Source organism: Engystomops pustulosus, chromosome 1 (genome assembly GCF_040894005.1).
Source record: "Engystomops pustulosus chromosome 1, aEngPut4.maternal, whole genome shotgun sequence".
Lineage (NCBI taxonomy): Eukaryota > Metazoa > Chordata > Amphibia > Anura > Leptodactylidae > Engystomops > Engystomops pustulosus.
The window spans coordinates 263,656,056-263,727,659 of record NC_092411.1 but is presented as its reverse complement, the minus strand read 5'-3'; the positions used below and the strand labels follow the sequence as shown (position 1 = coordinate 263,727,659).

At 44.5% G+C, this 71,604-nt stretch overlaps 4 protein-coding genes across 4 annotated transcripts; 2 read left to right on the top strand and 2 right to left on the bottom strand.

Annotated features, from left to right (window-relative positions):
• Positions 1-7,236: 7,236 nt before the first annotated feature.
• On the bottom strand, positions 7,237-9,751 carry LOC140126434 (uncharacterized). Its single transcript, XM_072145945.1, has 4 exons — positions 9,471-9,751; positions 9,302-9,394; positions 7,624-8,998; positions 7,237-7,500 (listed from the first exon to the last, which is right to left on the bottom strand). The coding sequence occupies exons 1-4, from the start codon at positions 9,749-9,751 to the stop codon at positions 7,237-7,239; spliced, it is 2,013 nt and encodes a 670-aa protein (XP_072002046.1).
• A 1,570-nt stretch (positions 9,752-11,321) lies between these two features.
• Positions 11,322-25,474, bottom strand: QDPR (quinoid dihydropteridine reductase). The gene is made up of 7 exons (XM_072126040.1): positions 25,283-25,474; positions 24,122-24,214; positions 21,071-21,167; positions 18,875-19,015; positions 16,307-16,415; positions 14,304-14,387; positions 11,322-12,025 (listed from the first exon to the last, which is right to left on the bottom strand). The coding sequence occupies exons 1-7, from the start codon at positions 25,376-25,378 to the stop codon at positions 11,920-11,922; spliced, it is 726 nt and encodes a 241-aa protein (XP_071982141.1). The 5' UTR covers positions 25,379-25,474; the 3' UTR covers positions 11,322-11,919.
• A 4,113-nt stretch (positions 25,475-29,587) lies between these two features.
• On the top strand, positions 29,588-48,895 carry CLRN2 (clarin 2). Its single transcript, XM_072132604.1, has 3 exons — positions 29,588-29,840; positions 45,692-45,871; positions 48,138-48,895. The coding sequence occupies exons 1-3, from the start codon at positions 29,588-29,590 to the stop codon at positions 48,401-48,403; spliced, it is 699 nt and encodes a 232-aa protein (XP_071988705.1). The 3' UTR covers positions 48,404-48,895.
• Positions 48,896-60,076: 11,181 nt separating this feature from the next.
• LAP3 (leucine aminopeptidase 3) lies at positions 60,077-71,319 on the top strand. Its single transcript, XM_072126039.1, has 13 exons — positions 60,077-60,291; positions 61,706-61,821; positions 62,080-62,134; positions 62,908-63,013; positions 64,002-64,161; positions 65,553-65,717; positions 66,154-66,312; positions 66,982-67,106; positions 67,436-67,524; positions 68,775-68,877; positions 69,703-69,782; positions 69,911-70,023; positions 70,965-71,319. Exons 1-13 carry the CDS (start codon positions 60,199-60,201, stop codon positions 71,158-71,160), a joined length of 1,560 nt encoding a protein of 519 aa, XP_071982140.1. The 5' UTR covers positions 60,077-60,198; the 3' UTR covers positions 71,161-71,319.
• The last annotated feature ends 285 nt before the right edge of the window (positions 71,320-71,604 follow it).

The window sequence follows — 71,604 nt, the reverse complement described above, 5'->3', positions numbered from 1 at the left end:
AAAGCAGTGCTGTTTGCCTGTGGAGTGTGCAGGGGACGCCAGATCAAAACTGGCGCGTGGTCTTCATGAATCTGGTGCTCCCTGCACTACTTGGGAAGTCTGCACCTTTTTTTTTTTTTTTTTTTTTGCTCCTTTAACATAGAGCATTCAATACAACTCTGTTGAATTGCAGTAATAAATTTGGCGCACAGTCCGACTCTGAACAGGAACACCCCATTAGGTGCAGAATTTTGTGACGTGTCGGGTGTAGTGCATCCGCAACTGGCGCAAACACTTTATCAATACATGTGTAGGCAGTTCTCACGTTATTTTCAATGCAAAGTCAGACAGAAAACTGGCACAAACACTTTAATAAATGTGCACCAATTTGTTGTCTACTGCAGCAATAATTTTGGTGTGTAGCAGGCGACCGGCAGTGGATGGGACAGGAGCACCGGTCAAATTTACTTACCCGGTTCTGTCGCGATCCCCGATCCGGGCGGTCCAACGCGATTCACGTAGCTCGTGCGCCCGATTTCCTGCATCTGTCACTTTTAAAGCACATTTAAAGGGAACCCGTCACCGGGGACCTCATTTTCACCAAGGGCAGGTTGAAGAAGTCCATTACAGCTGCAGTGCAAATCTGCCTTTCTGCCTTCTCTAAGCATTTGCATTGCAAATTAATTGTGTGTTATAACTTACCTGACAAAATCCTCTGTGTAGTCCCAGGGGTTGGGCTTTGGTTTGGATGTATTTCAAAAAACATGTGACTTGTCTGTGCTGCAGACTGCTCAGCTCTCAGCCCCCACCTTTGTGCTCCTGTCCTCCCTCTTTTTCTCCCCCTCCGATGTAAGCTCACCAGGCTGTGAGCTCTGTTTCTTTGAAAGAGCAGGAGGGAGGAGCTGTACAGGAGCACAAAGGTGAGCAGCACAGACAAGTCACATGTTTTTTGAAATGCATCCAAACCAAAGCCCAACCCCTGGGACTACACAGAGGATTCTGTCAGGGTTCAAGGCAAGTTAAAAAAAGGAATTAGTCCTCACCGGTAATTCGATTTCCATCATGACGGCTCCCTGGAGGTTGCTTCCCCTTCCTCTGTAGGGACAGGAAATTGAGAGTATTAAAAGGCCCTCCCCCAACCTCCCACCAGTGTATACCAAATCACTACACCGGTATAGGCTTCAACTCAATTTTATTTTGCATGTTATATTCACATACAGAATTTACAAGAAGAAACCAACAAAAACAACAAGGGAGGGAAATAATAGGGCCGTCATGGTGGACTTATGGAAATCGAATTACCGGTGAGGACTAATTCCTTTTTTCCATTTCGTCCCCCATGACGGTCCCCTGGAGACATACCAAATTATCCCCAGTTAGGGAGGGACCACAGCTTGTAGGACTTTCCGGCCGAAGGCCAGATCTTTTGCCATGGCTATATTCAGTCGATAATGATTAACAAAGGTGGAATTTGAACTCCAAGTGGCTGCTCTGCAAATTTCATCAATGGAGGCTCCCCCTCTCTCCGCCCACGATGTGGAGACTGCTCGGGTAGAGTGAGCTCTTAACTTCAAAGGAACAGGAACACCTTTAAGACTGTAGCATTCCCTGATCGTATTTGTGATCCACCGGCCAATAGTTGACTTAGAGGCCTTTCTTCCCTTATTTTTCCCTGCAAATTGAACAAAAAGGTTTGAGTCCTTCCTCCAAGGACTTGAGACCTCTAAGTATCTAAGTACTGAGCGTCTTACGTCTAGGAGATGCCATTTCTCCTCCGTAGCATTCTTAGGCTGACGACAGAAAGATGGCAATACGATCTCCTGACTCCTGTGAAAGTTAGAAACAACTTTAGGGAGAAAATATAGAATTAGACTCACCGGTAATTCACTTTCCATCTAGTCCTCCATGACGGCCCACTTGGAGGATGCCCCTTGACCTCTGTAGGGACAGGAAGCAGAGAGGTTAAAAGCCTCCCACCCGCATCCTCCCGCCAGTGTCTACCAAATAACTACACCGGTGGAAGGTACAACAAAATTTTATTTTGTATGTTAAACATTCACATACATACAGAATAAGTCAGGGAGGGAATATATATAGGCCGTCATGGAGGACTAGATGGAAAGTGAATTACCGGTGAGTCTAATTCTATATTTCCAATACGTCCCCCATGACGGCCCACTTGGAGATCTACCAGATAAGTAGAAGTTTTTAGGGTGGGATGACAGCTTGTAGAACTTTCCTACCAAAGGAAAGATCTTGAGAACAAGGTAAATCCAGTCTGTAGTGTTTTATGAAGGTGGATGATGAGGCCCAGGTAGCGGCCTTGCAAATCTGCTCTAAAGATGCACCTCTTTTTTCAGCCCAGGAAGTGGACATAGCCCTGGTGGAATGGGCTTTTAGGTCCGTTGGGATCTCCTTCCCTTGCTGCGTATAACAAGTGGAGATAGCTAACTTTAGCCATCTTGCTATTGATGTTTTTGAGGCTTTTCTCCCTTTGTTTTTTCCCTGGAATTGAATAAACAAGTTATTGTCTAAACGCCAGGACTCTGTAGCTTTTATATAAGCTAGTACAATTCTTCTTACGTCTAGGAGGTGCCACGAAGCTTCCCTACTAGTAGAGGGGTTTTCGCAAAAGGATGGTAGTGTGATTTCTTGAGTTCTGTGAAATCTGGATGTCACCTTGGGAATGAAGCCTGGATCTAAAGTAAGAATTATACGATCAGGCAAAACTCGCATATAAGGCTCTTTGATTGAAATAGCCTGAATTTCACCCAGTCTTCTAGCTGTAGTGACAGCAACAAGAAGGGTAGTTTTTAACGTTAAGTTCTTTATGTTGGCGCTATCCAAAGGTTCAAATGGTGGTCTGGAAAGCGCGTCTAGGACCAGTTTTAGGTCCCATGTAGGAACTCTCCTGAGAATCTGGGGTCTGATTCTGGAGGAGGCTAGGATAAACCTTTTGACCCACCTGTGCTCCGCCAGTGGACGATCGCAGAAGGCGCTAAGGGCCGAGACCTGGACCTTTAAGGTGCTGGTAGAAAGGCCCTGTTCCAGGCCTTTCTGTAGAAAGTCCAAAATCTGTAAGATATTGGGGTTAGATTGAGATGGAGGATTATCTCCACAGAATGTTACAAATTTTTTCCAGATTTTATGATAAATTGCGAACGTAACCTTTTTTCTACTTGCCTTCAGAGTTGTTACTACAGCCATTGAAAGACCCCGCGATGTCAGGAATTCGGACTCAGGATCCAGGCTGTTAGCTGAAGTCGTCCAGGGTTGGGATGTAGAATCGGTCCCTGGTGTAACAGGTCTCTCCGTGAGGGTAGTATCACTGGTTGCTGCTGGGTTAGAGATGTCAACAGGGGATACCAGTTCTTCTTTGGCCAATTTGGACAGATCAGTATCACCCTTGCCTGGTCCGTAAGGATTTTTCTGAGGACCCTTGCCACTAAGGGAATAGGGGGAAAGGCATAGGAAAGAGGTTCGACCCATCGATGGCTGAAAGCATCCAGTCGATCCTTCGGTGCTCCTGCCTCCAGAGTGTAGTATCGATGGCATACCGTATTCTTCTTTGTGGCGAAGAGATCGATTTGAGGAATTCCCCACAGATTTGTCAAATGGATGAATACTTCTGGATTGATGCTCCATTCGTTGGGAGAAATTTGTTCCCTGCTGAGGTAATCTGCCTCCTTGTTTAGAACTCCTCTCAGGTGCGTTGCGGAGAGGGAGAGCACATTCTCCTCTGCCCAGGAGAAGATCGTATGTGTTAAGGTGGAAAGAGTTGTCGATCTTGTCCCCCCCTGTCTTCTTAAGTAAGACACTGCTGTGGTGTTGTCTGATAAAATGTGTACATGGTGGTTCTTCAGGAGAGGTGTATTTAACCTTAGGGCTTCCCAGATGGCCCGTAGCTCTCGATAGTTTGATGGCTTCCGGGATTGGGAAGGCGTCCATAGACCTTGGGCGTAATGGGAAGGGAAGACCGCTCCCCAGCCCATACTGCTTGCGTCGGTCGCAATTGTGAGACGCGGAAGGCAGTGCCAGTGGACCCCGTTTTCCAGGTTCTTCCTCTGTAACCACCACTGTAAACTTCTTTTTACTGAGGATGGGATGATGACCTTCTTGTCCAAACCTGAGGGCCTTCGATCCCAACTGCTCAGAATCCAATTCTGTAGGATGCGGGAATGATTTTGACTCCAGGCCACTGATGGGAGACAGGCTGTAAGGAGTCCTAGGATCTTCATGGCTCCCCGGATTGATATAGACATCTTCATTCTGAAGGAGCGAACGTGTTGTCTCAGATCCTCCGCTTTCCCCTGAGGAAGAAAGGACATCAGATGAGTGGAATCTAACATTACACCAAGGAATTTCTTGAGGGTGGAGGGAGAAAAATCTGACTTTGGGGTGTTTATTAACCATCCCAATTCTGACAGCTTGTGTATCGTAAGATCTCTTGCTATAATGAGATCTGAACTGTCTTTTCCCACAATCAGCAGGTCGTCTAAATAAGGGATGATAGATACTCCCTGTAGTCTCAGAAAAGCAACCACCTCCACCATGATCTTTGTAAACACTCTTGGAGCTGATGAAATCCCAAAGGGAAGAGCCCGAAACTGAAAGTGTAGGACAGAACCTTCTGGAGAGAGGACAGAAAATCTTAAGAATTTTTGAGATGAGGGGTGAATTGGGACGTGATAGTAGGCGTCTTGCAGATCTATTGTGCACATGCAGTAATCCGTGTAAATGATTTGGGTCGCAGATCTTACCGATTCCATGTGGAAACGTCTGTAAGTGATGAACTTGTTCAAGGCCTTTAAGTTTATTATCATCCGGTTTGACCCGTTTGGTTTTTTGACCAGGAAGAGGGGAGAATAGAAGCCCGTCTTTTCTTGATCTTGCGGGACCCGGGAGATCACTCCTGAGAGAATGAGAGATGAGACTTCCTGCCAGATGAGAGAATGGGTAGAGGAAGAGGTAGATGATAAGGGAGGCATAAATCTTGATGGTGGGGGGGAACTGAATTCTATCCTGTAACCCGAGTTGATAATATTCAGGACCCAAGGGTTTGAGGTAATACGAGACCATTGGTTGACAAACCCTAGAAGACGCCCCCCCACTCTGGCGTCACTGTCTCTTCCCTCCGGAGTTGTCAGGGGAATTTGAGAATAGAAACCCCCGACCTCGGCCGCCTTTAGGGTGACTCCAGCGACCCTGTTTACCTTTTCCCCGAAAGGTCTCCTTGGTGCTCCTGAAGGGACGAAATGAAGGTTTCTTGGAAGGTGCTTTGTTCTCCGGAAACCCCTTCTTCTTATCAGAGGCTCTTTCTAATATGGCGTCCAGCTCTGGACCGAAGACGAAATCTCCAGCGAACGGGATACTACATAGCTTCGTTTTAGAACGAATGTCACCGCCCCATTGTTTTAACCACAAGGCTCTCCTTGTAGCATTTGTTAGAGCCCCTTCTTTGGCCGCAAACCGGACGCCTTCAGCTGAAGCATCGGCTAGAAAGGCAGTGGCAGATTTAAGGAGAGGAATACTTCCTAACAGAGAAGCTCTAGAGGTGCCTTCTCTAATGTGGGATTCTAATTGGTTTAACCAGAAGAAGAGGGTTCTGGCAACTGAGGTAGCCGATAAATTTGACTTTAGGCTTGTCATAGATGTTTCCCAGGCCCTTTTAAGGAGGGCGTCTGCCTTTCGGTCCATAGGGTCTTTGAGTTGAGCCGAGTCTTCAAACGGTAAGTCTGTCTTTTTGACAACCTTTGTCACCTGCACATCCATCTTAGGAACAGAGTCCCAAACTTTGGAGACTTTCGGATCAAAGACTAGACGTCGTCTAAACCCCTTGGAGGTTGTGATCTTCTTCTCTGGGTCCTTCCATTCTTCTGTAATTAACCCCAACAGGGTATCGTTAACTGGGAAGACGCGTTGTTTTTTGGCTCTCAGTCCTCCAAACAATTCGTCCTCTCTAGATGTGCAGGGGACTTCTTCTTCAATGTCTAGAGTTTCGCGAATGGCTTTTAGTAGATTATCTAACTCATCCAACTGGAAGAGGTGACGTGGATCCGTCTTTTGACCTACGTCCTGGGAATCGATTTCTTCTGTGTCCATCATAGAACAAGAAGGGACTTCAGAATCGTAATTTTCCTCCTCAGAGGAGGAGATATCCGCTAGTCTTGGCTTTTTTGGAGGGGGTTCCTTCTGTGTTGCTGAGGCCACTGAAGCCACCACTTTCTCCTCAATAAAGGATTTTAGTTCATCCATAAATGAAGTTTTTTCCTCTCGCATAAACTCTTCTATACAGGTTTTACAAATGGGCTTCTGGTAAGCCTCGGGCATAGTGCGAAAACACATATTGCATTTTTTAGCAGTGTTTCTGCTCTTAGTAGGTTTGCTAGCTTTTTCAGTTTTTTCAGGTCTGTCCTCTTTACCTTTCCCCTTAGTCCCTTGATCCTTGTCCTAAGGGAGAAAGGTAAGGAATAACTAACTTGGAGTTCTAATATGATATACTACTAGAACATGCCATACAGCACCACTTACATAACCAGGGGGGTGGAGTAGGCCCAAGTCTGCCTCATCAGCCATGTCAAAGATGTCTGGGACGGCCAGGCCACCGAACGGTATGTGCTCCTAAACAGCAGACACCGTTCCTCTGATAGAGCTAAAATTTATACCTTAACGGGGAGCCCATCCCCCTAGCTGGTGGCTCTGCTGCGCTTGTTCTGGCGCTCCGAGGCGCGTCTGACGTCACTTCCGGTCGCGGCCGGAAGTCGTCATCGGCCGCAAAGGACTCCTGGGAACGGAGTTCTCCGCGCGGCCTCGCGTAGGCCCCATTCGGCTGCCGGAGAGGACCGCTGTCCGGATCAACGAGGGACCAGGGAGGGGAAGGACCCGGCCGCGGACCCGATCCGGAGGGGAACTACGACCTGCAATAGGCCGGCGTAACCCCGGTAAGTTTCTTTTAAAGTAACATGCGTCCCCCTCCCCCCTTAGGAGGAGAGGAGCCTCTCTGACCTATCCCCTGTAGGGACAGGAAGACACTGGCGGGAGGATGCGGGTGGGAGGCTTTTAACCTCTCTGCTTCCTGTCCCTACAGAGGTCAAGGGGCATCCTCCAAGTGGGCCGTCATGGGGGACGTATTGGAAATTTCTATCAAGTCTGAGAGTAATTCTATCCTCAGAAACTGACAGGTAAGGTTCACAAATCGACAAGGCCTGGAGCTCCCCTATCCTTCTAGCGGATGTGATGGCAACTAAAAACGCTGTTTTAAGCGTTAAAAAAACGTAAATTATTTGACTCATTGGGTTCAAAGGGATCTGAGGTTAATGCATCTAAGATCAAGGAAAGGTCCCACTGAGGGGAAGATTCCTTTACAGTAGGTCTTAAGCGGGTACAGGCCTGAAAGAATCTCTTTACCCACCTGTGTTCCGCAAGTGCTGTATCAAAATATGCGCTTAAAGCTGACATCTGGACTTTCAGGGTACTAGGCCGTAAACCTTTGTCGAAACCCTCCTGCAGGAAATCAAGAACCTGGAGAATATTGGGAGAATCTTGGTTAGGATGATCTTTACACCAGGCACAAAATTTTTTCCATATCTTAAGATAAATAGCATGGGTCACAGGCTTCCTACTATTCCTCAAAGTCTTTATTACCTTAAAGGAGAGTCCTTTTGTGTTCAGGAAGGCGCTTTCAGGATCCAGGCTGATAGATTCAGGAACCCTGGGTTCTGGTGTAAGACTGGTCCCTGGTGCAAGAGGTCTGGAATCTTGGGAAGGATGAAAGGAAAGTCTAGAGCCAGCTTTTGTAGAAGCGGAAAGCAGCTTTTCTTTGGCCAAAACAGAACAACTAGAATCAGCTTGGCCGGACTGGATACTAATTTCTGGAGAACTCTGTTGATCAGAGGAACTGGAGGGAATGCGTAGAGGAGATCCTGATCCCAAGGCTGGGAGAAGGCATCCAGACCCCAAGGAACTTCCTTTGGATTTAGGGAATAGAATTTCTTGACTTTTGAATTTGTCCTGGATGCAAAGAGATCGATGGCAGGGTTTCCCCATCTGAGGACAATCTCCTGGAAGATTTCGGTTTTCAGGCTCCATTCGTGAGGGAGAATAGGTGTCCTGCTGAGGTAGTCCGCTACCTCGTTCTCTGAGCCTTTCAGATGGACTGCTGAAAGTGAAAGAGCATTCTCTTCTGCCCAAGAAAATAGTTCCTGGGAAATGGTCTGAAGTTTTTTTGACCTTGTTCCGCCCTGTCTCTTTAAATATGCAACCGTAGTTGTATTGTCGGAGAAGATTTTTAGGTGCTTCCCTTTTAGATCCTTGGTACAAGCTTTCAGGGTTTTTAGGACGGCTTTCAGCGCCCTTTCGTTTGAGGATGCACGAGTCATTGAATGGGACCAGAGGCCCTGAACGTACTTCCCTGGAAGAAGAGCTCCCCAACCTGAGGTGCTGGCATCTGTCTGGATCTGGATTATTGGCCAGAGAACCCAGTTCACACCTTTTTGAAGGTGATCGAGATCCTTCCACCAGTTTAAGGATTTTTTTACTGCTGGAGGAATTTCCAGTCGTAAATTCAGGTGATGGTAGTCTTTGTCCCATTTCGACAGGATCCAGGACTGGAGAGGTCTTGTATGGAACTGGCACCAGGCTACACATTGAATGCAGGAGGTCATGGACCCCAGAAGACTCATCGCTGCTCGTATCGAGATGTGTTTCCTCTTCTGGAAGTCCTTGATTTTCAGAAGTAATCTGTCTACTTTCTCCTGTGGAAGATAAGAAGTCTGGGTTAATGAATTTAAGGATACTCCCAAAAATTCTTTTATAGGACTGGGAGTCAGATCGGATTTTTCCAAATTTATAATCGAGCCCAATTCCCGAAGAACTTCTATTGTCACCTTCTTCTGTTTTTCTAGATGGCTTACCGAGTCTCCCACAAGTAAGAAATCGTCCAGGTATGGGACCACTAGGACTTCTTCGGTCCTTAGGTATTTGACCACTTCCGCCATAACTTTGGTAAAGACTCGGGGAGCTGAAGAAAGACCAAATGGTAAAGCTGTAAATTGAAAATGGGATTCTTCTCCTGAGGGAGAAAGCACTGCAAAACGCAAAAACTTTTGGGAATCCGCATGAATGGGAATATGATAGTATGCGTCTCTGAGATCCAGAGTACACAAAAATGCATTGTGGTTTGTTAAGGGAGTAGTAGATTTTATAGACTCCATCTTGAACTTGATATATGTCACCCATTTGTTCAGAAATTTTAAATCTATAATTAACCTGTAAGACCCATTTGGCTTCTTTATTAGGAAAAGGGGGGAGTAATGACCCGTACCTTTTTCTTCTGGGGGGACTGGACGAACCACTTCGTTTCTGCAGGGTAGACACTTGTTCCCAGAGATGGAGTGTCAGACTTCCTGAGGATTGCCTGGACAGAAAAAAAACGATGAGGAGAAGACATAAATTCTATACGGTAACCATCTTGGATAATGGAAGTCACCCACCTGTTGTTCGTTATGTTCTTCCACTGGGGGAGAAAGTCCTTCAACCTTCCCCCCACCCTGGCGTCATTGCTTCTTTTCTGGTTTGTTTGAGGAACTGAACAGGAAGGGCTTGTTTTTTCCTCCCCTGGAACTATTCCAGAAGCTTTGTCTCCAGGAAGATCTCCCCTTATTCTTTGGTTGGTCTTTGTTTGCTCTAAAGCCACGAAAAAACTGCTTTTTTGGTGTAGGTCTAGGTTCAGGAAAACCTTTCTTCTTATCCGCAGCTTTGTCAAGAATTTCATCTAGCTCAGATCCAAACAAGAATTCACCTGAAAAGGGAAGGCTGCAAAGTTTTGCTTTAGAACGAATGTCCCCCGACCATTGTTTCAACCAGAGGGCCCTTCTGGTGGCATTTGAGAGGGCGGCATCCCTTGAGGCAAAACGAATAGATTCAGCTGAGGCATCAGCTAAAAAGGCAGTAGCAGATTTAAGTAAAGGTAATGAATCTAAAATTTCTTCTCTAGGGGTGCCTTCCCTGAGATGGTCTTCTAAACCCCCTAACCAAAATAGGAGGGTACGGGATACTGAGGTTGCCGCAATATTTGTTTTGATTGTAGTCATAGAAGACTCCCAAAGTTTTTTTTAAGTAGACAATCCGATTTCCTATCCATAGCATCTTTAAGTTGTGTGGAATCCTCAAACGGTAAATCCGTCTTTTTTACAACTTTGGTAATAGGAATGTCTACTTTGGGTACATTCTCCCACAATTTTGTCTCTTCTGGGTCAAACAGTAAGCGATTTTTAAAGTCTTTAGGGACAATTAACCGTCTCTCTGGTTCTCTCCACTCATCTATCACAAGACCCCTTAAATTTTCGATAACTGGAAATACCGAATAGTTCATCTACCATGGATTTTTCTTCTACTTTATCCTCAATTCTTAGGGTATCCCTTAAGGCTTTTATCAGTAAAGACCCCTATAAGAGACCCCAAAATAATGGCAATAGACAGGGAAATAATTCCCACATATTCCAAAGCGTTTACTCACGGAACCCAGGGTTAGGGATCGCGTCTCAGCCACATCCGCCATGTTGTCCAGCTCCATGGAGACCTCAGCAGAAGTGAAACTACACTGCACGCCTCTAAATATTCACCTTCCGGCGTCTGACGTCATCAGTGGCCGCCTGTCTCCCAGGCTGCCTCACTTCCTGCGCCGAGGTCTCCGCGACGTCCCTTCCGGTCACCGGAAGTGGGGCATCGCGCGAATAGGCGGATCACAAATGGCAGCCCAGCACTGGAGACCCCAAGTGGAGCCCAGAGCTCGGACGAGGGAGTGCTGGGGAGGACAAGCACCCCGAGAGGTACGACATCCATACCCCCCCCCCCACCCCCTGGAGGAGAGAGAGAGGATTTACTCTCAACCCTATCCCCTGTAGGGACAGGAAAACACTGGTGGGAGGTTGGGGGAGGGCCTTTTAATACTCTCAATTTCCTGTCCCTACAGAGGAAGGGGAAGCAACCACCGGGGGGCCGTCATGGGGGACGAAATGGAAATACACAATTATATTGGAATGCAAATGCTTAGAGAAAGTAGAAAGGCAGATTTGCACTCCAGGTATAATGGCCTTCTGCAACCTGTCTTTAGTGAAAATGAGGTCCCTGGTGACAGGTTCCCTGTAAGACAACAATAACCGTCACTTTTTAAAATAACTTTGGATCTGAACAAGCACAGGAATTGAAGCTCTTTGAGCGGATTAGAAATAACATTCCTTCCCGGTTCTCATTTTATTAATAAAAACTGAAAGTTTTTATATTCACATCAACCATTAAAGCTCACAGTGGTGCAATATAAAGGAGTCATGTGATAGATCAGCAACCTTTATATAGCAATTTATTGGAAGTCTATAAACAGCGGTTTTCTCTTACCAAAACTTTACCAAATGTCAGGAAACAAAAGCTATAATTGCACTTATGGGATATATTCTGTATTACAGACAAAATTCAGGAATATTAGCGTATAGGTTTAAAGGAATAGGTGACATATTAATACAACATAGAAGATCTGTACTTAGACTAATGTATTATAAGACACTATATAAAGGAAAGATGTCCCTCCAGAGAGAAGTCAGAGCTGGGAAAATCCTCTCATTGCATCTAGAGTATCCGGTAGTGTGGGTGACAGCCAAGTATACAGGACTGCTGACGGGTTCCATGTATAGTGATGGGAAACTATGATGAAGTCATTCAAAGAAAAGGCCTGTGCACTTCTACAGATAAGTGACGGGTGTAACCTTCACAACATGCTATTATAATCTTTCTCTGTGCTACAGTCATTGCTCCACATTCAGCCTTTTCTTACAAATGGATGAAGGATAAGGATTGTAACTGCACTTAAAGGAACAGAGGAAGGAACAAGACTGAACCGTATTACTATGGGCAGTTTTCAGATCTCCTTGACCAGACGGTCCGCTCCTAGAGCTGAGCTGGGACCAGCTGAGTTTTCCCCTTTTCGGTGACCACCTGGATGAGGCTTCCAGACTTGGGTCTGTTATTCCCAGATATCCAGTTAAAAAATGTCCTACAACAATAAAAACAAAATAAAATCATTAGCAGGAGGGAATCGGATTCAACTAGACATATCGGGGCAGATGTATTGGCCCATTTTGTACCCACATTGTACAGATATTACACAGAGAAAAAACATACTGAGATATCACCTACTTCAAAAAAATAGAGGAGGCTCTGCCCAAAATCGGCTGCTGCAGACCCTGCCACCAGGCCCCTCCGGCTGCTGCAGACCCTGCCACCAGGCCCCTCCGGCTGCTGCAGACCCTGCCACCAGGCCCCTCCGGCTGCTGCAGACCCTGCCACCAGGCCCCTCCGGCTGCTGCAGACCCTGCCACCAGGCCCCTCCGGCTGCTGCAGACCCTGCCACCAGGCCCCTCCGGCTGCTGCAGACCCTGCCACCAGGCCCCTCCGGCTGCTGCAGACCCTGCCACCAGGCCCCTCCGGCTGCTGCAGACCCTGCCACCAGGCCCCTCCGGCTGCTGCAGACCCTGCCACCAGGCCCCTCCGGCTGCTGCAGACCCTGCCACCAGGCCCCTCCGGCTGCTGCAGACCCTGCCACCAGGCCCCTCCGGCTGCTGCAGACCCTGCCACCAGGCCCCTCCGGCTGCTGCAGACCCTGCCACCAGGCCCCTCCGGCTGCTGCAGACCCTGCCACCAGGCCCCTCCGGCTGCTGCAGACCCTGCCACCAGGCCCCTCCGGCTGCTGCAGACCCTGCCACCAGGCCCCTCCGGCTGCTGCAGACCCTGCCACCAGGCCCCTCCAGCTGCTGCAGACCCTGCCACCAGGCCCCTCCGGCTGCTGCAGACCCTGCCACCAGGCCCCTCCGGCTGCTGCAGACCCTGCCACCAGGCCACCCCCCCCCCCTCGGCTGCTGCAGACCCTGCCACCAGGCCACCACCCCCCCCCCCCCCTCGGCTGCTGCAGACCCTGCCACCAGGCCACCCCCCCCCTCGGCTGCTGCAGACCCTGCCACCAGGCCACCCCCCCCCCCCTCGGCTGCTGCAGACCCTGCCACCAGGCCACCCCCCCCTCGGCTGCTGCAGACCCTGCCACCAGGCCACGCCCCCTCGGCTGCTGCAGACCCTGCCACCAGGCCACGCCCCCTCGGCTGCTGCGGCACTCGCCAACAGGCCCCCCCCCCTCAGCTGCTGCGGCACCCGCCAACATGCCCTCCGCCGCTGCAGCACCCGCCAAGAGCCCCCCCCCTCCGCCGCTGCGGCTCCCCCCAACAGCCCCCCCCCCACCAGACCCCTCTGCTGCTGTGGCACCCCCCTACAGGCCCCTGTCATTTGTGACCATAGTCAAAAGCTTATCCGGAAGGTGGCCGACCCCTTAAATTTAAGTGCATAGGTTAAGTGCATAGGTTTTTTTAGTGAGACAAATGGAATACACACAGACACCTGCACCTCCTACTCCTGCAGAATCCTCTTTCCTCTGCTCCAGTTGCAGGGTGCCGTTCTCCTTTTGCAAAGGTCCCTTTATCTGAGGCCCTGCCCTCTTCATTCACACTGGATAGGAATCCATCAATATAGATGACCACAAAATACCATTGATACTGCTAATTGTTGGGCAGTAATGGGACAGGTAGGATGGTGGAGGCCCCGCCTCCTTCTTACTGGTGGGGGCCCCGGGTCTCGCACCACAGGTGCCCTCCCTATAATCCAGCCCTGCAAGTACTGTATGTTAAATTAACACTTTTGGAATATCCCATTATAGAGAATAGCAGAACTATTGGTGAAGATAAGGGCAATGCTCCTGTTCCACAGTAAGGTATCACAATAGTATCAAACCCAGTATAAACTATGTTAAGAATTCGAGAAATAATTCAGCTTTTGTTGATACAAAGTGAACTAGAAAAAGAGAAAAAGTCGCTATTGTAAAATATCAAACCACAATGGTTATTTTATTTTAATTCTTTAAAATATGAAAAATGTGTTTTGATCAGCGAGGGCTCCCCAAGCCTCTCTAACCACTAAGATGCCATGTTTAGTATTGATCAGGGCATCTAAAGAGTTTATCTACCAAAAGATCCCAGGACCCAGTGGTAAGGCCCGTATACTCCAGCTGTATACATGTGGTGGCGGTCATGATGGTTTTGTTTTCAAATACAATTTTCCATACGAAAATATTTTCAGAAATGTTTTTTTCAGATGTAGAATATTTTTGGATGATATTTATTTATTTTGCAACAATCACCAATGACACCTCTGATAATTTCGTAACGAGACGAAAGCCCTAATAGACACAACAGAAGCCGAGGAAAGTATATTGATATCCGTGTACTCACTCAGCGATAAATTCTAGCGGTGTCCAGGATGTGAAGTCTGCATCGGGCATGGAGGCTCGGTTCGCTGGCGTATCCAAGGTTACGCTGTCAGGGAAGAGATAAGGATTATTAAAAACACACAATCAGATGGAGACTTGGTAATATTAACCCTTCAGTCCAACTCAGAATGGTTTGTCCTATTGAGATCACTGCACTGAAATGCCTATTGCCAACAACAGGGCGGCGCCACCTCTGATCCTAGCAACGGATTACATCATTAAAGGGGTTTTCCCACGAACAAATGTTATGGGATACAGGCTCTCACAAAGCAAAAATCCTAGCATCTTTATGTGCAAAACCGGTAGAGACATCCGCCCCCCAACAGACTGTAGGACCACCTTTGGTGGTAATGTTAGCTGCAAAGTATTGAGGAGCCGAATACAAGTAATTTCAGTGTCTATTTGTAAAAATTTACAACAGCTCTTTACACTTCAAATACTTTGTGTCGATGCATCATATAAAATAGCAATAAAAACACAATGGGGAGATTTATCAGAAGTGTCTGAGGTAATACTGTTCTAGTATCTCATGGCAACCAATTAGAGCTCAGCTTTTGTTTTATAAACAGCTGTGGGAAAATGAAAGCTGAGCTCTGATTGGTTGTCATTAGCTACTAGAACAGTCCTGCTCTCAGACACTTCTGATAAATCACCCCCATTGACTTTTGTGACTGGAACATTTAATAAAAAGATGTCCGCCGCGATGGAGAGGAGGGGTGACCCCACCCCTGTGCACTGAACTCTCTTATCGCTCCGTGCGGCCATTGCTGTCTATGGGGGACGAAGGTTTGGCCGCAAGCTAGCGGCCGTACATACGCCCCCCCCCCCCCCCCCCCCCCCATACAGTGTGAATGCAGCCTAAGTGATGTAAGTGAAGTCCCATGATAGTAAAAAAAAAAATTTCAAAATCCAATTGCCACAGGGACAAAAAAAATTTTCTCTTGTTTGGAGCTACAATTATGAAATATACCTGTTCTGACTTACATACAAATTCAGCTTAATAATAAACAAATAAAAAAACACACCTATCTTGTACATAATCCAGGGACTGCCGTATTAGTATTAAATGTAATCTACCATTAAGATCAAGCCCCTCAGCTCCCTTACCCCTGCAGGAGAGGGGGGGGGGGACATGTTCTGCTCATTGTAACAGCCTGTGAATCTGCAACACTGATGAGCTCTGGTAATGCTTCCAGGGCCCTTCAGAATCTTTAGCATAATTTGAAGGAGGCCATGGACGACAAATATAAGAAGATTACCACAGTCACAGTGCCTGGATCTATGAGTAAGTGGTTTATCATGATGGTAGATTTCGTTTCTACAAGTAGCCTATGTACTACATATACATTGCTGTACACTATGCAGGCGAGAAGAGAAAAGGAACACGGGACAAGTTCTTATGCAAGACTAAAAAATATTGCAAATATAGATAATAGTATTCACGTTTGAGCTTTATGTATGCATCTATTTGGACCATTCCTACTTAGAACTGCTCTGTGCGCTTCCTCTAAGAGGTTTGGGAATAAACCGACAACTGGGCGTTCCCAAAATTACACAATACTGTCCAATCACTACAGACAATACCACACCATGTACAGAGGAGGAAATAAATAGTATTTGTCAATGAAGTGGAGGAAAAACATTGAATACATACAACACAGTGTTATAAGAAAATAAAGAATACAAGTATTTATCATCAGACGTGTCAGGAGAGGAGACTCCAAGCATCCAGGCATCGTGCCGTGTAGGGTTATTACATGCATTACGAGGATATGATCTGTCTATGAACATAATGATAACTTTAGATGTACAGTCAGGTTCACCATCTTCACGTCTCTGAGCGCCTGTAAGGTCCTACAATCAATACACCAGAGTCTACAGACAGCGAGCAGAGACTACAAGTAAACAGCAACATATTCAATCTGACATTCACAGAAAATCAATACCAGAGAGTAAGCGACTTACGGCAGGATGGCGACAGCGGCAGAATCGGCAGGCAGGCCACTCTTCTCCCCGCCCAGGCTCTGGCACAGCTGATGTATGGTGGCTTTCGCCATACCATAGGCGATCATCCCTACACAAGATACAATGGAGGTCACTTTTTTTTGTTGCAGTGTCGGGTTTTTTTTGCGCACAAGTTTTGTGGTTTATTAGGCCGGGATTTTAGCTTGCGCCAGTGGATAAATTGGCACACAACCTAGAAGTGTATGAAACGACTCCACATTCATTATAGCGATATTGAATTTGGTAGACTTGCTTTTGGCTGGTCTAATTATGCGCCAAAAAAAGTGTCGAAAAACTAGAAGTGTTGGGATTCAAAAGGTGCGACTAAATTGAGCACCAAAATATGAAAAAAAAAAGTTTGAATGCCCTAAAAGAAGCTAAATTGTGGCGCAGACACTTGACAAATATGGAACACAAGGCGCAGCAACATGGGGGGAAAAAAATGAATGAATGAATGATATTGGTATCAATTATCTTTAGATTATGTTTATGGTGAGAGATGGTCAGATCTGCTATGTGTAGCTTTGATCAGCAACCGGAGCACCGATGTTCCTGCCTGGACCTCCACCCTCCATCAGATAACCATGGTAATGGTCTTGTGAGAACCCTGGGGTGACAATGGGAGGAGAAAGAAATGATTTAGGCTGGAATAGCAGCGCTGAGGGTGCAGAGGACACATCTTGGGTGCACCAGGTGCCTCATTAGCATACAGATTAAACTGGGAATATCTCAGAAATGGCATCATGTATAGAAATAATAAAAGTTTGCTGGAAATTCCAGTGCATTTCTCTACAACATGCCGGCAGTGACACTTGGAGGAGATGGCAGCCTCCGTTAAAAGGATAATCTCGGTACAACTTTCCATCTCAAACACACAAACTATTTCTGGGTGCAAATACAACTAGGAGGTTGTCAGATGTGTATGTAAGTGGGGGTGTACTGGTTGTTCTAGATATCTAAATCAAGTATATTTAAATTTTTTAAACCTCAGCTGAGAAGGGGTGGAGGGTGGAACGGCGGGGAGGCAAATGGAGGAAATATAAATTATAGAACAGACAGTCCACGGGTTACAAGATAGGTTCTACAGGTTTTTTCTTAAGTCGAATTTGTATGTAAGTCGGAACTGTTTATTTTAGTAACATCCAGAGAGGTCACCAGAGGTCACAGTGGGCAGAGGGGTCTTTCTTTAACTAGGGGTCGTCTGTAAGTCGAGTGTCCTTAAGTAGGGGACCGCCTGTATATGTAACAGCATTTTGCTGTGGCATTGATATTTGTAAAATATGTGTAATATTTTCTATGACTATTTGTATTTTGTGAAAAATTCAATACAGTATTAAAAAAAAAAAAAAATCAGGTATAGAATTTTAGAAGCAATGCACTGTGGGATAGAGTTATGCAAATCAGCTTTCTTTCAGAAAACATGCATGTGCAAACTAGAAGTAAAATTCAAGACCATTTTCTTTCATCTAGAGAAGAGTCATTTTTTAGAGGTTGTCCATTAAACACTACCTGGATGCTTATCCAATCATTTGTCGGATTGGTGACCGACCTCAGATTGTGATTGGTTGAGTGGAGACAGCCAGGAAGTGCAGTGCAGTGCAGTGCAGTGGGGACCAGTAGTGGAGACACAGGAACAGTGGAGGAGAAGAACATAACATTTTATTATGTTACTGGCCAACAGCAGATCGCTTTTAAATAGCAATTTTATATACTGGACAACCCCTTTAACAATAGACTTCTCTGGCTACCGTTGCCTTCACAGTGCCCAAAACTAGGTCAGCAGGATAGGATGATGTGACTAGCGGACTAGACTACATACAGGGTTTCTACAGATGTATCAACCTGATACACATAGGTCCGCAGAGGAGCTGTGTACATAAAGAACCAGCTTCATAGCTTCCATGTAAAAGTAGCTCAGGGGTGCAGGACTACTAGACTTCTTATATGAAATACTGAATTGTCCAGAAGACATTAGTTCTTCTGTCTTCCTGCAATTTGTTATAATGAGAACTCCCAATCCTGCGGAGGAGATTGCCCAATCCATCTGTAATACACATTGTCTGCTCCAAAATGAAATACACATGTCCCATGGACACATCACAGACATTCCTGAGGGACCCAGCCCCGCATGTGGTCACCAGGGAACTTATTACTTACATTACAAACAGGCGCAGTTATGGTTGGGACAATGTAATGTCTCCTCCCCTCCCCCCAGTATAGTCTTACTAATTGTTCCCCATAACTATGTCAGATCTGGGATCAGAAACAGAGAGACTATTACACAAGTCAAGGGCAAAGGGCGACACGTGTCAGGAGACAAAGGTCTCTTTACTCAGGACCAGGACACGTCCACAAGGTTTCTTACTCAATCTATAGACATAAGAGAAGTTATAGCAGAGACCTATAGAGTCCATAGACAAAGTAGTAGCTAGTTGCAGGTAACATCTGATAAAAGTAAATATGATATATAAATACTTATAAAATATATGGATTTTCCAGCTCTAATTCCATGAACCCTCTTGTCCTTACCTGGAGTAGCGGACAGTGCGGCATTCGCCCCGGATAAGGTGAGCAGGCCGCCCTCCTTCAGGTGCTTGGTAGCGAGGTGACTGGAGATGGTGGATGTCCACACGCTCTGTTTCCACATCAGGTCACAATTCTTATAGAAGGCTGAAAAGAAATCAAGAAAATAGGGTTAACAGCAGAAAAAAAAGCAAAAAAATTTAAAAAAACCCACATGAAAAGACCCACATTTCATACAGTGTCCATGGAACAGGAATACAATCTGATATCCACATCCTGCTGCAGGTTGTAGCTGTATACGGTATGATAAATAGCACCGCGCATGCACGCCAATCACAATGCCTTATACTGCGCCCGTAACAGGGGCCACATATACAGACACCAAAGTTGGAGTCATTTGGAGGCTAAGAGGCAACATTTATTTCTTTCTGCTTGCAGTTGAAAGTCTGTGCTGACATCACGGCCCAGACCCTTGTTTCTAGCATTTCTATAGGGTCCCAGGGAACATTCACTGTGGGGGGGTCCTTCCTAAGCTCTAGGTGGTTCCTAAACTCCCTCTAACATTGGGTCTTCATTTTCCAATGGCACGGAAGGAGGGGGACTACAGTATTTTTCAGACTATAAGGCGCACCGGAGTATAAGGCGCACCATCAATAAATGGCTGCTGAAATTAGGTTCATATATAAGGCGCTCCGGATTATAAGGCGCACCTGAGAAGGATGAATGAGCTTCTATAAACTAGCTTCAGTTGCTTAAGTTAGAGATTGGGAGACCCCTGTATTCTACAGTCATAAAAAAAAATTGAATTCTCATTTCACTTTGGTAGAACGGATCAATAGAGCAAATGCAGATAAACACCAGGATCGGTTATCTCCTCCTGTTAACAAATTATTAACCAGTAAGAACACAGATCTATAAAACACACAGAGCAGATCTAGAAGGACAGGAGAATCCTCATGTATCAATAATATACAGTCTGATCTGATGCACTGCGGCCACACTACACAAATAATACAATTATAGTAAGTGATATATCATCAGTTTTCATCATCATCCCTGGAAGGCTGATATAATACGAGATACACTATAAGTCATGCTCTGATCCCAAAAGTTTTTATTTTTTTTAACCACCAAAAAACTTGTGGTTTCAAGTACGTAATAAGCTACGACACAAACAGTTTACATATGGATCTTATGAAAAGCATTATAGTAATTGATGCCAGGCGCACATGTGGTGAAAACGGCTGACTCACTATGAACGGGAGAATATTATCAAACGTTCTCATTGTAAGAAAACAGTTTTGGTCCCTTTAACGTTACACAGGACCCCAGGAACCTGCTAGAAAATCCTAAACAGTGAAGAAAATTATGTAACATTATCCTGTGTAAGGATTAGACTGATGGACTACTGAGAGGGATAATGCCAGAATAACATGCGAACCAGTCACTACTAGATCCTGATGCATGACCAAAATTCATGAAGAATCCAAGAATTAAGCACATTGGCCCATATTTATCAAACTAGTGCAGCCTGTACTATGTGCAGTTTGCCTGTGGAGTGTGTAGAGGGCGCCAGATTGATCAGATTCATGAATCTGACGCCCCCTGCGCTGATCGGGAAGTATCACCCTCTTTTTTTGGTGCACTGTTCATTCTGCAGAATTGTGGCACTCATCAGTAATAAATGTGGCACACGGCCCGACTAAGCATTAACGCGTCCCATTTTTTCTGTCTTGTCGAACACATTGCAGCGAGGACACAAAATCTGGCACGGACACTTTATAAATACATGTGCAAGCTGTTTGCACGTTCTTTTAAGTGCAACAAATATTAACAAATATTGGCCAATGTGTCAATGGACAGGGGAATTGATAATAATAATAATTCTTTAATTATATAGCACACACGGATTACGCAGCGCTGCACAGAGTTTGCCAAATCAGTCCCTGCCCCCTTGGGCTCACAATCTAATCAACCTACTAGTATGTTTTGGAGTGTGGGAGGAAACTGGAGGACCCAGAGGAAACCCACGCAAACACAGAGAGAACATACAAACTCTTTGCAGATGGATATACGAGATAAGGTTTTTGTAATCAAGCACAAAACAGAATCAGCACAGAATTTGGAGCTTTATATAGAACATAAAACCAGAAATTACAGATGTTGTACGAGAACCCATACACCAAATCTCCCTTCACTTACATTTTGCTTTCGCAGATCCTCCCGCCCAGCCTCCAGCTACACATAAGATTGCGTCCACCTTCTGCCCACTGAGGAGCTGGTCCACTGCTGAGGTGACCTGGATCAGGAGACAGCAAGAAGAAACAGTGAGCGCAGAGATTGTGAACATGTTACATCACCGCTCATAATTATCTACAGTTAAAACAAAATAAAAATGCAAAAATTTTTCAAAAAAGGAAGGAAGTATTCAATAGCTTGAGATGGATTCATATAAATCTTTCTACCAAAGATATGGAATAATACAAAAGAAAACGATGAGAGAGTTTATTACATAAATATTAGCTTTTAGAATCACCTAAGTGAAGCTGGCCCCCCCACCTTGTTCAAATCAAACAAAATTGGTGTCAAACGTTTGTGCAGCAGAAATTTTCATTTGTGCCGCTATAATTTTTAAGATTTTAATGAAAGTTTCCAGAGGTCATCAGAGGTCAACCAGCCCCCCCACATTGCCCAAATCAAACAAAACTGGTTCCAAATAATTCTGCTACGTTTGTGCTGGTTTGTGCTGCGCAAATTTTTGTTTGTGCTGCTTTTGTTTTGAATTTATGAACAAAAAATTAAAGTTCAAAAGTTCAAGCAGCCCCCCCACATTAACGGAATCAAACAAAACTGGTGTCAAACGTTAGTGCTACGTTTGTGCAGCAAAAATTTTCGTTTGTGCCGCTATCATTTTTAATATATTCATACTTTTTTGCAGAGGTCATCAGAGTTCATTTCTTCCAAAGTACAATGTGTTTGCTAGCTCCCCCTGGTGATCAAACCAGGGAAGTGTCACTAGGTTTGTTTTTTACCAGTTCATCCTAAACACCTCAAACACCTGAACATACCTTAAAAATGATAGTGGCACAAAAATTTTTGCTGCACAAACCAGCACAAACGTAGCACTAATGTTTGACACCAGTTTTGTTTGATTCCTTTAATGTGGGGGGGCTGCTTGAACTTTTGAACTTTCATTTTTTGTTCATATATTCAAAACAAAAGCAGCACAAACAAAAATTTGCGCAGCACAAACCAGCACAAATGTAGCAGAATTGTTCGGCACCAGTTTTGTTTGATTTGGGCAATGTGGGGGGGCTGGTTGACCTCTGATGACCTCTGGAAACTTTCATTAAAATCTCGAAAACGATAGCGGCACAAACAAAAATTTCTGCTGCACAAACCAGCACAAACGTAGCACAAACGTTTGACACCAATTTTGTTTGATTTGAACAAGGTGGGGGGGCCAACTTCACTCAGGTTTCAGAATCTCTGCATTCACCGTTTCCTCTTGTATTATTCCGTATTATTCCATATCTCAGGTAGAAAGGTTTATATGAAACCTCAGGATATACTATAAATAATCAATTCATAATTTTGTTTTAACTGCAAGTAAATATTAGCTGTGACAAAACAACAACAAGTTATACATTGATATGACTGAAGAAATGAAGCTGTACCATCTTTTTGCAGTATATATTCAAGGTCACTACAGTCGCGTCACATTTATTGTCAGCACCTTATCTGCACAGAGATCCGGGTCTCAGATGTTAGACATGTCTGTGCGGCGCATTAAATCGATTTTCTCATGCTATGATTATAATATAATTTAAAGGGGACATCGCACCTCATTTCAATATTTACTAATTGATGTCAATACTGGGATAAGCAACAGAATCCTGGTGCCGCAAAACAAGAGACAATGCAAAATCACAAGCCTCTTAAAACACAATGTGGTCCTGAGAAGATGGACCTCCTCACCCTGCATGATGTGCAAATACCCAACATTGGACATATTTAAAAGAGTTGTCTTTATAATGTGTAATAAAACGTTTTGAAACTTTCCAATATGTATTCTGTCTTCTTAATCCTGTGAAACCTCTCTCCTATCCTGATACATTTTTCCTAAGCAGTATCCCAAATTCCTAGCCTGGATACAATTGTTATAGCTGTAAGGAGTAATGGTTAAAGGTTTCTGCACGGTCTATATTCACTGACTGCAAACAGATCTAGGAAGTGTTGAAGAATTGAGACACTGGGTATACACATAGTAGATAATATATATATAGCATTAAATATGATAGAGGTACTATACTATTGTATAGGTAATCTAGATGCCTTTATATGAATCAGGGTGCAAACAAATCTTAATTGACTTATATTGTGGACTAGGAAGACAAAAAACATCAACCCAAATTTTTATTATTTTAGACTAGCATTCCCATTAACATGGCACGAGGTGATCACATTGACAATTATTAGACCATTTCTATACAATGTTTTATGTTCCAAAGCCTAGAATATAAATCTGAAGAATCATGTACAGGCAGTCCCCGGGTTACATACAAGATAGGGTCTGTAGGTTTGTTCTTAAGTTGAATTTGTATGTAAGTCGGAACTCATTGTAATCCCAGCCAGAACTTTTTAGGTCTCTGTGACAATTGGATTTTAAAAATGTTGGGTTGTCATAAGAACCAGGATTAACACTAAAGCTTCATTACAGACACCTGTGATAACTGTTACAGCTGTTTATTGTAGCCTAAGGCTAAAGTACAGTAAATTACCAAAATCCAGAGGTCTGTTTGTAACTAGGGGTCGTATGTAAGTCAGGTGCTCTTAAGTAGGGGACCGCCTGTATTGACAGACAGACAGGACATACAATGTTGAATTCATCTCTCCGTTTTTCCCCTAGGCACAATGTGATGTGTAATTATGATAAGATCATAATACAAGAGCCATTACAAAGGACATGATCTCATATGACAGACAGACTACTAATGCCCCATATAGCAAAAAGGAGAAGAGTACATACAGTGTCACACCGTATCCACATCTTACATGACCTCGGGGCAGGACTGTATGTACGAGCGCAGTCACAGTAATGACATCTAGTAACGGTTTCACCTCTGGCAATTGCTGTATGATGGTCTGATACAATCGCTTCCATTACATTGTAACATCTCAATAATATAGCAATCTCCTGCTACATGGTCCAGTAACCTGGTGCTGAGCAGACATGGACCGTTGCCGACTCACCTCTTCTGACTGCTCTGTGAACGAGTCTGACAGTTTGACAACCACGTTGGCGTTTGCGTCTGCATTTTCCGATATGTCTATGGATGCCACCCACTGTGGAAATAGCAGGCAGACAGATTATCATAAGAAAATGTAAGTCTGGAAGAGCAGTCTGCCAGCTGTAACTGGAGGGATCATTCATGGTGTACGGACGGGCACTGGACAGGCAACGGAAAATTAAACAGACCAGTTGTAGTGAAAGGGTGCAGCAGAGCTTTACCAAATGGTGGGACATCAGCTCTGCCACACATCTGCCACATCTGATGCACCACTGCTCAACCACCTCCACTGCACCCCAGCTCCCCCCCACTGATGCACAGAAGCTCCCTGTCCCACTCCAACACTTCTCCTACCAGTCCCCTTCAGCTATTTCCCCACCGGTGTCCCCACTGTGGTGCAGCCCAGCTCTCCCCTCTCTGCTACACCCAGGCTCCAGTGCACACCAGCTCTCGCCACTGTCCAGGGCACCCCAGCTCCCCCCATTATGGTGCACCCCACCTCCCCCCTGTCCAGGGCACCCCACCTCCCCCCTGTCCAGGGCACCCCACCTCCCCCCTGTCCAGGGCACCCCACCTCCCCCATTATGGCGCACCCCACCTCCCCCCATTATGGCGCACCCCACCTCTCCCCTGTCCAGGGCACCCCAGCTCCCCCCAGTATGGCGCACCCACCTGTCCGGGGAACCCCGCCTCTCCCCACCGTCCGGGGCACCCCGCCTCCCCCCACTGTCCGGGGCACCCCGCCTCCCCCCACTGTCCGGGGCACCCCGCCTCCCCCCACTGTCCGGGGCACCCCGCCTCCCCCCACTGTCCGGGGCACCCCGCCTCCCCCCACTGTCCGGGGCACCCCGCCTCCCCCCACTGTCCGGGGCACCCCGCCTCCCCCCACTGTCCGGGGCACCCCGCCTCCCCCCACTGTCCGGGGCACCCCGCCTCTCCCCACTGTCCCCAGAAGTGCAGGTTACACTATATCCTTCTATAAATGCACTAAGTTCAGCTCTGCTACATTAGTGTATTGTTATTGCCTGGACACATCCTGGCAGTGAGTGACAAGTACACAAGTCACTGCCACATGTGCCATGTCCTGCTATAAATGACAGTAATAGACACAGCGCACACTCACCCAGTTCTTGGCCTTGAAGAACTCCACACACTTGGAGCCCAGAGCCCCCCGGCCCCCATACACCAGCACCCTGCGCGCCTCTCCTGCAGCCGCCATCAGCACAGACCAAGGAGGAAAGCGGCGCCGCAGCAGCTACTGTCATACAAGTCTGCGTCTGACCGCGCCCCCTCTGACGTCATACACCACCTGCCTAACAAGAGCTAGCGCCTGCGCCCGCCCCTCTAATGTTAACACGCCCCAAGTCGTTACAAAAAGCTACGGCTGGGACCCGCCCCCACCGGTGTCACCACGCCTCCTGTCATACAAGTAGTTCTAGCCTAGACCCGCCCCCTCTATCGTTACCACGCCTCCCCTGAGCTACCCGGCCAGGTTAATACTACAAGTGACGTCACACGATGTGATTGGAGGCTGCGGGCTGCTACTCTGCCAGGCAGAGGGGTCACATGACCTTGTATTAGAGTCAGTGCAGCTCTTATAGAGCGGGAATAGATGATAGTGATCACAGGGGCCAAGATACCAGGATGTGGTAGAGAGAGCTTGTTTTTATTATTCTCATTGCGGTTTTTATTTTTATTTTTCCGCTGTAGCCAAACAATTAAAATCATAATATAGTAAGAGTTCATTCATTCATATTAAGTTCTCCCTTTTCCACCTTTGAAAACATATTTCTGTTTATTATCCCTGTATGTGACATCACTGTGTGTATAATCCCTGTACTGTGACATCACTGTGTATTATCCCTGTACTGTGACATCACTGTGTGTATTATCCCTGTACTGTGACATCACTGTGTGTATTACCCCTGTACTGTGACATCACTGTGTGTATTATCCCTGTACTGTGACATCACTGTGTGTATAATCCCTGTACTGTGACATCACTGTGTGTATTATCCCTGTACTGTGACATCACTGTGTGTATTATCCCTGTACTGTGACATCACTGTGTATTATCCCTGTACTGTGACATCACTGTGCATTATCCCTGTACTGTGACATCACTGTGTGTATTTTCCCTGTACTGTGACATCACTGTGTGTATTATCTCTGTACTGTGACAGCACTGTGTGTATTATCTCTGTACTGTGACATCACTGTGTGTATTATCCCAGTACTGTGACAGCACTGTGTGTATTATCTCTGTACTGTGACATCACTGTGTGTATTATCTCTGTACTGTGACATCACTGTATGTATTATGACTGTACTGTGACATCACTGTGTGTATTATCCCTGTACTGTGACATCACTGTGTGTATTATCCCTGTACTGTGACATCACTGTGTGTATTATCTCTGTACTGTGACATCACTGTGTGTATTATCCCTGTACTGTGACATCCTTTTGTGTATTATACATATGCTGTGACATCACTGTGTGTATTATCCCTGCACTGTGACATCCTTTTGTGTATTATACATATGCTGTGACATCACTGTGTGTGTTATCTCTGTACTGTGACATCACTGTGTGTATTATCTATGTACTGTGACATCACTGTGTGTATTATCCCTGTACTGTGACATCACTGTGTGTATTATCTCTGTACTCTAACATCACTGTGTGTATTATCCCTGTACTGTGATATCACTGTGTGTATTACCTCTGAACTGTGACATCACTGTGTGTATTATCCCTGTACTGTGACATCACTGTGTGTATTATCTCTGTACTGTGACATCACTGTGTGTATTATCCCTGTACTGTGACATCACTGTGTGTATTATCCCTGTACTGTGACATCACTGTGTGTATTATCCCTGTACTGTGACATCCTTTTGTGTATTATACATATGCTGTGACATCACTGTGTGTATTATCTCTGTACTGTGACATCACTGTGTGTATTATCCCTGTACTGTGACATCACTGTGTGTATTATCCCTGTACTGTGACATCACTGTTTGTATTATCAATGTACTGTTACATCACTGTGTGTATTATCTCTGTACTGTGACATCACTGTGTGTATTATCCCTGTACTGTGACATCACTGTGTGTATTATCAATGTACTGTTACATCACTGTGCTGAATATACTTTGAAATCACTGTCTGCCTATGCAGGTTATTTAGAGCTTTATTTATATTTTGAGACACTACACCCTTGGTGTTGCAGTATATAAGATACAGGTGGTCCCCTACTTAAGAACACCCGACTTACAGACAACCCCTAGTTACAAACAGACCTCTGAATGTTTGTAATTTATTGTACTTTAGCCCTAGACTACAATAAACAGCTATAACAGTATCACAGGTGTCTGTAATGAAGCTTTATTGTTAATCCTGGTTCTTATGACAATCCAACATTTTTAAAATACAATTCTCACAGACTCCCAAAAATTTTTGGCTGGGGTTACAATGATAATATGTATGGTTCGACTTGCATACAAATTTAACTTAAAGGGAAACTACCACCTCGATTCTTCCTATAAAGGTAGAACGGGTGGTAGGTGCATGTATGGGGTGTGAGGATTTCCTCAGATCTCCGCTTTCTTTTTAAAATCTTTAATACCCTAATATGTAAATTTTCTAGAGCAGCTACTGGGGCGTGGAGTAGCCGGACATGAGATTACACTTTGCTACTCCACGCCCCAGTAGCCTCTTTTCTCCTCCTACCATGACAGCTCCTCGTAGCTGCGCGCACTCGTCCGAGAAGCCGGCGTTCTCCGCATGCGCAGAACGGCCGGCCTGCAGCTATGCAGCCACTGCTCCAAAGCCGGAGCTACAGCGCAGGCGCAGAACTCCGGCTCCCCGTAGCAGCGCGCCGAAGATGTCAGGGTAGGAGGAGAAAAGAGGCTACTGGGGCATGGAGTAGCTGCGACGTGTAGCCTCATGTTTGGCTACTCCACGCCCCAGTAGCCGCTCTAGAAAATTTACATATTAGGGTATTAAAGATTTTTTTTAAATAGCGGGAAAGTGAGGATTAGCTAAAAAAAGGGCTATTCTCACGTCCTATACATGCACCTACCACCCATTCTACCTTTCGCGTATGTAAGGTGGGAACAGCCCATCTGTATATAAGGTGGAAGTACAGCATGTTCAGTTGTGTTTTATGAAATATATATGATATTTTAAAGAAGCACAGCGTCATCAGCTGAGATTTTTTTTTCCCCCTTTTTAGGAGCACAGTGTGGTCAGTTGTGATGTGAGAGTGCTTTATTATTTAGGAGCACAGTGTGGGAAATAGTTAAAGGGGTTTTTCCACAAACATAAGTTAGGCCCTATCCACAGGAGTTGCTGATGAGTGCGGGTCCCCTCGTCGGTCGGTCAGACTAATGGAGCAGACGGCCGCACATAACCGTTCAGCTCCATTAATCTCTATGGAGCTGATGAAAATTGCTGAGCTCACCGATCTGCGTCGGCTCCATAGAGATTAATGGAGCAGAACGTTCATGCACGGCTGTCTTCTCCATTACTCTGATGGAGCAATGAGGGATCCGACAGATGCACGTGGGACCCCATGGGAGCATGTGGGAAAACCCCTTTAATATCTAGGAGCTTCTATATTGTAAGTGAATGTGGTATATAGGGTGCATATGGTTGCAAACTTATCATCAATAACTTATGGTTAGGACAAGTCATCATAAAGTTCTGGACCTTATGGACCTGTTTGTTGTTGGATGCCATTTTAGCCTGTGTCTGAGCAGTACTGTAGTCTCTCCTAGGACAACTCTATGCATGTGTAGTGTCTCCTTCAGGGTGTCAGGGAGCGGGGAGACAAAGTTACCGTCCACAACCACCTCCTTATTCACTTTGGCAATAGGACAGAGGTTTCCGAAACCCATTCTGGGGATAGTTGTGGGTGCCAGAGGTGGCTTATTCACATGTCCTATAGATATGCCATATATATATATATCACTATACTAAAGCTCTATATCACACTAAACTCTTAGAAGAAAAAAACAAAAGTAGTTTCCCCATATTTACGTGAACCTATGTCAGTATATCTTACAAAAGATATCAGGTAAGACTTGGCATGCTGGTTCTGCAGTATAGCGATTGTCATCTGAGTATTTACAGTGCAGACAATACCGGGCTCTGATGAAACACTAGCAGAGCCCCGGGGATAGGGTTACCGCCTCTAGGATTCAACCTACACGGCTGTTACACTCTGATGGAGATCTTCATTGCACAATGTCCGTCTGCACAGAGCCGGAGTGCTGCACATCATCCCTGATCCACGGATCCGAGCCTACACAACGCTAAGGATGGAATATTCCCAGGATGTGCCCGCACAGCGATGTCCTATCACACAGCCGTGTCACCGCCGGCCAGTGCCAGGGATGATCTCATGAAGACTGTAGAATGCCTGGCTGCTTCAAGAAAACTATATTCTCCTTGGCTTCTGCGTTAAGTTTTGTGTCGTTCTTGCTGATCATTATTGCCATGGCGACCCAAAAATGGATGACGGGGAAGACGCTGTGTCAGACGGGAGTCGATTTGGTCAATGCCTCAGATCCGGAGTTGGTCAAGTTTATTGGAGATATCTACTATGGACTTTTTCAGGGCGGTAAAGTGCGGCAATGTGGACTGGGGAAGCGGAGCTTCACCTTTAAGAGTGAGTAAGCATTTACCATAGGCTAAATAATTCCTAGAATAATTCTGTGTAAGGAATATGCTTATAAGTTTTCCAAGGTGGGAAAAAGGAAAACTTGGCCTCCAGTTATACCTGAAATATCCTATTAAATAGGATTCATTATTCTTAAATATGTTTTTTTCAACTTATTTTCTTTTGAAAGGAAATCTACCATCAAAATCCATCACTGTGGCCATATATCTAGGCACCGTGACTATGGGAAACTTCTTAGCCATTTGTTATCCTTGGCCTCTTTGCTTCTAAAATCAACTTTGAGAATTATGTTGATTCGGATGGGCTCCGGGACCGTTACTACAGCCGCTCTGTGCTATCGCTTCACAGGCTGTTCACATTCCCTCTTCCTCCCCTGGACATTATCTCCCTCCTTTTATCTACTGTAATCTCACACAGTGGGAAAGGGGGAAATGCTCCTTCACAGTGTAACAACCTGTGAAGCTACAGCATAGAGGGCTTTTAAAATTATACTAATGAACCAGGAGGGCTCTGGGGTGTTACCAGAGACCTTATGGTTCATTAGCATAATTTTAAAAGTTAATTTTTGAAGGAAAAGTTGAATGTAGGAGGCCATGGATAATAAATATAAGAAGATAACCACAGTCACGGTGCCTGAAACTATGAGTAAGTGTCCCTAGTTTATCCATGCTTTATTTTTAAGGTAATTTTCCTTTAAGAAACAAATTATGTTATAAAGGAAATATAGACTAGTAGTGACATCTGCTGTTGTTATTAGAGGTGTTTTTAGAAAATGACATTCATACGATTGTTTCTACACATATTGCACATGCACTTTAAGGGGTTTTCAGGTTCTGCATCCTCTATCCATAGGGGATCACACTGGTACTTATACGGAACGACAGAGATGGGAAGCAAGATATCCACGCTAAGCCTCTGATGACAGGGACCCTCCATAGTCAGTGACTACTTGCTATTGCGGCAAGTGATATGAGTGCAGAGCGGCACGGAACCAGACAGCAGTAGGATTCGAGCAATTTTTGTTACAACCATCTAGGCTTTGCCTTTGGAAATAAACTGGTGTCTATTGCACCTTTTGCCAATCTCCTGGATATCAGCCCGCCCTACTTCCGGAGTGATAGCTTCTACTCCCTCTTATCCTTTTACTATTGTGCACCGTTGCAGGATTTGGCAAGGTGGAAGGAAATAGATATGGAGTCTGATAAACCTGATCATGGATCGAACCTAAAACCAAATGATCAAACCCATTCATTTTTAAAGAAAATTAGTTTGCCCATCCAGCCAATGGCTAATCTTGCATGTATTTTCAACAAGGAAAAGAAATTAAAGGGGTATTCTCGTCTGGGCACTCACATTCAATTTCATTAATCTGCCATATATAAACATTTTTTCAATTAGATGTTATTCCTATGTCAAGATAATTTCCCATAAATGTAGTGATATGGTCCCTTAGAAACAATACTGTGTCCTTGGATACGACCACCTCTGCTGGAGGGATTGCACAAAGAAACAAGAGGTTTTTGTATATGAAAAGTCCGGGAGTTACTAAATGTCCCACAGCCGTCCTGTGGTAATGATTGCTGAATCCTGGTGGTCAGGCAGGACTCAATAGCCCATGTCCAGACACCACTGCTGGACTGCAGGGTGGTCGTATCCGAGGAAGCTATCTTGTTTCTAAGGGACATCATGGCTACATTTATGAGAAATTATCTTTACAAGGGAACATTTTTTTTTAATAAGATCCAATTGAAGAAATGTTTACATATGGCAAATTAATTAAATTAAATGTGAATGCCCAGGTGGGAAAACCCCTTTAAGCTTCTGCCCGGTACCTCTGGGGAACAAAACATATGCAAAACAAAAATCCACTTGTCCATTTCTCAGGCACTTTCTAAACCTTCTCTCACAAAGAAGGCAGGATTAAAAGGTGACAGTGTAGGGTGCGTTTTTTGGACATTAAACCACCTTATGGGACAGTTTAGTGTTCCAAACTGCCCCCTACATGGTCGCAAAAAAAAACATTTATGCTTACCTTTGCCCAGAGCATCCAACGCCTGCACGTTGTAGCAAGTGAAGACTGCGTAGTACACTCTGGCTTCACAGCGCAAGCGCCATAGGTGTGGAAAAGCGTAGGTGTAGGATATTACCCCAGTTTCACTTGCCACAAGGCGAGAAGAGGTTTCAGTTCTGGATCTGCAGATGTGAGTCCAGTGTGCCTTAGGGCGTAGGTAGTGAAGGTCCTTCAATGTTACAGTGCAGAAGGAAGGTTACAAAAGTTGTGACTTTATTGGGCAGCGATGATTCGTCCAGTCCAGTCCAGTCCAACAATTGTATTCAATTTAAAGGGAACCTGTCACCAGTATACCCCGATTTTAGCCCTCTACACTTCCCCATAGAGCATTGCATCTACACTACTAAGCATCTTTTGTGGGAAAAATCGGCTTTACAGAGAAAAAGATAACTTATATTTTACCTTTGAAAGACCTGTGCAGTTTGACTACTCCAGTCGCCAAATGGGCGGGGTTGAAGAGGAGTATATTGCCCCCACCCTCGGGAAACGTCTCCTCAGTGTCTCATTTCAAATCAATGTTACCGCCCCTCATCCGCCCCCTGGCTCGGCCCTACTGTTCACGGCACCTACTCACGTCCCGCCTGCTGCCCGCAACTCTCGCTGACCGCGTCTGGCATTCTTGCACCTGCGCGGTCAGCATCGCTTGTGCTCTGTGCATGGACCTAGTGTGAGTTGTCAGCGTAGTGTGGCGCATGCGCAGAGAATGCGGGGACCTTGCGGCCGGCACCACTTCATCTGCGCATGACCGTGCGCAGAGCACAAGTGATGCTGACCGCGCAGGCGCGAGAATGCCAGAGGGCTAAAATCGGGGTATACTGGTGACAGGTTCCCTTTAAACGTCATCAATGACAAAAATTTCACCTTAAACAGCTCCATATGCCAAAATATAAATCGGAGGTGTCCTATGGAAAAACAGAACCCACAAGAAAATGGTGCAAAAGTGCCTTTTTCTCAAGTTTACTGCATTTGGAATTTTTTTTCCCGCTTCCCAGTACACGTCATGAAAAATGACACACCACTAAAGTACAATTTGTAACAAAAAGCAAAAAGTCCTTATAAAGTTCCGGATATAAAAAAAAATTAACTGAGGTTAAGATTTTTAAAGAGGAGCAAAAAATGTTTAAAAAAATGAAAATCGATGGGAAGTGATCAATCAAACTGGATTTCTGTACACCATATCACTGCATTGTCTATCCATCGAGTAGTGGCATCCAGGAGACACTGCAAACTTTTCAGAATCATTCAAACTGACTGTATAATCATGGCAGCCCCCATGTATTTATAAATGTAACTATATTTTGATGAAGAGTAGGGCAAATGTATAATAAATGATTTCAATAACATGTATTAAAAATCTATACAGAAAGGGGCACATTTATCCATCCGCGGAGTTCACCAAAATGCATTGTCCGACGATAATGCACTTTCCCGCGATTCACTAAGATTGTGCGCCCGATATCCTGCATGTGTCGCTTCCCCGTTCAGGTCCGACGTAGTTCACCTTCTTCTTCCTGGTGCATGTAAGTGCATTTCTTGTGACTAGAGATGAGCGAACATACTCGTCCGAGCTTGATGCTCGATCGAGCATTAGCGTACTCGTAGCTGCTCGTTGCTCGGACGAGTATTTCGCCCGCTCGAGAAAATGGCAGCTCCCGCCGTTTTGCTTTTTGGCGGCCAGAAACAGAGCCAATCACAAGCCAGGAGACTCTGCACTCCACCCAGCATGACGTGGTACCCTTACACGTAGATAGCAGTGGTTGGCTGGCCAGATCAGGTGACCCTGGGATAGACTAGCCGCTGCCCGCGCTGCTCGGATCATTCTCTGTCTGGATGCCGCTAGGGAGAGAGCTGCTGCTGGTCAGGGAAAGCGTTAGGGTGTTCTATTAGCTTACTGTTAGGCAGGAGTGATTCTACAAGAACCCAACAGCCCTTCTTAGGGCTACAATAACGTTATACTTTTTTTTTTTATTTGCTTGTGGCTGGGCTTGCTGGCACTAGTACCATATTGTGAGGAATTAGCAGGGGGACTTGCTACCGTTGTGTTTAGCTTTTAGTGACACACATATCCACCTCAAACACCAAAGTGGGACAATTTATTAGGGGTTTGATTTCAATTAGGCACAGTCTGCCAGTTTCTTTTTATTTTACGTTTATTTTTTTAATAACTCAGTGTCATCTCATCTTGCATAGAAGTGTGCTTTCATACTTGGCTAGAAAATAGCCATAGGAGAATCCAAACGTCTTACTTACGCCTACAGTAGCGTTATATATATTTGATTTCTGGTTGATCTGCTGGTGGCTGTAGTTGCTGCAGTGCATCTACTAGGAAATTGTGAGCAATTTGTAGTGAGACTTGCGACCACTGTGTTTTGCGTTTAGTGACGCACATATCCATCGCAAAGACCGAAGTGGGAAAATTTATTAGGGCCCAGGGTTGTATTTCAATTAGGCACAGTCTGCCATTTCCTTTTTTATTTTACGTTTATTTTTTTCATAACTCAGCGTCATCTCATCTTGCATAGTAGTGTGCTTTCATACTTGGCTAGAAAATAGCCATAGGAGAATCCAAACGTCTTACTTACGCCTACAGTAGCGTTATATATATTTGATTTCTGGTTGATCTGCTGGTGGCTGTAGTTGCTGCAGTGCATCTACTAGGAAATTGTGAGCAATTTGTAGTGAGACTTGCGACCACTGTGTTTTGCGCTTAGTGACGCACATATCCATCGCAAAGACCGAAGTGGGAAAATTTATTAGGGCCCGGGGTTGTATTTCAATTAGGCACAGTCTGCCATTTCCTTTTTTATTTTACGTTTATTTTTTTCATAACTCAGCGTCATCTCATCTGGCATAGTAGTGTGCTTTAATACTTGGCTAGAAAATAGCCATAGGAGAATCCAAACGTCTTACTTACGCCTACAGTAGCGTTATATATATTTGATTTCTGGTTGATCTGCTGGTGGCTGTAGTTGCTGCAGTGCATCTACTAGGAAATTGTGAGCAATTTGTAGTGAGACTTGCGACCACTGTGTTTTGCGTTTAGTGACGCACATATCCATCGCAAAGACCGAAGTGGGAAAATTTATTAGGGCCCAGGGTTGTATTTCAATTAGGCACAGTCTGCCATTTCCTTTTTTATTTTACGTTTATTTTTTTCATAACTCAGCGTCATCTCATCTTGCATAGTAGTGTGCTTTCATACTTGGCTAGAAAATAGCCATAGGAGAATCCAAACGTCTTACTTACGCCTACAGTAGCGTTATATATATTTGATTTCTGGTTGATCTGCTGGTGGCTGTAGTTGCTGCAGTGCATCTACTAGGAAATTGTGAGCAATTTGTAGTGAGACTTGCGACCACTGTGTTTTGCGCTTAGTGACGCACATATCCATCGCAAAGACCGAAGTGGGAACATTTATTAGGGCCCGGGGTTGTATTTCAATTAGGCACAGTCTGCCATTTCCTTTTTTATTTTACGTTTATTTTTTTCATAACTCAGCGTCATCTCATCTGGCATAGTAGTGTGCTTTAATACTTGGCTAGAAAATAGCCATAGGAGAATCCAAACGTCTTACTTACGCCTACAGTAGCGTTATATATATTTGATTTCTGGTTGATCTGCTGGTGGCTGTAGTTGCTGCAGTGCATCTACTAGGAAATTGTGAGCAATTTGTAGTGAGACTTGCGACCACTGTGTTTTGCGCTTAGTGACGCACATATCCATCGCAAAGACCGAAGTGGGAAAATTTATTAGGGCCCAGGGTTGTATTTCAATTAGGCACAGTCTGCCATTTCCTTTTTTATTTTACGTTTATTTTTTTCATAACTCAGCGTCATCTCATCTTGCATAGTAGTGTGCTTTAATACTTGGCTAGAAAATAGCCATAGGAGAATCCAAACGTCTTACTTACGCCTACAGTAGCGTTATATATATTTGATTTCTGGTTGATCTGCTGGTGGCTGTAGTTGCTGCAGTGCATCTACTAGGAAATTGTGAGCAATTTGTAGTGAGACTTGCGACCACTGTGTTTTGCGCTTAGTGACGCACATATCCATCGCAAAGACCGAAGTGGGAAAATTTATTAGGGCCTAGGGTTGTATTTCAATTAGGCACAGTCTGCCATTTCCTTTTTTATTTTACGTTTATTTTTTTCATAACTCAGCGTCATCTCATCTTGCATAGTAGTGTGCTTTCATACTTGGCTAGAAAATAGCCATAGGAGAATCCAAACGTCTTACTTACGCCTTCAGTAGCGTTATATATATTTGATTTCTGGTTGATCTGCTGGTGGCTGTAGTTGCTGCAGTGCATCTACTAGGAAATTGTGAGCAATTTGTAGTGAGACTTGCGACCACTGTGTTTTGCGCTTAGTGACGCACATATCCATCGCAAAGACCGAAGTGGGAAAATTTATTAGGGCCCGGGGTTGTATTTCAATTAGGCACAGTCTGCCATTTCCTTTTTTATTTTACGTTTATTTTTTTCATAACTCAGCGTCATCTCATCTGGCATAGCAGTGTGCTTTAATACTTGGCTAGAAAATAGCCATAGGAGAATCCAAACGTCTTACTTACGCCTACAGTAGCGTTATATATATTTGATTTCTGGTTGATCTGCTGGTGGCTGTAGTTGCTGCAGTGCATCTACTAGGAAATTGTGAGCAATTTGTAGTGAGACTTGCGACCACTGTGTTTTGCGCTTAGTGACGCACATATCCATCGCAAAGACCGAAGTGGGAAAATTTATTAGGGCCCGGGGTTGTATTTCAATTAGGCACAGTCTGCCATTTCCTTTTTTATTTTACGTTTATTTTTTTCATAACTCAGCGTCATCTCATCTTGCATAGTAGTGTGCTTTAATACTTGGCTAGAAAATAGCCATAGGAGAATCCAAACGTCTTACTTACGCCTACAGTAGCGTTATATATATTTGATTTCTGGTTGATCTGCTGGTGGCTGTAGTTGCTGCAGTGCATCTACTAGGAAATTGTGAGCAATTTGTAGTGAGACTTGCGACCACTGTGTTTTGCGCTTAGTGACGCACATATCCATCGCAAAGACCGAAGTGGGAAAATTTATTAGGGCCCAGGGTTGTATTTCAATTAGGCACAGTCTGCCATTTCCTTTTTTATTTTACGTTTATTTTTTTCATAACTCAGCGTCATCTCATCTTGCATAGTAGTGTGCTTTAATACTTGGCTAGAAAATAGCCATAGGAGAATCCAAACGTCTTACTTACGCCTACAGTAGCGTTATATATATTTGATTTCTGGTTGATCTGCTGGTGGCTGTAGTTGCTGCAGTGCATCTACTAGGAAATTGTGAGCAATTTGTAGTGAGACTTGCGACCACTGTGTTTTGCGCTTAGTGACGCACATATCCATCGCAAAGACCGAAGTGGGAAAATTTATTAGGGCCCAGGGTTGTATTTCAATTAGGCACAGTCTGCCATTTCCTTTTTTATTTTACGTTTATTTTTTTCATAACTCAGCGTCATCTCATCTTGCATAGTAGTGTGCTTTCATACTTGGCTAGAAAATAGCCATAGGAGAATCCAAACGTCTTACTTACGCCTACAGTAGCGTTATATATATTTGATTTCTGGTTGATCTGCTGGTGGCTGTAGTTGCTGCAGTGCATCTACTAGGAAATTGTGAGCAATTTGTAGTGAGACTTGCGACCACTGTGTTTTGCGCTTAGTGACGCACATATCCATCGCAAAGACCGAAGTGGGAAAATTTATTAGGGCCCAGGGTTGTATTTCAATTAGGCACAGTCTGCCATTTCCTTTTTTATTTTACGTTTATTTTTTTCATAACTCAGCGTCATCTCATCTTGCATAGTAGTGTGCTTTCATACTTGGCTAGAAAATAGCCATAGGAGAATCCAAACGTCTTACTTACGCCTACAGTAGCGTTATATATATTTGATTTCTGGTTGATCTGCTGGTGGCTGTAGTTGCTGCAGTGCATCTACTAGCAAATTGTAAGCAATTTGTAGTGAGACTTGCGACCACTGTGTTTTGCGCTTAGTGACGCACATATCCATCGCAAAGACCGAAGTGGGAAAATTTATTAGGGCCCAGGGTTGTATTTCAATTAGGCACAGTCTGCCATTTCCTTTTTTATTTTACGTTTATTTTTTTCATAACTCAGCGTCATCTCATCTTGCATAGTAGTGTGCTTTCATACTTGGCTAGAAAATAGCCATAGGAGAATCCAAACGTTTTACTTACGCCTACAGTAGCGTTATATATATTTGATTTCTGGTTGATCTGCTGGTGGCTGTAGTTGCTGCAGTGCATTTACTAGCAAATTGTAAGCAATTTGTAGTGAGACTTGCGACCACTGTGTTTTGCGCTTAGTGACGCACATATCCATCGCAAATACCGAAGTGGGAAAATTTATTAGGGCCCGGGGTTGTATTTCAATTAGGCACAGTCTGCCATTTCCTTTTTTATTTTACGTTTATTTTTTTCATAACTCAGCGTCATCTCATCTGGCATAGCAGTGTGCTTTAATACTTGGCTAGAAAATAGCCATAGGAGAATCCAAACGTCTTACTTACGCCTACAGTAGCGTTATATATATTTGATTTCTGGTTGATCTGCTGGTGGCTGTAGTTGCTGCAGTGCATCTACTAGCAAATTGTGAGCAATTTGTAGTGAGACTTGCGACCACTGTGTTTTGCGCTTAGTGACGGACATATCCATCGCAAAGACCGAAGTGGGAAAATTTATTAGGGCCCGGGGTTGTATTTCAATTAGGCACAGTCTGCCATTTCCTTTTTTATTTTACGTTTATTTTTTTCATAACTCAGCGTCATCTCATCTTGCATAGTAGTGTGCTTTAATACTTGGCTAGAAAATAGCCATAGGAGAATCCAAACGTCTTACTTACGCCTACAGTAGCGTTATATATATTTGATTTCTGGTTGATCTGCTGGTGGCTGTAGTTGCTGCAGTGCATCTACTAGGAAATTGTGAGCAATTTGTAGTGAGACTTGCGACCACTGTGTTTTGCGCTTAGTGACGCACATATCCATCGCAAAGACCGAAGTGGGAAAATTTATTAGGGCCCAGGGTTGTATTTCAATTAGGCACAGTCTGCCATTTCCTTTTGTATTTTACGTTTATTTTTTTCATAACTCAGCGTCATCTCATCTGGCATAGTAGTGTGCTTTCATACTTGGCTAGAAAATAGCCATAGCAATAGGATAGCATCGTTTGGTTTTAAAAACTAAAAAACACACACCAAAAAAAAAACACAAAAAAAGTTAAAAAAAAAATTAAAGTTATAACTCTCATTTTCAAAATGTTTAACCCGAGGGCTAAGGGTAGAGGACGAGGGCGGGGACGTGGGCGTCCAACTACTGCAGGGGTCAGAGGCCGTGGTCCTGGGCGGGGTGAGACACCACCTGCTTATGAGGGAGCAGGGGAACGCCGCAGAGCTACACTCCCTAGGTTCATGTCTGAAGTTACTGGGACTCGTGGTAGAGCACTGTTGAGGCCAGAACAGTGCGAACAGGTGATGTCGTGGATTGCCGACAATGCTTCGAGCAATTTGTCCACCAGTCAGTCTTCCACGCAGTCCACCCATGTCACCGAAATCGGCACTCCTCCAGCTCCTGCACCTCAGCCTCCTCCCCCCCAGTCTGCCCCCTCCCAGCAAAATTTGCCATTTGAACCGGCATACTCTGAGGAACTGTTTTCTGGACCCTTCCCACAGTCACAAACCACTTGTCCGGTTGCTGATGAGCAATTTTCCGATGCCCAGGTTTTCCACCAGTCGCAGTCTGTGGGTGATGATGACCTTGTTGACGTACTGGAAGAAGTGTGTAAAGAGGTGTCCGACGATGAGGAGACACGGTTGTCAGACAGTGGGGAAGTTGTTGTCAGGGCAGGAAGTCCGAGGGGGGAGCAGACTGAGGGATCGGAGGATGATGAGGTGACAGACCCAAGCTGGGTTGAGAGGCCGGGTGAACACAGTGCTTCTGAGACGGAGGAGAGTCCTCGACCAGAACAGGTTGGAAGAGGCAGTGGTGGGGCCAGACGGAGAGGCAGGGCCAGAGCTGGTGCATCAGCGCCAAATGTGTCAACTAGTGAAGCTCCCGTGGCGAGGGCTCCTGCGGCGAGGGCTAGATTTTCAGAAGTCTGGAGGTTCTTTAAGGAAACACCGGATGACCGACGGACTGTGGTGTGCCACATTTGCCAAACCAGGATCAGCAGGGGTTCCACCACTACTAGCTTAACTACCACCAGTATGCGCAGGCATATGAATGCTAAACACCCCACTCAGTGGCAACAAGCGCGTTCACCTCCGGCCGTGCACACCACTGCTCCTTCCCCTGTGTCAGCTGATAGTCAGCCCCCTGCCCAGGACCCTGCCACAAAAACCCCATCGTCGCCTCCACGATCCTCCACAGCATCCACCAGCGTTCAGCTCTCCATACCCCAGACGCTGGAGCGGAAACGCAAATATAGTGCAACCCACCCGCACGCCCAAGCCCTTAATGTGCACATCTCCAGATTGCTAAGCCTGGAGATGCTGCCCTATAGGCTAGTAGAGACCGAGGCCTTTCGCAGCCTCATGGCGGCGGCCGCCCCTCGGTATTCGGTCCCCAGCCGCCACTACTTTTCCCGATGTGCCGTCCCAGCCCTGCACCAGCACGTGTCAGACAACATAATCCGTGCCCTGACCAACGCCGTTTCTGACAAGGTCCACCTGACCACGGACACGTGGACGAGTGCTGCCGGGCAGGGCCACTATATATCGCTGACGGCACATTGGGTTAACTTGGTGGAGGCTGGGACCGAGTCTGACCCTGCGGCTGGTCATATACTGCCGACGCCGAGGATTGCGGGGCCTACCTCGGTCCAGGTGTTTCAGGCCTACTATGCCTCCTCCTCCTCCCACCCCTCCTCCACCTCCTCCTCCGAACGACCATCCGTGGGCATGGCGCCATCAGTTGGTAGCTCTAGGCACAGCAGCCTAGCGACAGCAGGCGGTGCTGAAACTGCTGAGCCTAGGCGATAAAAGGCACACCGCCCAAGAACTATTACAGGGCATCACGGCGCAGACTGATCTGTGGCTGGCACCGCTGAACCTGAAGCCAGGCATGGTTGTGTGTGACAACGGCCGTAACCTGGTGGCGGCTCTGCAACTCGGCAGACTGACACATGTGCCATGCCTGGCCCATGTGTTAAATCTGATAGTTCAGCGTTTCCTCAAGACATACCCCAATCTGTCTGATTTGCTCACGAAGGTGCGCCGCATCTGTGCGCATTTCAGGAAGTCCAGCACAGATGCTGCCACTCTCAGGGCAGCGCAGCGCCGCCTCCAACTGCCCGCTCACCGACTGTTGTGCGACGTGCCCACGAGGTGGAATTCAACATTAACCATGTTATCCAGAGTTTACCAGCAGCGCCGAGCGATTGTAGACTGCCAGATGTCAACTTCCACCAGAACTGGTAGTCAGGTCAGTCAGCTTCCTCAAGTCTACAATGAGGAGTGGACGTGGATGTCTGATATCTGTCAGGTGCTGAGTAACTTTGAGGAGTCAACACAGATGGTCAGTGGCGATGCCGCCATCATCAGCCTCACCATCCCGCTGCTTGGCCTGTTGAAAAACTCTCTGGTCAGCATGAAGTCGGAAGCTTTGCGCTCCTCACAAGAGACGGGGGAAGAAGATTCCCTTGTTGATAGCCAAAGCACCCTTAGGTCTGTTTCTCAGCGCATATCGGAGGAGGTGGAGGAGGATGAGGAGGAAGAGGAGGAGAATGTTGGCGAGACACAAGAGGGGACCATTGTTGAGTCCTTCACTGTTGAGCGTGTATGGGCAGAAGAAGAGGAGTTGGAGGAGGAGGAAATGGACAGTCAGGCCAGTGAGGGGAGTGAATTCTTACGCGTTGGTACTCTGGCGCATATGGCAGATTTCATGCTAGGCTGCCTATCCCGTGACCCTCGCGTTCAAAGAATTTATTCCAGCACCGATTACTGGGTGTTCACTCTCCTGGACCCACGGTACAAGCTAAATCTTTCCACTCTCATCCCTGGAGAGGAAAGGAGTGTGAGAATGCATGAATACCAGCAGGCCCTGGTGCACAAGCTGAAACAGTATTTCCCTTCTGACAGCGCTAGCGGCAGAGTGCGTAGTTCTGCGGGACAAGTAGCGAGGGAGAGTAGGCGAGCAGGCAGCTTGTCCAGCACTGGCAAGGGTACGCTTTACAAGGCTTTTGCCAGCTTTATGTCACCCCAGCAAGACACTGTCACCTGTCCCCAGTCTCGGCAGAGTAGGGCTGATCTTTACAGAAAGATGGTGAGGGAGTACGTAGCTGACCATACCATCGTCCTAAATGATCACACAGCTCCCTACAACTACTGGGTTTCAAAGCTGGACATGTGGCACGAACTGGCGCTGTACGCCTTGGAGGTTCTTGCCTGCCCTGCCGCTAGCGTCTTGTCCGAGCGGGTTTTCAGTGCAGCTGGTGGCATCATCACCGATAAGCGTACACGCCTGTCGACTGACAGCGCTGACAGGCTGACGCTTATCAAGATGAATAAAGCCTGGATTTCTACTAATTTCCAATCTCCACCAGGTGAAGGAAGCTCAACCTGAATAATTTATCCACTCCTCCTCCTCCTCATTTTCCTCCTTCTCCTCCTCTTTGTACAGTAAAGCAGAGGAAACTGGCTATTTTTTGACAGGGCCCACTGGCTCTACCTATAGTACTTTATGCATTTAATTTTTATGGAGGGCCACCGACCCGGTCCTCTGTTTTAAACAATTTTTGGGAGTGCCACATACAGGCACTCAATCTATTCCATTTTTCTGGAGGGCCACCTACCTGCTCCTCTGGTTTGAAAACTTTTTTGGACTGCCACATACAGGCACTCAATCTATTCCATTTTTATGGAGGGCCACCTACCTGCTCCTCTGGTTTGAAAACTTTTTTGGACTGCCACATACAGGCACTCAATCTATTCCATTTTTATGGAGGGCCACCTACCTCCTCCTCTGGTTTGAAAACTTTTTTGGACTGCCACATACAGGCACTCAATCTATTCCATTTTTATGGAGGGCCACCTACCTGCTCCTCTGGTTTGAAAACTTTTTTGGACTGCCACATACAGGCACTCAATCTATTCCATTTTTATGGAGGGCCACCTACCTGCTCCTCTGGTTTGAAAACTTTTTTGGACTGCCACATACAGGCACTATCCAAATTGAATTGTCTCCATAGCAGCCTCCACACGTTGTCTCCATTGCTACCTCCAAAAGTCGTCCATATAGCTGCCTCCATACATCGTCCCTTTATCAAACGAGGTGTGTCAGGCCGAAATTTGGGTTGTTTTCATGGATTCCACATCAAAGTTGTTAACTTTGTCGCCACCCTGCTGTGTTATCCACAAAATACACTGGCAAACTTTTACCATTTACGGATATTATTTCAGCGCTTCTTGCGCATCTGTTTACATTCCCCTCACCCGCCATATCCTAAACTTATAAGAACGCTACTACACTTGATCTTATACAAAAGGTTCTTAGAAGTGCTGTTTGGGGAGTAGCCTAGAGACAGGGGCTTGGATTGGCGAAAGCTCGCCTGGCAGCGGAGCGCCAGCTCCATGCCAAGATCCAACTAACATAGTTTTAACTGCAGCACCTTTAATCTACTACTAGTTCACTGCCTCCATACATGGTCCCCTTATCAAACGAGCTGTGTCAGGCAGAATTTTGGATTGTTTTCATGGCTTCCATGTTAACTTTGTCGCCACCCTGCTGTGTAATCCTCAAAATATACTGGCAAACTTTTACCATTTACGGATATTATTTCAGCGCTTCTTGCGCATCTGTTTACATTCCCCTCACCCGCCATATTCCCAACTTATAAGAACGCTACTACACTTAACTTGGTGCAGGCTGGGACCGAGTCTGACCCTGGGGCTGGTCATATACTGCCGACGCAGAGGATTGCGGGGCCTACCTCGGTCCAGGTGTTTCAGGCCTACTATGCCTCCTCCTCCTCCCACCCCTCCTCCACCTCCTCCTCCTCCGAATTACCATCCGTGGGCATGGCGCCATCAGTCGGTAGCTCTAGGCACAGCAGCAATGCCGTCGCTAAGCGACAGCAGGCGGTGCTCAAACTGCTGAGCCTAGGTGATAAAAGGCACACCGCCCAAGAGCTATTACAGGGCATTCCACATCAAACTTGTTAACTTTGTCGCCACCGTGCTGTGTAAGCCACAAAATATACTGGCAAACTTTTTTCATTTACGGATATTATTTCAGCGCTTCTTGCGCATCTGTTAACATTCCCCTCACCCGCCATATCCCAAACTTATAAGAACGCTACTACACTTGATCTTATACAAAAGGTTCTTAGAAGTGCTGTTTGGGGAGTAGCCTAGAGACAGGGGCTTGGATTGGCGAAAGCTCGCCTGGCAGCGGAGCGCCAGCTCCATGCCAAGATCCAACTAACATAGTTTTAACTGCAGCACCTTTAATCTACTACTAGTTCACTGCCTCCATACATGGTCCCCTTATCAAACGAGCTGTGTCAGGCAGAATTTTGGGTTGTTTTCATGGCTTCCACATCAAACTTGTTAACTTTGTCGCCACCCTGCTGTGTAATCCACAAAATATACTGGCAAACTTTTATCATGTACCGATATTATTTGAGCGCTTCTTGCTCACCTCCTTTGGTTCCTCTCTGCCACCCATTGGTTGGAAGCCTGAGTCCATTTAGGGTATGTCGCCATGCCACTCTCTAGCCTGCCGCTGCTGCCGCTGCCTCTGCCTCTGCATGCCGTCCCCTATAGTGTCAGGGTCAATTATTGGATGTTTTAGATGCTATCTAGCTTCATTCTGTCACTCTGTCATGGCCATGCTGTTGCCCATAATTTTGGCATAATGGTGCGATTAAGCAGCCTCAGAGGCATCCATGCATGCTGCCCCTGCTGTTTCCTGTCCATTTCCGTGGTGTTTCCATCCTTTTCTGAGGTTCCCAGGTGTTTGGCCAAGCTTCCCTGTGCAGATCCTTGGTCCCCTTGAAAAATGCTCGAGTCTCCCATTGACTTCAATGGGGCTCGTTACTCGAAACGAGCACTCGAGCATCGGGAAAAGTTCGTCTCGAATAACGAGTACCCAAGCATTTTAGTGCTCGCTCATCTCTACTTGTGACACAATTTGAAAGTTAAATCCCGTGCTCAGTTCGAATCAGTCGGATCGACAGCACACCCCACGATTTGTGTCGCATGGAAGCCAGCAACACAATCACAGCGCAGACATCGGTTAAATATGTTAAATACCTGTCCAAGCTCTGTAATTCCTGGAAACGGCGAACAGTCCGACGAAAGTGTGATCCGCGACCCTTAGTAAATAAGCCGCACAGTGTCCCTTTAAGGCTGAAAGAAAGACCCTGTGCCAGGCTGTATCACCAACATCCGTGCCCAATCCCACTAAAGATTTTGTAGCTAAAGAGAAGCCAGTCCCAGAAACGATAGACCAAACGCTAGTGGTAAACCTTGCTTACTGGATTCATATACTTTCAGCAGCGGCTCAGATAAAGGCCCCATCTATGTCTATTTTGTTAAAGTAAAATATAAAGGCTTAAGTGGGTTATTACTGTAAATTCAAGTACATTTTACATGTAAGTACATGGTTAACATTTTTTTGTTTTAATGTACGACTATTTTTCAGTATTTATTCTAGGGTTTTCGTAGCTATTACTATACCACGTATATGGTAACCATGTTGTTTTTTTCTTACAGTATTTCCAGATATGGTGAAGACACTGAACAGCGCCCTCCATGTGTTTATCATCCTCTTCCTCTGTGCAGCCATTTCTTTCGCTCTGATCAGTTTTGGATTCTGTATATACAATGCACTGAAGGTCCCATATAAATCCATTAAGGGTCCTGCAGGAATATGCCTCTGGAATTTCATTGCAGGTAAATTCACAGGACCTTTATTTATTTATTTATTCTTTCATTTTTGGGGTACCGTATATACTCGAGTATAAGCCGACCCGAGTATAAGCCGAGACCCCTAATTTCAACACAAAAAACTGGGAAAACCTATTGAGTCAAGTATAAGCCGAGGGTGGGAAATGCATTGGTTACAGCCTCACAGTATATAGTCTGCCAGTCCCTGTAGCATACAGCCTGCCCAACCCCTGTAGTAGGAAAAAAAATAACACTGTACTCATTCTTCCGACGTCCTCCATAGGTCCTCTTCTGTCTCAGACTGTCTCAGACAGAAGAGGACCTACGGGTGACGTCAGAAAGGTGAGTTTTGTTGTTTAGTTGACTCGAGTATAAGCCGAGTTAGGGTTTTTGAGCACAAATTTTGTGCTGAAAAACTAGGCTTATACTCGAGTATATAAGGTATTTAATCAGACTATGTGGTGGTTAAGGTCCTTAAGCCCCATGCACACAAACATATGGGGGAACCTGAACACACAATGGGGCTTATTTACTAAGGGTCGCGGATCGCAGTTTTGTCAGAGTGTAAGCCCAAGCACTTACATGCACCACTAAAAAGATGGTGAACTCTGTCGGACCTGAGCGGGGAAGCAACACATGCAGGATATCGTAGTGGATTAGTGCCCCGCACGGTGACCGAGCCGGATGGCTGGACTGAAAAATTTATGACATTACCTGCATTTTGCCGTATTACGGTGCTGGCTGCTCAGCTTTCAATAGAAAGAGGAGTGATGCGGAGCGCTCACCTCTCCTCTCACCCACACTCGGCTGTATGCTCGCCCGGGCTACAGCTCCATTCGTGTGCATGAGGCCTCAGAGAGAGACTTGATTGGTCCCATCTGATTATGTGGTAAGATTCCCCTATAGAAAGCTTCTGTAATTTTAGAAAGTGGATTCTTGTAATGGGGAAACAGGTGTCTAGTGTACAGTGGCGTAACAAGAAGCTGATAGGCCCCAGTGCAAACTCTATGCCAGGCCCCCGACTATAATGTATGGTGTATAATATTAGTCTTCTCATATGGGAAAGTGACACCATAAGGGCCCCCTAAACCTCTTGGGCCCAGATGCGATTGCAACCTCTGCACCCCCTAAAGTTACACTCCTGCTATTGTACTAAAACACTAAAATGACTTTGAGCCACTACTAAGGAAATTATCTCAGAATCACTATGGTTTTTGCCCATTGATCCTATACAGGATGCAACGGGGTTATAACGCTGGTACCTCTATGGTGGTTCTATGGTTGGATAACAGATGGCTAGGGAAGTCAGAGGAGATCAGTGCAGTGCACCAGGGGACGGGCTAGCAATAGCCACAGACTATGCAGTTTACAGGACAAGCCAGCAGAATCCAACCAGCCAAAGGTCAGGGACAGGAAATAGTTAAAGCGAACCTGTCACCAGGAATGTCATATTTAGCTGGTGACAGGTTTTAATAGCCTGTTATTAATAGTTTATATGAGTTTTTATTCATATTTCCTGGCTCTCTGCCAGCAGCCTCTGGTGAGGGGGAAGCTGCAGCCTGTGTGTACCTCTGTCTCAGTCTCCTCCACACTCATCCAGATCCCTCCCCCCTCCTCACTTCCTGTCATGTGCATTGAGCAAGCAGGGGAGGGAGCTGGTGTGGAGTAGAGGGAAAATACATAAGGAGACACAGGCACACACAGGCTGCAGCTACCCCTCCCCGGGACTTGCCACACAATGTGAATTAAACTTATATAAAGTATTAAAATTATTCAGAATGGTGACAAAGGCATTTTCAAAATAAGCATAGCATAAGCATAGCATTACCGATGACAGGTTTACTTTACAAAACTGACGTGCTGATGCACCTTAAGACCCCAGAGCAGAAAACCAGGAGCAGGATGGTTGGAATGACCTGCAACATCAGACACAGCCAAAAATTTTTGTGCATTTTAGCTACACCCAATTTTCAGTTCAAAGCTACCTCCCTACATTGTGAAGTCATGCCCTCATTATCAGGTCTAAAACCTCATCCACCTAAATATACCAGGTTTTGGAACTATTTCTACCAGAGTTGTATTGTAACCACAATAGTAAAACTGGCCCATAGTTGGAGACACTCTGGAGATGGGGAGAAGCGTCAGATGGGCAGATCTCTGACAAGCACAGTTTGATTGACAGGTCTCTCACCATATGCACATAAGGAGACATGACTATTATTGTTGTGGTATGACTAGGAGTAATAGTGATATGTATATCTTACAATTGCAGGTCTGTTTATCGTGTTTGCAGTCACCAGTTTCATTGCTGCCGTCCATCTTCACCGGCTGACGGAGAGGATTGCAAACTTCCGTGAAAATGTCTTCAGAATCGTCATTCTTGAAGAACATTACGAGGACTCGTTCTGGTTGTGTGTGGCCAGTGGAGCCACTCACGCTTTTAACATGCTGCTTATGGCAGTGAGTAGAATCCGCCTTCCTAAATTTAAGACGAAGACTGAGGAGGCGAATGTGACTGCAGAGGACATCATGTACTAGAGCTGAGGGATTCTCTTCTTTTTTTAAGGACCTAAAATTCCAGATTTGGTATCAGCAACTCGATGGAGGATAGAAGAAAAACTTGCTTGTATCAAGTGATCCTTCCATGTAGGTCAGTTGGCTCCTAATAACTTGTATAACACTAATGGACATCCCTTTTTTAACATTAGACTTCATCCTTCAAGATTTGGAAATTTCAGACATATTTATGTTCTGAGGAAACTTGAAATCGAACAAGAAGTTCCAAGGCTTTTTTATATACTGTAGAACCATTTATGGTACAGCAGCTCTATGGAAGATTGAAGAACACTTTGCTTGTATCAAGTGATCCTTCCATGTAGATCAGTTGCTTCCATGACTTCCATAACACTAATCGACTTCTTCTTTTATCATGAGTAGATAAGACCTCATCCTTCAAGCCTCGGAAATCTCAGGCAAATTTGGATATAGTGTTTTTCTATTTTATGTTGTAGAGAAACTTTTATGAAATCAGAAGCTGATAACATCAGATAAAAAGAAGCTGATAACATCACCACATCCTGGATTTATTTTTTCGTCATTGATTGTATATGGCAGTAGTGGGGTTCCTATGGCACGGGAGTAAGAGGTGGAACTCAGCAGGGCAGGCGCCAGCACTGGGTATACCTGGGCAAGTGCCAGGGCCCAGAACTGCCCTAGCAATCCATAGACGAGAGGGAGCACTGTATCTTTCATAGGTGGGTGCCTCTGGCACCCGTGCCATAGGTTCGCCATCACTGCCCTAGGGAGTTTAAAGGGGGTTATCCCGGGTTTAAAAGAAAGCTATATATGGCTGTGGGGGGGGGGGGGGGGGGGCTAAAAAACAATAAACATATTACACATACAAACATATGTGTAATAAACATATACTTCTTATATATCTTTATTTACTTCCCCCTGCACTCACGTTGACCCGCAGGGCTGTCCAATTGACCCCTGGTTCCTGACACTAATACTGCTGCATTTGTTGGGACAGCACCAATGGTTCTGCAGTGATGGGTGCCGTCGTGGGTAGTATGAGGGGAATTTCGTTTTTTCTTATAGCCTCCCCCACCCCAGCCATACTTGTATATATCTTTTTTTAAAAAATCCACAACAACCCTTTTAAGAGGGAAGTCATAAGCTATTACTTCCATCTTACATTTTCATCTTTTTTTGATGATTTTAATACAAAAACCTAACAACAGTTTTTTTTGGTCTCTGTGACAACTGAATTTTTAAAATGTTGGGTTGTCAAAAGAACCAGGAGTAACAATAAAGCTTCATTACAGACACCTGTGATATCTGTTATAGCTGATTATTGTAGCCTAAGGATAGAGTACAGTAAACTACCAACATCCAGAGGTGCGTTTGTAACTAGGGGTCGTCTATAAGTCGGGTGTTCTTAAGTAGGGGACCGCCTGTATTAGCTATATTTATAACGCTATGCTCTTTTTATAAAACTCAATGCTTCTTTAGTGCTTTTTCAGTAAAATTTGTAAATGCAACAGCATAAAAATGCATGAGTTTTTATCTGCACCAAAGGACACTATCAATGGGCACTCTCATGGTATTTTCAGAAAAAAAATATGCAAACCCTATTTTGGCTGAAATAGACGGGAGGCAGATTTGACAAGTTTAAAGAGAACCCGTCATGCAAAATAACCCCCCTAGACTAAATATATTTTCATAAACTGCCATTAGAGAGCATTGCCTCTATCCCTTCATTGTCCCTCTACATGCCTGTAGACCTAAGCAATGAGGTCCTAAAGCTGTATGCAAATGACCTGTGAAATGTCCAATGAAGCATTAGCATATTCAAGCTGTCCACTCTATTCATGAGTGGGAGGCACAGCCACACCCCCAGTGCATGACTGACAGCCTGTATAATGATGTGAGGCTGTATAATGATGTGCTTCCTGGTGCTGGTGGCCACGCCCCCTGCAGCCTGTGTGTGCATGTGTGTGTATAGGAGAGATACAACAGCTCCAGGCAGCCATGTTACAGCCGAACATGTCAGATTCATGTGTAGCTCATGTCTGTGTCTCTCACCTGTATATTAGGAGGATGCAGCATGTCAGCAGATGCAGCACACACACTAGCCATGCTTTACTATACATTACACACAGACATGAGCAGGGGGAGGAGAGGGGAGGGGTAACAGGGGTGACATCACTGCCTCTGACCATGTGACCAGCCTCATTTACATGATAAAGAATAGATGATTTTACAATGAATAATGTATGTAATGACTAGATAAAGGCTGGGATGGGATCCTTGTGAGCTGCTCCAACAGGTAGTGGTGACAGGATAAGTGACACTGACCTCATGACAGGTGTCCTTTAAGTCAGAAGCGATGCCAGAAATTGCATTGAAAACCCAATGGTTGGTCACACTACAGCGCAACAATGTGCAAGACTCTTTCTTGGCAAGCCGCGTTTGAGTTGCATCTAAAAATACATGTGGACATGTGGCCTCAGGAATTTCGTCCCTCTTTTTGTTTTGCTCCTACCAATTTTTCTCCTTTCCATTCCAATTATTTTTGCTCAGCGGCATAAAAAATAAAGTATTTTCCTCCTCCTCTGACTTTGTTCCCAAAGAGGGAGTGGTTTTAGTTTTTTGGAAACTCCAACACAAATACAAAGGTCCTTGGGGATTTTTCTGGCGCTATAAAGTGGCGGTGACTGGACCAGATGGAAAATGGTCAGCAATAGATGAACGACTTACTCAACACTTAGGCCCGTTCCACACTTGCGAGTGTGATGCGATGAATTCGCATCACACTCGCAAACGCATGCTGCCCAGATCGTGCGGCCCAAATGCTGCGAACCGGGACTGAACTGACATGAGTTCAGTCCCGGTTCACACCGTTCGGGCCGCGCGATCCCGGCAGCATGCGACTTCATCGCATCACACTCGCAAGTGTGGAATGGGCCTAAGGCTGGTGCCACACACACTGCTTTGTCTGCGTTTGAAAACGCAAACGCAGACAAAGCCGTACCTACTGGGGTTTCTATGGAAACGCCTGCGATCGGGAATGAGCCGCCGGTGTTTTGCGTTAATTTAATGCAAAACACCGGCGGCTCGTTCCCGATCGCAGGCGTTTCCATAGAAACGCGGATGCGATCGGGCCGAGGCCCGCCCCGGTGGGTGCGGCTTTGTCTGCGTTTTCAAACGCAGATAAAGCGTTACGTGTGGCACCAACCTTATTCAACTACAGCATGGAAAGTGTGGTTCTCCCAGGAAAAAATGTTAGGAAATATTATCGGCAGTGACTCACATTTGGCTTATGGACACGTACAGTTTGGTTTTCTCTTCCTGGCTTTAGTGCTTTGTCACGGATGCCTCTTTCCACTTGCGTTTTTCACGCGCGTGTTCTGCGTGTGCTTTTTATGTGCGCAACTTGCATTGGACTCTGACCCATTGTAATCAACAGGCTTTTTCAGACTTGCATTTTTTTTTCACGCACACACACGCGTATCAAAAACGCATTGCACTCTGAGACACATGCAAGTGCAATGCAATTGCAATCACGCCTCAATTGCCATAGAATTTAAAATGCATTGAAAACGTGCATGAAAAATGAGACACGAACAAACTCTGACTGAAAACTGATGAAAAATGTCAGTTTTTCCCTGATCGCACCCTGATCAGACTCTGACGTGATCTGCAACGCAAGTGTTGAAGGGGACTAAGGCATCCTTAACAAATCCCTATGGCCGGCGTTAATTTAACGCAAAACACCGGCGGCTCGTTCCCGATCGCAGGCTTTTCCATAGAAACGCCGATGCGATCGGGCCAAGGCCCGCCCCGGTGGGCGCGACTTTGTCTGCGTTTGCGTTTGCAAGCGCAGACAAAGCGCCACGTGTGGCGCCGGCCTTAGGCCAGGAAAACCCATCTGTGAGTGTCCATAAGCCAAATGGGTTCAGTGAAAAATCTGTGATGTAAAAGAAGGGCCCTTTCACATTGGTGTTGGTTCAGTGATTTTCATGGATGCCTCCATGTTTTCACATTGGCTTGTATTTTCACTGACGATTTTCCATGGAAAAAATTATGAAACTATTTTTTTCACTGATGCGGAACATGAAAAGCAATAGAAGTGTATTGATGCGTCAACAAATGCGTCAACAAAACAGATGCATCACAGAGAAGAAAAATGGAGACGCCAATGGAGAGCCCTTACTTGGTGAGGGTGCGGTCACACGTAGTGTTTTTAGAAACAATAGAAGACACCGGGTGCTGGTTACCAATCGCATGTGTTTCCACAGAAACTCATATACGATGGGGCCGCGGAACCCCCCGTGCACTTTGATTCCGTTTCTTAACAGAGTCAAAGTGCTACGTGCAACCGCACCCTTATACTCCTGACGGGAAGAACAACAGCTTTCATACATCTCCGTCATCCGGTCATCAAAGTGATTTTTTTATATTGTATTTATATTGGAATTGTACATTTTGGTACTTTTACTACTATTTTATTATGCAGAATTATAACATCAAACACAATAGATTAAAGGAAAGCTTAACAATGTTGAAGAAACATTACATAACGCTGACAATGTAACCAATCACACAATGATTCGGCTAAGTGTGAGGACAGCTGGATGTAGGGACAGAAAGCTGAACTCCATGTACAGAGTCATCTTTCAGGAGGAAGCGTCAGGTTACTCCCATTACTTAATCCATCTGAGTAAAGGGCTCTGGTAGGTAAGATACAGATAAGACCCTGGTTTCAGGCCGCGCTATACAATGCTTCAGCCAATTACCTATTTCCCGGATGTCTGTCACACTATTAGGATATAGAGCAGGTGGGGAGGTACATAAAGCACATGAGGGGCCATGACAATAATATTCTATGAAAAAATTAGAATGGAGACGCTGCCTGTGCAAGTTACTGCCGTTATACACACGTCTTCTCGTAAGCCGGGGATCCAGGGAAGAGTCTCAGCTCCCGATCTTTGGTGACCATCTGCCAGCAGGTGTTGGCTTCAGCCAAATCACTGACTGAATGATGACGTTCCATTATATTAAAGGGTCAAAACTCTGTTGAGAAAGTGTGAGAATGGCAGACGTAGCATTTTACTATACATGTGCATTAGCGCGGTTTGGTAAACGCAATGTTGAGGGTGTACATTTACTAAGCGTCCGAATTGCTCTTTTTCGTCAGGTCTCCCGAAAATGAGCGGTTTGCGCCAAATTGGTTTTGGCGCACGCGATCGGATTGTGGCGCATCGACGCTGGCGTGCAAGCGACGGAAATCGGGGGCGTGGACGTCGGAAAACCCAACGGAATTGGAAAAACCACGGTATTTTTAAAAAAAATGTGTCGCTTGACACGCGCTTACATGCACCAGTAATAGTTTGGTGAACTCCGGCGGACCTCGGCGCAGCAGCGACACCTGGTGGACATCGGGCGCACGACTTTAGTGAATCGCCGGAAGACCTGAATCCTCGACGGAGAACGCGCCGCTGGATCGCGACAGGACCGGGTAAGTAAATGTGCCCCATGGTGTTTAACATTAACCACCCCATGCATTAACATTGCGCTACCAGTTGTGGTTTCTAAACGCAAATGTTAACAGCAATTTAATCCTCATCAGCTGTTTCATTGTTAAAGGGAACCTGTCACCAGGGACCTAATTTTCACTAATGACAATTTACAAAAGCCCATTACACCTGCATTGTAAATCTGCCTTTCTGCTTTCTCTATGCATTTGCATTACAATATAACTGTGTGTTATAACTTACATTGCACCCTGACAGAATCCTCTGTGTAGTCCTAGGAGTTGGGCTTTGGTTTGGATGCATTTCAAAAAACAACACGTGACTTGTCTGTGCTGCAAACTACTCAGCTCTTAGCCCCCTGTACAGCTTCTCCCTAACTGATATCAGCTCACCAGGTTGTGAGCTCTGTGAAGGAGCAGGAGGGAGGAGCTGTACAGGAGCACAAAGGTGGGGGCTGAGCGGTGAGGAGTCTGCAACACAGATAAGTCACATGTTGTTTTGTGAAATGCATCCAAACCAAAGCCCAACCCCTGGACCTACACAGAGGATTCTGTCAGGGTGCAAGGTAAGTTATAACACACAATTATATTGTAATGCAAATGCTTAGAGAAAGCAGAAAGGCAGATTTGCAATGCAGCTGTAATGGGCATCTACAACTTGTCTTTAGTGAATATGAGGTCCCTGGTGACAGGTTCCCTTCAACTGCTTAACTTTTAGGAACATTCCTGATTGCGCTCATGATTCAACAAATTTAAGGAGCAGATTAAAAATAAAAACTGCAAATCCATCATGGTCTTTTGCATTTAAAAATTTGCAAAAGTTTTTATATGTTGATTTACCACTTTTGATAAAAAATGAAAACACCATTTATATATAGATAAAAAGATATAGGTTTTATAGTGCTATTCTTTTGTTGATGTTCTCAATGGTAACATTTTGTAGTACATTTGAACTTTCTTTGTTTTCTAAGGAGTCATTTGTTTTCTAAGGAGACCTGCGTCTCTTTATATGGTTATAACTTTTGAACACTGTTACTTATCAAAGCGATTCTGAGATTGTTTTTTCCCCACATGTTGTACTTCATTTTAGTGGTAAATTTTGGCTGATAAGTTTTGCGTTTATTTACAAAAAAAAAGAAAAAAATTATGAATTTTTAGAAAAATTTGCCATTTTCGAAATTCGAAATCACCGCGTTTTCAGGCAGATCGATTTACCACCTAAATAACTTGCCGAATAACATTTTCCATATGTCTACTTTACATTTTCATAATTTTTTAAATGTTTGGATAATTTATTTTGACGTCACGCGGCCTACAAATCGAATAGCGATTTTCCGTATTTTCAGAATTGACTATTTTGGGGATAAATACTGTTTGAAATTAAATTTTACATATTTAGCATCAAAAACCCCCTATATAACCAACCCATTTTCAAATCTGCACCCCTCAAGCTATCAAAAACAGCATTTACGAAGATTGTTAACCCCTTGAGATCTTCAGAGTAATTGAATCAAAATGGCGGTAAATTTTAAAATGGTCACATTTTGTCGGTTATACGTTCATTTAGCCCTAAAATTTACACATTTCCAAAAGATAAAAAGAGAAAACCCACAATAAAGTTTGTTCTACAATTTCTCCTGAGTGCAGAGACCCCCCACATGTGGCCGTGACTTGTGTTATGGGGGCACAGCGAGGCGCAGAAGGGAAGGAGCACCCTGCAGCTGCCAGGATTTTAGTTTTCTCATTGGCCCCTTTTGAAGGCTATAAAATTTTCGCTTTTCCGTTATATGGCCCATGTGATGGCATTTTTTTTGCGGGATGAGATGCTTTTTCCAGTGTTACCATTTTGGGGTTGATATCACCTATTGTTGAAAATTTAGGAAGTAGAAAAGCATCAATTCTATACTGGATTTTTTACTTCTTTTTTTTTCGTGTTCACCGTATAGCCTAATAATCCTGTTATCTTTATTCTATGGGTCGATACGATTACGGGGATACCAGACATGAATATTTTTTCTTATGTTTTACTAAATTTGCCAAATAAAACCCTAAAGTGGGAAAAATCTATCATTTTTGCATTGCCGTCTTCCAACTGGCATAACATTGTTACGTTTTTGGCTACAGAGCTGGTTGATGGCTTGTTTTTTGCGGGCCATGTTGTACTTTGCAACGGTATCATTCTGGAGTACATATGTTTTGTTGATCACTTTTTATTGCATTTTTAGTGGGATATAATAGGTAAAAATCATAATTTTTGGCGGGTTTTTAAAGTTTTTTTTTTACGGCGTTCATCATATGGGTTCAATAGTTATTTAGTTTTATTTTATGGATTGTTACGGACACGGTGATACTATATATGTGGGGTTTGTGTTATGATGTAGACTTTTTGGAGCGTTATATGTCTCTTTATATGTTTTGGGGCTTATGGGCATTTTTAGTGATTTATAAAGTTATTTTTTATTGAAAAACATTTTTTTTTACATTTTTTTACTTGATCCACCATGGGACATGAACAAGCAATCATCTGATTGCTTGTTCATGATAATACTCTGCAATACTCATGTATGCTGATCTATGCAGATGCATAGGCTGACACTTTGCCTTTAAGATGACGTCACAGACGCCATCTTAAAGGCACTGCCTTCAGGCTTCTCTGGGGTCCCGATCGGACCCCAGAGGTGCCATAGCAGCCATCGACGCCCCCGAAAATGGCGCCGATCGTGGGGTAAAGACCCCCGGAGAGCATGTCAAATGCCGCGGCCGCATTGACCGCGGCATTTAACGGGTTAAACACGCGCGATTGGAGCCCACTCCGACCGCGGGTGTTAGCCGGGGATGTCAGCGGTAGATTACTGCGGGACTCAGCGCAGTACAGCTACGGCGCAGAGCGCTAAGGGGTTAATCATAAACTAAAGGTTGATGGGCTAGCGTATGATGTTGTTTTCCCTTCCACATGATAAATATGGTGGTGGGTGTTGATTCCCCAGATCTAGACTTTCACATAATTGCATTATAGCCTGGGAAAACACACACAGGGTTATGTCATAGTACAATAATACAACGCACAGTGATGCCACGGTACAGGGTTAATACACACAGTGATGCCACGGTACAGGCATAATACACACAGTGATGCCACGGTACAGGCATAATACACACAGTGATGCCACGGTACAGGCATAATACACACAGTGATGCCACGGTACAGGCATAATACACACAGTGATGCCACGGTACAGGCATAATACACACAGTGATGCCACGGTACAGGCATAATACACACAGTGATGCCACGGTACAGGCATAATACACACAGTGATGCCACGGTACAGGCATAATACACACAGTGATGCCACGGTACAGGCGTAATACACACAGTGATGCCACGGTACAGGCGTAATACACACAGTGATGCCACGGTACAGGCATAATACACACAGTGATGCCACGGTACAGGCATAATACACACAGTGATGCCACGGTACAGGCATAATACACACAGTGATGCCACGGTACAGGCATAATACACACAGTGATGCCACGGTACAGGCATAATACACACAGTGATGCCACGGTACAGGCATAATACACACAGTGATGCCACGGTACAGGCATAATACACACAGTGATGCCACGGTACAGGCATAATACACACAGTGATGCCACGGTACAGGCATAATACACACAGTGATGCCACGGTACAGGCATAATACACACAGTGATGCCACGGTACAGGCATAATACACACAGTGATGCCACGGTACAGGCATAATACACACAGTGATGCCACGGTACAGGGATAATACGCACAGTGATGTCACGGTACAGGGATAATACGCACAGTGATGTCACAGTATAGGGTTAATACGCACAGTGATGTCACAGTACAGGGATAATACACACAGTGATGTCACAGTACAGGGATAATATACACAGTGATGTCACAGTACAGGGATAATAAGCAGAGTGATGTCACAGTACAGGGATAATACACACTGTGATGTCACAGTACAGGGATCATACACACTGTGATGTCACAGTACAGGGATCATACACACAGTCATGTGACAGTACAGAGATAATACACACAGTGATGTCACAGTACAGGATACTACACACAGTGATGTGACAGTACAGGGTTAATACACACAGTGATGTGACAGTACAGGGTTAATACACACAGTGATGTCACAGTGCAGGGATAATACACACAGTGATGTCACAGTACAGGGATAATACACACAGTGGTGTCACAGTACAGGGTTAATACACACAGTGATGTCACAGTACATGGATAATACGCACAGTGATGTCACAGTACAGGGTTAATACGCACAGTGATGTCACAGTACAGGGATAATACACACAGTGATGTCACAGTACAGGGATAATATACACAGTGATGTCACAGTACAGGGTTAATACGCAGAGTGATGTCACAGTACAGAGATAATACACACAGTGATGTCACAGTACAGGGATAATAAGCACAGTGATGTCACAGTACAGGGTTAATACGCAGAGTGATGTCACAGTACAGGGATAATACACACAATGGGGCACATTTATCAAGCTGTCTGAAAGTCAGAATATTTCTAGTTGCCCATGGCAACCAATCACAGCTTAGCTTTCATTCTACCAGTGCTCATGAATATTTTAAAGGGGAGCTGTGATTGGTTGCCATGAACAACTGGAAATATTCTGACTTTCAGACAGCTTGATAAATCTGCCCCAATGGCTTCAACTCTATCTGTGTCCTCCAGACACACATAGACCCGCTTTTATCACAGCTTGTACGCCAGACTGGTGAAATGCATAACCACCTTCCCCCTTATACTCTTAGGGCACTTTCTTGAATAACCCACATAAAACACCATTTTCCTGATAGCTGTAATGAAATAATTGACACTGAGGCTCATGTTGGGTGGTGGAAACCGGTCACAGCTTTACTATCACATATCTTGATATAAATATAAATCGTTATAAAACTCGAAAATTTCAGCATTATACACATTTTAATGTAAATCTCCACAGCGAAGAAAAACGGCTCGACTGCACTATGGCCATCCGGACTCCCAGATGACAAGTCGACCAGACGAGCAAAGCAGCATTCCATTATTTCTCCATTTCTCACCGCCAGCTGTGACTTTATGGAACCCGGAAATCTCATCATATACCTTCCAAAGTATATCTCCACAGTGAAAAACATGGCTCAAATGCACATCTGGACACCCAGATGACACCATTATTTATCCATTTCTCACTTTCTTGTAAAAAGTGGTAATCTCAACATGATATACATTTTCAGGTAAATCTCCATAAGTAAAACTGCTTGTACTGCACTATGCCCATCCGGACTCCCAGATGACAAGTCGGTCAGACGAGCAAAGCAGTATTCCATTATCTCTCCATTTCTCACTTCTTTATAAAACCTGGGAATCTCATCATACACATTTTTATGTAAATCTCCACAAGAAAAATGGCTCAGACTGCACTATGGCCATCCGGACTCCCAGATGACAAGTCGGCCAGACGAGCAGCACATCCATCCTCTCTCCATTTCTTTCCGCCATCTGTGACTTCAGGGCTATAAAACATGGAAAATATTAACAGTACAACATAAAACTGCAACTTGTAGGGAGGGGGGGTGGGACTGCTTTGGTGCCACAGATCAAAGAGGAAGAGGAGTAGCTGACAGCCCCTTATAAAACCAGGAAACAGGAAGCAGAGGGGAGGAGAAAACACTCTAGCAACACCCAGCTCAATAAAGTGCCAAGTTAACCCTGTAGTGCAGAAACTAAACTAGAAACAGCATTCACCAGTCCAGGTGCACCTTCCCTAATTGGTCAGGAGTACACCACAGGATGATAGTGACGATGATAATCTACTCAGTAATGTTTCAGTAATAACATCCATGCCATAGAAATAATATAGACCATGATATCATAGTTTAGGAATGATGCACAACAGATAGAATGCTACAGTGTAGGGTTTACTAATACACACAAGTCTGGGGTAAAACTTAGTTGAGCTAAGTAACCCTAGTTGTAGTTGAAAAGAACTGATGTCCAACTCTACAGCTAATGTCGTGTGCTTTATATAGAGCCCTGCAGTATGGTATCTTGCCACCAGGTGTCACACATGAGCTGTGACATGAGCTGCTCCTCCTGTGTCTGCTGGTGGGGAGGGAGTGCGGTCCCTGAGTGATGACGTCATTATTGGGTGTCACTACGCACGTGTCAGAGGACACAGGTTACATAGCAGTGACAGCTCCTGGCAGTGCAGAGCGGAGATCATGCTGCAGCCTCTGAGGGCGCTGCTCCACAGGAGTGTACACAGGAGCTGCTGCAGAGCCCTATCCGCACAGTCCTACAGCTCTGCCCGAAAGGTAACAAACCTGCCTCATCCCACAGTCACAGGAGTGACCGAAACCTTGGATTTTTAACCTTTTCATGTCCTGACTGTATATTCTTTATTTCTCTGTTTTTAAGTGTAAAATACTAAACTATATCACCAGTTTCTCCCAAATTCTGCCGTTTCTACGGAGTTGAGTAGAATAATAGTGACATTAAGGAAATGCTGCAAGTTATTACGAATAATGAGGCAATTGGTGAGGGACCAACTGCTGGGATTCTTACTGATCATAAGTATAGGACCCCCACCAATCCAAAAACATGAGATACCTGACTACTGTTCTCAGAAATATCTGACTTTCCCATACTTTCCCATATTGTGTTTGCGTGGGTTTCCTCCAGGTCCTCTGGTTTCCTCCCACACTCCAAAACATACTGGTAGGTTGATTAGATTGTGAGCCCCATTGGGGACGGGGACCTATTTGGCATGAGCCGTGCAGCGCTGCATAATCTGTGTGCGCTATATAAATAAAGGAATTATTATTATTATATTGAATGCAGCCGCAGGATACATGCTCACCCATTAGAGAGATCAGGACCCCCTTTCTCTGGTTCCATAGGGAATCCCTGCAGATCTCCAATCCTGTGGATAGGGGAAAACTTGCAAACTAAGTACGATCCCTTTAAATATGGGTTTGAGTTTCAACTTTCTCTATGCGTTTTTCCCTGGTATAATTAGGTGAGGATTGCAAAATAAGAGGAGATGTGCCACAGCACGTTTCATGTTTTCTCGCCCTGTGATTCACACATGATTGGAACATCAAAAAAACCTTAAAAATCTCCTTAAGTTGCAGATACCCGTAGTTTTTTGGTGCATATTCTTCTTTTTGATTCAAACCCAAGAGTCTGTAACAAGGAATGTAAAAAATAATAATTATTATTATTACTTATTGCTTAAAAAACTGAGGCCGAATTAAAAGCAACAAAATCTCCATGGTTGTACATAAAATGCAGACCTGATGACTGTGTCCGGAAATATACAGATGTTTTGGATGTGAAACAGTAGTCCTACAGTCCCAATGACTCGCAGCTAGAGATGAGCTGACCCAACTTTCCCGTTGATCTGACATTCCCCTGGACAATCATAGTCAGGGCTGTTCAACCTATCAATATGTCCTGGTGGCACCAAACCCAAACAGGAACATCGGGTCTGCTCATCTCTAATTGCAGCATAGAATTTATGATGCTGTCCGTATTGACCTTGTCCTTAGGTTATTTCATGTGCCCTCATCCCCTTACCCCAAAAATACTAACTCCATAATACAAAATGTATTTTTCTACCATGTAGGAGGGAGGTCCAGTACGAAAGCTAGAGCAGTGTGGGTGCCATTCTGGATCAGTACACCTGTGCGTATGAGGTCTAAGAATGGTCTCTTATTTCTATTCCAGGGTCTTGTCCTGGGTGTATATGAAAAGAATAAGGAGGAGGATAATGTGGTTCTCACGCAGGCGGGAGACACTTTTGATAATGCAGTTTCGGGGAAATTGCGGGATCAGCTGACAAGGTAAAAACTACTATATAATGATCATCACTGGAGATTTAGTTCGGGTTTGGCCGCGCTTCCCAGCCGTATTACCAGATTGACAAACGGCCCCCTGGCCAATCATAGTAATGGCTAGTTTTGCCAAAATGGCTTTTCGGGCCGGCAGTATGTCCAGGTCGCGCGGCCGAACCAGAACTAAAAGTATAGGTCCGATTATCTCCTCTGGTATAGCCGAGCGCCCCATAACACCCCATTGTAATCTATTGCCTTCATTTTCAGGTCTGGACCTTCCCTGAAGAAAGGGAAAACACGGATCTTTTATGGTTTACATGAGGTACGTTCTCATTATTACTAGAATATGTGTAAATGATCTCTTTAACATCAGGTTTTCCTGTCAGTCCAGGTCACAAGTTCCAGTTGTCAAGAATATTAATGATTAATCCAGAATTGTGAGAATTCAGCATATAATGGGCTATAACTACTGGAACAGGACCAACTGGACTTTTAGACTAGAAGGAATACTGGGAGGGTTTAGATTTTGAAAGAAATGTAATAAAGGGGGAGATTTATCAGAAGTCTCTTAGAGCAGAACTGTTCGACCAATCAGAGCTCAGCTTTCATTTTCCCACAGCTGTTTAGAAAATTAAAGCTGAGCTATTATTGGTTTCCATGGGCAACTAGAACAGTTTTACCTCAGAAACTTGATGATAAATCTCCCCCATATTGTCTATGTACAAAAGTATATTAGTGATTTCTGCTCTGGTCAATGCAAGATGTCACCATTAGCACTCGCGTCACATGTAGTTATGGGTTGTACCTGGCATTTGTATTCATCCAGTTCTGCCATCTAGTATCACCACTGGACTCTGGGACCCACATCTATTTCAGGAATGGGTCCACTGACCACCGTCCTGTAGCTGGGCTCAACATGCAACTCTATGGGAGCACTGGGTGTAGGTCTCTGATTTCATTTGCTCCCATAGAGTTGAATGCGTGGTGCACTCTCTGTTTAGCCCAGGTATGTTGAAGGGGGTGGATATGTAGTAAATATTAAACATGAGAATGCCCCTTTAACCAGTAATGTCTTACATATATTTCCATTTGCAGGAATTCCCCAGTGTTGTAGTAGTCGGCTTGGGGAAACCGTCAGCTGGGGTCAATGAACAGGAGCTCTGGGATGAAAGCAAGGAGACTATCAGGACAGCGGTATCCGGTAATGGCTGACCTTTGTATTGTGCACTTACAAGTGATGGAGGGTGGTAGACCAAATTAATTCCGTATAGTATTCTGCTATATACACTGATGGGTTATCACTCAAATACAGCATCAATGTTGGGAAAGGGGACGCTTATCAGAGCAGAGGGGGTGCAACCATTTTACGCTCTTAGTGTAGCCTAATAATGTGTGTTGTAAGCCCATACTTCTACAACGCTTAATGCTATAGTTACTGTTTTAAACGACTGTACATTCACACTGCTGCATCCATTTTCTTTCAAATAAGCCCTCTCTTAAAGGAAATTGATCATAAAAATCCATCATGATAAACCAGGGACACTTACTCCTAGATCCAGGCCCCATGACTGTGGTAATCTTCTAATATTTGTTATCCATTGCCTCCTTCCTTCTAAAATCAACTTTTTAAATCATGATAATGTGCCTTAACGGCTACTGGGGCGGTTCCCAGAGCCTATTGATGGGTCATTCTCAGACAAGCCCGCTATTTGGGGTAAACAACATGGGTCGGCTCTTGGCAGTGAGATGAAGTCTCAGTTAGCTCCGCCAGAAATCGAAGAGTTTTGCCTCTTACTTTTGGACCATGTTTACTTTTGGAGTACGAATGGGTGGCTGACTCCCTGAAAAGCTCTCCCTATGTAATTACATAGGAATCCTTACAGGAGACAGAAGATCCAGTTCTTTGTAGTGAGCTCATCCTAATGATTCAGCTTGCTATAAAGAGCCAGACTGCCCATCATTACCAGAGCCCCTCCAAGCTGCAGGTAACACCCCCAGAGCCCTTCTGGCTCATTAGTTTAATTTAAAAAGTTGATTTTAGAAGGACGGAGGCCATGAATAACAAATATATGGAGATTGCCACAGTCACGGTGCCTGGATCTATGAGTAAGTGTCCCTGGATTATCATGATGGATTCTGATGGTAGATTTCCTTTAGATTTCTGTTTGTGTTGTTGCCTTGCTATGCAGTGGGCTGTAGGCACCTGCAGGACTTGGAGATTGAACATGTCGAAGTGGATCCTTGTGGAGATGCTCAGGCGGCAGCAGAAGGTGCTATACTCGGGTTGTATGAATATGATGAGCTGAAGACAAAGAAGAAGACAAAAGTCTCTCCCCAGCTTTATGCCAGGTATATAACACATTCCAATTGTATACATTTTCCAGGACCAAAATCCTGAATTATAGCTCTACAATATCTGGCTGTGTGAGTCAGCACTCCCACTATCCCCAGTGTTTGGTTGAGTGTTGTGGTTTATAATCTCTCTAATAATGTCAGTCCTGGCAATGTATAGGATGTAAAATGGAGGGGCCACTAACAAGGCATGTTCTCTCAAATGCCCAAAAAAGCCACAAAAAGTCAGCGCTCTACTCCTTCAATATGCCCCAGAACAAGCCTGAACATGTGAAACCTAGATCTGTAACACAACTGTGACACAATCTGTGGCACAACCACATCAGAATTCAGAGACGTGCCTTCAAATGAATGCAAAGGTGTTTGGGGTTTTGTAATGAGGATATGCGCATTTTTAACTGATGTTTGTAATTAAAATAAAATGAACTTTTATCTGAAAACCCTGGTGATCTGCACAATCCATCCGCTTCCTGATATATAGGACCCACAGCTATCCCCGAATACAGAAGTAAAACGAAGATCGTGGTGGTGTCTGCATTATAGAACTGAGGGTAACAAAGGAACATCTTTATGAATTAATAAAGATTTAATATGAATTTGGACCTTCTGTGGACATCCGCTTTTTTCTGTTTTACATTTGAAATTTTCCATTTCTGACCTAAAAAAGGGTTTGGTGAGATCGAGTATTGGAGCAGTATGAGGACTTCACTACTGAAGGAGGAGAGCGCTGACTTTTTAATCATGTTGTGGTATATAAAGATAGCACCGTACAATGTGTAGTGGCCGTGCATTGTATTGCAGCTTAGCTCCATTCTCATGAAATGGCTTGAACTGCAAATTTATTGATGAAATGACTTGATATGGTATTTGAGAATTTACTATTAAAATTAGATTCCTAGCGTTTAAAGCACTAAATAGCCATTTATATCTATTTCTGTGAAGTAAACATGTTCACCGTGTAGCCTGCATACAGTAAATGGGCCTGAGCCGCAAAATATGTCCCCCCCCATAGACGGCAATGGCACACATGCGGTGTCCTATTTTTCCCCGTAGTACGGCTGTATGTAATGCATTCCAATGCAGAGGGGTCATCCCCTCCTCCTCTCTATCGTGGCAGACGTATGCCCGCCGCGCTCTAGCCGTGCACGCATATTATCATCTAAATGCGGCCTTAACCAAACAATATCAATTATATGTTTCAATGGACAACCTATTTAGCATAATTCATTCTGTAGAAAACGACTAATGGGCTAATCCTCTTGCAGATCTGTGGCCCAACCACATCAGAATTCAGAGACGTGGCTTCAAATGAATGCAGTAATATTAATATCCTTAGTACATCCCTTACATGCAGTTATAAATTTTTTTTTTTTTTTTGTTCTGCTTAGTCAAGACGTAGATGCCTGGCATAAAGGAGTCTCCTATGCCGAGGGGCAAAACCTGGCTCGCTACTTGATGGAATCTCCAGCAAACTATATAACTCCTTCTAAGTTTGCTGAGATACTTCAACAGAAGATTGGAGGACTGGGAGGCAATGTGAAGGCGTTCACCAGGTAAGACCAGTGACATCCCTGCTGTAAAGAAGTCCTGCGTACTAGATTAATGTCACCATAACCCATCAATTTCATTGAGACTGGTTGTATCTTTGCCTCCTAACTCTCCACCCAATAGATGATGTCACACACCATTACCTTACCTCTAATTTGGGTCAATTTAAAACCATATCATAACATAAAAGCCAATTCCTTAATAGTCACTAGTCTACAACCTGATCTCACATAGACACACAGGAGACGCGTACTGCTCGCTCACAAAACACAGATTTTATTTTTTCATTAAAACATGCAAGCTTCCTTTTTTAAAAATTTTTATTTTATTTTTGTGATTGAATTCTGGATCAGAACTGCACAATGTAAATGTCTATGGATCTCTGGTTATTAACAGTCTGTATACACATCCCGATAATATGTTTTATCTTTTATTTTCTAGATCAAAGTCCTGGATAGAAGAGCAACAAATGGGAGCATTTTTAAGTGTGGCCAAAGGATCTGATGAACCTCCCGTTTTCCTGGAGATCCATTATACCGGCAGCCAGGACCCCAATGACTCCCCTCTGGTGTTTGTGGGGAAAGGAGTCACATTTGACAGGTCAGATACTGCAGGAGTAGATGATGTGTAATATACTTGGGTTAGGCCTTCACTGAATGGGATTTCTCAATGTATATGTAGATGTATGAAGATTTTGCTATGGAGTGTTATAGGGGTTGGCCAACTTCCATCATGTTTTGTGTAATGTGTGTAAGTTTGGGGTGCAGGATATTAGGTAACTTACCAATATACATCTATTAATAGTTCTGCTCTGCTTTCCTGATATGTAAAGTGAAGCCTCCTGTCTTTTACCTCATCAGCTAAACATTCCTGTCCATAAAATGGCCGCAGATGGAGGGTCATGTGATTTACTGTCCATAAACAATCACCCTGCTGGGACCTAAGATCAAGGTCCTGGCAGGGTGATTGGTCATGGACAGATAGAGATCGTGTGACCCTCCATCTGCAGCCATTTTATGGACAGGAATCTCTGGCGGATGAGGTAAAAGACAGGAGGCTTCACTTTACATATCAGGAAAGTAGAGCAGAACTATTAATAGATGTATATTGGTAAGTTACCTAATATCCTTCCTCCCACACTTACACACACATTAAAAAAAACATCAGGTATAGTGGCCAACCCCTTTAAAATATTCTTCTTGTAAAGAATTGTATATGGGTTGTTTTATATATAATATTTTCCAAACCCTGTAAATGTTTCTCTGATAGTGGTGGGATATCCTTGAAGCCATCGTCTGGAATGGATGAAATGAGAGCGGATATGGGAGGAGCGGCCACTGTCTGTTCTGCCATCCTGACTGCTGCAACTCTCAAACTACCCATCAACCTCATTGGTAGGTGAAATCTGTTAAAATTATGAAGTTAAAGGCATCCTGTCATGAAGAAAATGCAACCAAATTTGCTAAAGGCATGTTATAAAGCAAGAGGAGCTGAGCGGATGCTTTTACAGGGTCTAGGAGTCCAGTGGGCGGGCCTGTTCAGTGACTGACAGCTTTCCTGGAATGACTGTCAATAGGAAGATATAGCTAGGACATTGGCCTAATCTTTGATCATATTATAATAAGGGTTTATACTTTAAGTATTACACCAAGACAAGGTATTATATCAGTTGGATCTTCTCACCGACACACCGCTCTTGGTAAATATGTTTATCTCCTCTAAGGTTTGGCTCCATTGTGTGAGAACATGCCCAGCGGTAGAGCAAATAAGCCTGGGGATGTTGTGAGGGCCAAGAATGGGAAGACAATCCAGGTAAACATGTTATTCTGTTGCTGGTGATTATAGTAACTATATTGAAGGTTTCTAGCGTTAAAAGGAGCAGCCCAAAACCTGAACAAACATGCCAAACCTAAAACATTTTACTAGATATGGTGGATTCACAGAGCATGGAAAGCTGCTTCTTGCTTAGTTGGTCCCAGGAAGGAGTAACAGATGGAGGTATAAAATTATATCACATTATAATAAGGCAATAGACTTATTATAGTGTCACAGATACGGCTTAGTGGTTAGCATTACAGCCTTGAAGCGCTGGGGTCTTGGGTTCAAGTCCTAGGGTCAACATCTGCAAAGAGTTTGTATGTTCTTTCCGTGTTTACATGGGTTTCCTCCGGGTCCTCCGGTTTCGTCCCACACTCCAAAACATATGGTCTAGGTCAGTGGCTCTCAACCTTTGTAATGCTGTGACCCCGCAATACAGTTACTCATTTTGCGGTGACCCCAAACCATGCGACTTGCAGTAAAAATACAATTAAAAATCGCAGCTTCAAAGGCTTTAGGCGACCCCTGTGTTTTGGTTGTTCGACCCCTGCTGGGGTCACGACCCACAGGTTGAGAACCACTGGTCTAGGTTGATTAGATTCTGAGCCCCATTGGGGACAGGAACTGATTTGGCAAACTCTGTACAGCGCTACGTAATCTGTCTGCGTTATATAAATAATTATTATTTATTATTATGAAGTCATAACAGGGAGTCCCTAGTTGCAAAATGGAAAGTTGTTGCTTTCGGGGTCTGCATTGGGTCATTTATAAGAAAACCGCAGTCAGCGGGAAGGGGTATATAAAAGAATCTGTTTATAGCGCCATTTTATTCTGCATCACTTTACAGATTGTGGAGTACATATACAAACATAATCATATATTACGCAGCTTAATATTTATATACCCCAAATAAACCCTTTAAAAGAAAAATATAGACCTACACCTGTTTTTTTTTTTTTGTTTTGTTTTTTTTTGTTTTTGTTTTGTTTTTTTGTTCCATATTAAACTTTATTCAGGACAAAATTTTGGTGTTCAAGAAATCGCATAAAATAAACAAACAAAAAACTCACAAAAGACAAAATTTGCAGTGAGGGCAAAAATATCCAAAAATCGCAAACAGGTTGGCCAGTGCGGCCGTCTTGCCTGGGTACCGTGAAGCTGAGTATGGTTCAGCTCATCCTAAAGTCGATCTACATTTGATGTGTAGTAGTCTATGATGCAGTAAACCTATTGATTCCTTACAGGTAGATAACACGGACGCTGAGGGGCGGCTACTGCTGGCGGACGCGCTCTGTTACGCGCACAACTTCAATGCGAGAGCCATAGTGAATGCAGCAACATTAACAGGTATCATATCTGCACCACGGGGGGTCGTGAGGCTCAGTATATGGGACCCCCACCATTGTAACCCTGTAAATAAAGGCCAACTGGGAGAACCAGACGAGCGGTGCCGAATCTCACTGCTGAATGACTTTCCTGTAGTTAGTTGAGATGATTTGATAACATCTCCTATAATACTTCTATTATCAGGCCTCTGTATCATAGATACTGGGTGAGTGGGCACTTGCTGGCTTGTAGTCTATAGATTTAAGTGTCTTTTGACTGTATCACAGATTTTTATGCAGATAATAATTGAAAAGAACAATTATTTTTCATTATGAGTTTATTGTGTGTGTGTATATATATATATATATATATATAATATATATATAATGAAAAAATCTGGCATGATAAACCAGGGGTCACTTACTCATAGACCCAGGCACTTGCCTTCTTCCTTTTAAAATCAACTTTCAAAATGTTATGCTAATGCACCAGAAGAGCATTACCAGAGCCCCTCTGCTGCAGATTCACAGGCTGTTACAATGAGCAGAATAGATCTCCCTCTGCCTGTGTAATTTAGCAGCAGCAGGAAGTGCAGGGGAATGGGATATCCTGCTGATTGTAACAGTCTGTGCTGTGCAACAGCTCTGAGCGGCTGCGGTAACACTCCCAAAGCCGTTCTGGCACTCCATTCACATGGGGCTTTCTTGGGCTCCATTTCTTCTTCCATTGTTTGATTAGACTTTTATCATCCAAGAACCATAACCATAGAGAACATTATGTAATAGTATGTGTACATGTACTTCCATATTCCTATGAGGAGCTACTAACAGAGAATTTATTGTGTAGGTGCAATGGTTGTGGCACTGGGATCTGCAGCCACTGGAGTGTTCACCAATTCGTCCTGGCTTTGGAATCACCTTCAAGAGGTACAAAACACTTGCTTTATGTTTTTTACATTTCATTAATTTGTGTTGTATATGTTTCTGACACCGGTAGGTAGACGTGTGGGGGCTTCTATTTTTCTGACTTTAGTGATATTTAATTCTTCCTCCAGGCCAGTATAGTGACCGGGGATCGTGTATGGAGGATGCCTCTCTTTGATCACTACTCTAAACAAGTGAAGGACCCGGCTTTGGCAGACTTGAATAATGTTGGAAAAGATAGCAGGTAATGGTTGCTGAAGTGAGGCGGCCACCTCCACAATGTGTTATAATTTGGTGGCAGCATGTTGTTGAGAAATGCACTGTGACTTTAAAAATACATTGTAATGACTTATTTCCATTATGTTGTTTCCTAGAAATTACCAGTTTAATCCATATGCCAATTAGGCAGTTGGTGCACCCAGACAGATCCTCTGCCCCCAGTACACTGCTAGGCCTGCACCGATAACTACCCCCTCCATCAGAAAAAGAAGAGATTTTTCTTGTGACAAATAATTTAGGTAGGAATAGCAGTGCTCCAGATGCTGAGGAAACAACCTTGCTGCAGCAACTGCCTTATTAGCATATGGATTAAACTAGGAATTTCTTAGAAATGTAAAAAATATGGGGGGGGGGGGATAATAAAGGTGATTTGTAAATTACAGAGAATTTCTCTACAGCAGATTATAAGGCTTGGTGATAATTACTGGAAAGGATAGAAGAGGAATGGGGGTTTGGATTTTGTTGTACTACTAAAACTGTTGATAAAACTTATATGATTTTTTTTTTAAATGTGGTATTTACAGCACTTTTAGTCCCCAGGTTACGCACAAGATAGGTTCCATAGGTTTGTTCTTAAGTTGAATTTGTATGTAAGGCGAAATTTTTTTGCCCCAGCGACATTGTAGTTTCATAATTTTTTGCTGTAATTAGACCAAGGATTATCAATAAAGCTTCATTACAGATGCCTTACAGCTGATTATTGCAGTCTGGGACTATAGTAACATCCAGAGAGCTTCACCAGAAGTCAGAGTGGGCAGACAGGTCCCTCTTTAACTAGGGGTCGTCTGTAATTCAGGGGTCCTTAAGTAGGGGACCGCCTGTAGTTACAGGGATTCTTCACTTTTAACAATCCATTCTTATTAGAGAGCCATAAGTGAAGTAATCTGTCATTCCCACCTCTTACAGATCTGGCGGTGCATGCACGGCCGCTGCCTTCTTGAAGGAGTTTGTCACAATACCGCACTGGGCTCACCTGGACATCGCCGGAGTCATGTCTAACAAGGATGAAGTGCCTTACATGCGCAAGGGCATGTCCGGCCGACCCACAAGGACTTTAGTAGAATTTGCTGATCGTCTCAGTAAAGACAAGAAACCCACATAATTGTGACACCGGTTACCAGTGACAGGATCTGCTTTCATCTCAGCGGATGTAACCAACTAAAAATGAATGGCTTTTGTATGTAGTTATTTTTTTTACTAATGCCAAGATCTTGAACGTGACATATTGTATATATCTACTTGCAGAATGGAGAGAGGTCACTAAAAATAAAGGAAAAAAAAAAACTAAATTGTACTCTTGTGTTATGTATATTTATGTTTATATATATTTATGGTTTTAAAAGCCAAAAAACCTACTAACATCTCCCCTGTTGTCTTGTATCCATATACAATCTTTTTTAATTCCCTGCTTGCATTGTTCTGAGGTCACTTTTTACTTTAGGAAAAACATACCGTATATACTCGTGTATAAGCCGAGTTTTTCAGCACAAAAATTGTGCTGAAAAACCTCACCTCCGCTTATACACGAGTCAATAAAAAAAAAAAA

Excerpts from the sequence above, each read along its gene's own strand:
- LOC140126434 (XM_072145945.1), bottom strand. The coding sequence starts at position 9,751 with ATGAAATTCTTGACAAAGCTGCGGATAAGAAGAAAGGTTTTCCTGAAC. Across the intron at positions 9,395-9,470 it reads AAGAACATAACGAACAACAG|GCAATCCTCAGGAAGTCTGA; the intron begins GTGGGTGACTTC and ends TTTTCTGTCCAG. Across the intron at positions 8,999-9,301 it reads AGTCCCCCCAGAAGAAAAAG|CTCCCCGAGTCTTTACCAAA; the intron begins GTACGGGTCATT and ends GTCTTTCTTCAG.
- QDPR (XM_072126040.1), bottom strand. The coding sequence starts at position 25,378 with ATGGCGGCTGCAGGAGAGGCGCGCAGGGTGCTGGTGTATGGGGGCCGG. Across the intron at positions 16,416-18,874 it reads CGCACTGTCCGCTACTCCAG|GGATGATCGCCTATGGTATG; the intron begins GTAAGGACAAGA and ends TATCTTGTGTAG. Across the intron at positions 14,388-16,306 it reads GCCGCTGTCGCCATCCTGCC|CGTAACCTTGGATACGCCAG; the intron begins GTAAGTCGCTTA and ends CTTCCCTGACAG.
- CLRN2 (XM_072132604.1), top strand. The coding sequence starts at position 29,588 with ATGCCTGGCTGCTTCAAGAAAACTATATTCTCCTTGGCTTCTGCGTTA. Across the intron at positions 29,841-45,691 it reads GCGGAGCTTCACCTTTAAGA|TATTTCCAGATATGGTGAAG; the intron begins GTGAGTAAGCAT and ends TTTTTCTTACAG. Across the intron at positions 45,872-48,137 it reads CCTCTGGAATTTCATTGCAG|GTCTGTTTATCGTGTTTGCA; the intron begins GTAAATTCACAG and ends TTACAATTGCAG.
- LAP3 (XM_072126039.1), top strand. The coding sequence starts at position 60,199 with ATGCTGCAGCCTCTGAGGGCGCTGCTCCACAGGAGTGTACACAGGAGC. Across the intron at positions 67,107-67,435 it reads ACTACCCATCAACCTCATTG|GTTTGGCTCCATTGTGTGAG; the intron begins GTAGGTGAAATC and ends ATCTCCTCTAAG. Across the intron at positions 67,525-68,774 it reads AGAATGGGAAGACAATCCAG|GTAGATAACACGGACGCTGA; the intron begins GTAAACATGTTA and ends GATTCCTTACAG.